This window comes from Urocitellus parryii, chromosome 8 (genome assembly GCF_045843805.1).
Source record: "Urocitellus parryii isolate mUroPar1 chromosome 8, mUroPar1.hap1, whole genome shotgun sequence".
Classification (NCBI taxonomy): Eukaryota; Metazoa; Chordata; class Mammalia; order Rodentia; family Sciuridae; genus Urocitellus; species Urocitellus parryii.
The window spans coordinates 124,229,369-124,301,457 of NC_135538.1; the positions used below are offsets into that span (position 1 = coordinate 124,229,369).

Consider the following 72,089-nt stretch of genomic DNA (forward strand, 5'->3'; position numbering starts at 1 on the left):
TTGCAAGTTCTGAGTATGTTTCAAGGGTTCATTTCCTTTTAATTGCATGGTTACTTTTATAAAAAGTCAGTCTAGAGTTTGGAGAATAGATTTATGGAAAACAATATGTGCTGTTTCTATGCAAACCAGAATTTGGAACTCCTAAATCAACTCATAAATCTAACTATAACATGGCAAGGGCCAGAAGATCATGGATGAAAGAAATGAACACAAGTGATAAGTTATCATGACTGGTTCTTGGGTAGATTAGTTTCATTCATGAAGCCATTTTATATTCTCTCTCTCTCTCTCTCTCTCTCTCTCTCTCTCTCACAAGGTGAATTATAAGTTTTCCTTTATCTCATATTTTATAAAAATTTTGCTATTCTGCATTTCTTGGTTTAAATAAAGGTCTTTGTTTGTTTTTCTTTTAGAAATACCACAAAAGTAATGTTTTTTATTAATTTTTATGCTTGCAAACATCAACTCACTTCAGTGGAGTATTTGCTTTAACTTGAATCTACCAAAAAACAAAAGCAATAGCAAACATGAATCTGGACAATGCAAGGGCTCCATAGGTCTTTATTCTCTTGGGTTTCTCCAAACACCAATGGTTGGAAATGCCCCTGTTCGTTATGGTGCTTGTTGCTTATATCTGCACACTGGTGGGCAACATTTCAATTATTGTGGTATCCATAGTAGATCCTCATCTTGATAGCCCTATGTACGTCTTCCTTTCCAACCTCTCCTTCTTGGACCTGTGCTTTACCACAATTACCATTCCTCAGCTGCTGCTTAACCTTTGGGGCCAGATAAGTATATCAGCTATGGGGGATGTGTGACCCAGTTTTATATGTTTCACTTCCTGGGAGCCACTGAGTGCATCCTGTTAGCTGTGATGTCTTTGGATTGATACGTTGCCTTCTGCAAGCCGTTGAGGTACCCAGCTATCATGCATCAGCAATTCTGCATTCCTCCTCGTGGCCATAGCCTGGATAAGTGGATTGGCTAATTCCTTGCTTCAGTCATCTCTCACTGGACAGATAATTTTCTCTGTGAAGTTCTAGTGATGATCAAGATGTCTTGTGCTGACACTACATTCAATATAGCTATGCTCTCCATTGTGGGGACTTTCTATTCCCTGGTTCCTTTGTCACTTATCCTTATCTCCTTTGGGTTTATAGTAGCTACTGTGCTTAGGATTCGATCTTCCGAGGGAAATAAGAAAGCTTTTAATACATGTGGTTCTCATGTTATTGTTGTATCTCTTTTCTATGGACCAGTAATTATCATGTATGTACAACCCTCTGTTGCTAACTCACAGGACAAGAACCAACTTATGTCCTTGTTCTACAGTTTAGTGATTCCTATGCTTAACTCTTTTATCTATACTATGAGGAACAAGGACATGAAAGGAGCAATGAGGAGGCTTCTTGGCTCGTGTCATCAAAGAACAGAACAAACATAACAATTTTTATAATCCACACTCTCCACACTTGGCTCAGAATATCTCTAGTTTTAAATTACCTCTTGATTTAACATTCTACAAAATTGTCAACATCATTTAGTACATGTCTTATCTCCATGTGTATTTGTACCATATTGCTATAGTTGTTTGGTTATCATTTGAAGTGTGAGTTCTAATCCTCAGTTTGTCTACAATTTGAATGGGAGTGAAGACTGTCACGAAGTTGCTTTCTAACCTTCTAAAGATTATATTGTAGAACCTAAGAAGTAGGCAATAAATAAAAGCTTATTGAAGGACACATTTTTTTAGACCAAAAAGAAAATAAAAATCTTATCTTTTTTTCTGCTATTTTGGGAAAAAAATAAGTAATTTACACTGCATTTTACCTCCTTGCTATTGTAGATAATATTTGAGAATCAATGTTGAAAAATGCAAATCAACTCTTTATAGAATAACAGCAAGATCAAATGGGTTAATATCTCATATTTTGTAATTGAAATTCTTGACCATGCATCTGCTAATCTTTTATGAAAAAGAGGATTGAAAAAATTGTATATGCCTCTTTCCTCTCAATGAAATTGCTTCTTCTGAGGTACTTGATTGAAATAGCTATTTTTATGTTTCCAAGGGGAAAATGTGATGAATAAAGTCCTCAGGAAACTTCTCTGTAATATTTCCATAATATTAATAATCACTTATATTTCTTCGGGGAGCTAAATGTATCCAGAATGACAAGAATATTAGGTGTATTTAATACATAAACAAAAGGTTTAAATAGTTCAGTCATTTAAGGATCAGAATATTATGTGGTTAGTAAAGAAAAAAAGAGAAACTGCAAAAAGTTATATATATATATATATATATATATATATATATATATATATATATATATATATATATATATATTGGGTATCAGACCATCAATGTGAAGGAGAGGGGTCATTGATGATATGCAAGGGGTTAATATCTTCATTTTATCAGTAATATCAACTTTTATCATTATAAATAATTATCTCACACTTTTATACTCTCTAAGCTTATAATATCCTCAGTTTTTTGACTTGTATTTAAGGCATATATTTAATTCGTTTTCATAAAACTAAGTACATTTGTGTGAAGTCTTCATATCCTTGGTTTGTCTTCAGTATCAACTTCCAAATGGCAATAACAAAATATATTGATTCACAGCATACAATACTTTGACAGAGATATATTGGTTCTAATCAATAATTAATTATAATATTTTCAGTCTTCAATTTCTGCTTTATAGAGTATTATAAGCTTCCCTTTGTAGCCTTAAAAGAAAGTATATTACAGTTTTGCTCCTCTTAGAGACAAGCAAACATTACTCCAGAGTTCCTGAATTAGAATTTTGAGAAATCATGTCTAAAATAAGGTTGGAAAAGTTATTTTCAGTTATTTTTGAGGTGCCTCTGCAGTTAGCAAAGGCCAACACAGAGAAAACTTTTTGATATAACTGTAAGACATAGAAGTAAGATAGGATCTGACTAAAGAGGAAAAAAAGTATGATCCTAAGAAGAAATAGGAGGTAACTCTTGCCAAAGATATGAAGAATTCTAGATGTCTCTTAAAACAGGAATTTGGGCAACTACAAACAGTTCAAGAGATAAAAGCTGAAATCCAGGGATGCCAAGGAATCCAGGGTCAAGGAATTAAAATTCCAAGTAAAAGTGAAGCACAGAAAACTGGGCTTGGTAAGTTTTAAGGGTTCTGTGTTTGGGATTAGCATCTCTGAAGGCTTCATGTCTGTGGCTTTCTTGGTGGCTGGGAAGTTTCTGTGCAAAGGCACTGGCTTCTAGGAAGTTTGTGTTCAAAGACATAAAATGCCTGGCTACTAGGAAACTTCTGTGCAAAGACATGGGCTGCCTAGCTGCTGTAGCCAATGCCCTGCATGAGGAGGCTCTGTGCTAGAGTCTTATCAGTCCAGACATTGATCTCACCCACATAGCTCCTGGGAATAAAGAAACACTCTCATTAGACAACCACAATGTTTCACCAAGCTCCATTGTACCTGAAACTGTCCACATAACAGTAACTTTAAACAATGGACTTTCTTGACAGCTACACAAATCTCCTAACATTGCACATTCTAACTATAGTTTGTAACTGAGGAATAAGCTGCATAACATTGCTAACTCTATAATCTGCTAATGACACAAAGAACAATAATGTACTACTGATGCCACTGACCTAATGTAAGCTATTGATAAAAATAAAGCTGGCAACTTGGCCATTCTACCATTCTGCTTTTGCACCTTGCTTCTCTCTCCATTTGACTTCTTTACAGTATGTGTAACTGATTATTTGTCATATTTATTTTTTGTCAGTCATGAGGCCAAGAGGTAGCAAAGATGCTGTGAAGCAGGGTCTTCACAGTCTCACAGCATTGGGGAAATCATGGAATTCATGGCTCTATTAAACACCCAGGACTGAAGTACAGCAATTCAGGAGTAAGCTTAGACTGGTTATAGAACAGCCTCCAAAAGATTGAAACTATTTATATAATCAGCTTTAGTGAGGTATACTATGTGGAGAATAAAACATAACTTAAATATACAGTTCAGTGTTTTTCAGTTCCACATACCCATGCAACCAATTTCCCAAAAAAGAAAATTTCTGTCATTCCTCCAAAACTGTTTTTGTCTCTTTACTGGGGATTTAGTCAAATGATAATCTACTTTATGTTTTTATAAATTAATGTTTATTTTCTTGAATTTTTCTGTAGATAAATCCATGCAGTGTGTATTATTTCAAGTCTGGCATTTTTCAGCGCGCTTAATTTTGAGACTTATCCAGAATGGACTAATGTCAATATTTGTTTCCATTACTAGTAAAGTTCTACTGCATGGATAATATTGTTCTGTTGAACATTATAGTTTATGCATTACTTTTGTTGACAGTTTTTTTTAGTGTTTCCAGGTTATTGACTATTTTGAATGAAGTTGTTAATATATTCAGGAACAAGTCCACACTTCAGCAAATGTTTTTATTTCCCTTGAGAATATATATAAGAGCAGAATGAATGGGGCATAAGATGAGTGTAAGTGTAACTCTTTAAGTAACCATGAAACAGGGCTGTGTTTGTGGCTCAGTGGCAGAGCACTTGCTTTGCAAGTATGAGGCAATGGATTTGAGCTTAAGCACCACATAAGTAAATAAAATAAATGTATTTTGTTCATCTGCAACTAAAAATCATTTAAAAAAAAGTAACCAAGAAACAGTGTTCTAGTGTCGTCGTATTATTTTACACTTCTACCAGAAATATGAGACAACTCCATCCATCTCTATCAGCGTTAAAGTAGTCTTTCTACTCTAATTTCCTACCAAAAGCAAAGATAAATTATCTCTGGAAGAGAATAACAATAAATAGGACTGTAAAGAATAAATTTCTATTTTGAAATGGGCAAAGTAGAGGGAAAAATGGCTTATTAATTAATTTCAATAGTTCCCAATCTAGAAAACTGATAATGCCTATAAAAAGAAAATGATATGAACATAACTGTACAAAAACAAAAATAAAATTTTTCTAAATACCAAAAAAAGAGAGTTAAGAGAGATAAAGGATTTTATAGAACTTTATGAATATGAATATATATTTTAAACTTAGAATTTATGTCATTATTTTATCTGAGAGGGGGTTCTTTGGAAAGTTACATTTATACTGCTGTCTGCACTTGAACCTGACTCAGAAGCCTGAAAAATACAGAAAATATTTTCCCTAGAGATTTTTCTTGAAAATCATGGAAAGTGACTGTTTTAACTTCACTTCTAAGGCAGTGGATCACAAGTCAAACCACAAATTAATCAAAGAGTTTTAAAATATCTAATGAATGAGATTTTCATAAGGACTTTGAAATATTAGCTATATGCTGGGAATTAATAAGTTTGCATACATGCACAGGGCTGTGTGTAGGTCCAGGACTCTGTGCATGCTCAGGGAAGACCTGTGTAGATCCTCAACTTTCAACCTGGGCTAATCTCAAATCTTCATATAGGAAGCAAATGGAGGCTAATGCAGAGATGTAAATTGTCTAAGTGTTGAAGTCTTTTACCAAGTGCACACATGCCCTTTGACAAAAACTGAAAGATTTCTTAGTTCCAGGCATTGAAGGAAAACAGTTTAATTTTTAGCTGATTACCAAACCATCTGAGTACAGACTTCACTGATTATACTCCACAAATATACAGACTATAGAATTAGTTCAGAGAAGTCATTACAAAAAATGAGCAATGACTACAATAATAAGCAATAACAGCAAGTTCTGATGTGGCTGATTTCTATTTCTATAGTTGCTATATGTGTGTGTTGGGAGTATACATATATTCTTTCTTTTTTTTTTTTTTTTTACTGTGTTGCCTTAACTGTCTTTGAACTCCTGGGACCAAGTGATTCTCCTGCTTCATCTTGTTGAGTAGCTTGGATTACAAATTCACATCACCATTCCAAGCTCCAATAAAATTTTAAATGTCTAGTTTTCAAAATAAAATTAAGATACAAATAAAGAAAAAAGAAAGTATGAGACCTATAGGTAAGGGGAACAAAGGAATCCATAGGAGGAAATCAAGAGTGAAATTACCAGATAAATGCTAAATGGCTGCTTTTAAAATGTGAGGCTAAGATTTAAAGGAAATAATGTCTGAAGAACTGAAAGAATGAATGAGAACTATGTCTCACTAAACAGGTAATATAAATAAAGAAATATGAATTATTTTTTAAAAATGAACCAAATAGAAATTATAAATTTAAAAAAACTTTGTTAAAAACAAAAATCCACAGATCACTGACTTCAAGATCATATTTGAATAAGCAAAAGAAAGGATCAACAAACTTAATGATATGTCAATTGAGATTATGTAGTCTGAGTAATACAAAGAAAAATAAAATAAAGAAAAGTAAGCTGGTATGAGGCATTATCAAGCACCCGAAAACACTAACAGCATGTTGGCAAGTATGTGAAGCAACAGGAACTCTCATTCATTGCTTGTGGGGATGCAAGATTGTTAGCCACTATGGAAGTCAATTTCACATATTCTTGCAAAAAGTAGACAAATCTACCACACAATCCAGAAAGCATGCTTTTGGTATCGAACCAAACTACTGTAAAACTTATGTTCACACAAAAACTTTCACACTAATGTTTATAGTGGCTATAAATGTCAAAGCTTAGAATTAAAAGAAAGTGTTTTTCAATTAGTGAATGAACAAACTGTGGTTATTCAGTTGTAATAATAAGCTAAAAAAAAGACATAAAGAACCTTAAATGTATATTAGCAAGTGAAAGAAGCCAATCTGAATAGTCTATATTATATAGGATTTTAACTATTTAATAGTCTGAAAAGGGCACAAATATGGAGACAATGTAAAATCAGTGGTTGCCCTGAGCTCAAAGCAGTGCAAAGGGAATTAAGTGGATTACAGGGAATTTTTAGGACAGTGAAACTACTGGTAGGATATTGCAGTAGAGAACATAAATTATTATACCTTTGTTAAAAGTCATAGAATGTACAATGAGTGAACTCTAATGTTAACTATGAATTTTAGTTAATAATATATTACTATTGGTTCATCAGTTTTAACAAATGTATCACATTAATGAAAGCAGTTAATAATGAGAGAAACTATGTACAGGAAAAGAGAGGCCTGTGGGAGCTCTCTATATTTACTACTCAAATTTTTGAAACCCATAACTTCTAAGAAGAAGCCTATTAATTTTAAAAAGAAGAAAAGTATAGAGTATAAAAAATTTACCCATACACTGTCTATAATAAATACTTCAGATTAAAACAAAACATTGAAGCTAGAGAAAAATAAGGAAAAACAGGATAGGAGGGGTTGGAAAATAGATGGGAGATCAATGGAAGAGAGGAAGGGGATTGAGGAGGAAGGAGGAAGGAAAGTCAAAGGGAGAACTAGTACAATGAAATTGACAAAATTATTCTATGTACTATGTGAATATATCTCAGTGAACCATAACAGTATGTATATCTATGAAGCAAGAATTAAAAAAATATATATGAATAGAAGGGAGACCAGTAGAGCAGAGAAAGGAGAACAGGGGGATTGAAGAGAGGAGAGAAAGAGGAAGTACTATGGAGAAATGGAGCAAATTATATTCTATGCATTATCATTGTGAGAAAATGAAACCTACTCTTATGTATAACTACAATACACTAACGAAGACATTTTTAAAAACCTACTTTCTGGTTGAAAGAATAAAAAATGAAAACTAATTAATCCACTCAAGCTCTAACCAAGTGAGAGTGCTAGTATATATATTGATATCAGATAATATTAGAAAAAATATAATAACTGTTACTATAAACAAAAAAGAACTAATAAGAATTAATTGATAAATCCACCTAGAAAACATGACAACTATAAATATGTGTTAACTTAGAAATGGTTCCCCAAAATGAAACAAAAAATAAGAGAACCGATTAGATTATATGTAATTCAATAATAATGGTTTGACTTCAATAACGCACCTTCACAATAGACAGAACAATTAAAGCATCAGCAAGGAAATTTAAAAAAAATATGAACAGAAATATAAACAAGACAGATCTAACAGACAACTATGCAACATTCTACCCAATAAGAGCATAATGAACATTCTTTTCAGGCACATGAAACATTCTATAAGATAGACCATACAAAAGTCACAAAAACAAGTCACAATAAATTTAAAATGATTTCATTTACAAAAGTATGTCCTTTATTCATGATTTGATGTAATTATAAATCAATAAAAGAAACATTATGAAATATGAAATACTTTATGTACATGAAAATTAAAAAACATATTTCCAAGTAACAAATGACTCAATAGAACTCACAGATAATTAGCAAAGAAATTGAGGAAATGAAACAGAAAAAAAAACAATTAATCATAAGTCCTTTTAGAGTAGAAGAGCTGCGTCCCAATAATAAGCCTACTGTTCCTTTGGGAAGAGGTCCGTTTACCCCTGTGGGAATGATTTGAACTCCCATCTCTGGAGTTAGTACTGCTCTGGCAGAGGCACAGATGTCCAACCCTGTGCTCCCTTTGGTTTGTCTGATGAGGGATCTGATGGACAATGTGCCCTGGGCACTACCCTGATGGGGTTGCTTGTTAGAGTCTGTAAACAAGTCAAAATAACACCTGGTATTTTGCCAGGGGAATGTTAGAGTTTGTAAACAAGTCTGGATGGTGCCTGGCAAAATGCCAGAGGAGTGGTTTGAGAAGTAACAAAAGCGAGCCATTAAGTGTGGAGATTCCTTATTGGTTGACTGATGTATCTAGTTTATGCTAATTAAGATAAGCTGTGCAAAATGTATAAATACCTCTGTTGTCCTACAATAAAGGGCTCCTACTCCTGCTGTATCAAAGTACACAAGTTATTCGTCACCCCCTGGTTATTCCCGATTGAGGAGGTCCTATAATAACCATCTCATTATTAATGGCTCTTAAATCTTGCAATAATTTCCATTTACCAGATTTCTTTTTGATGACAAAAAATGGGAGTATTATGGGAAGATACAGAAGGTTGTATATGTCCTTCCACTAATTGTTGTTTGACCAGGTCATGGGCTGCTTGTATCTTTTCTTTAGTCAGGGGCCACTGAGGAACCCATACTGGTCTTTCTGATTTCCAAGTAATTTTGATTGTCTCAGTGACCCCTTCTGAAAACCCAATCCATGTCTATTTATTCCTTGATCAATTTGAATTGGTGCTGCTATACCTTGTTTTTGTTCTCCTAATCTTTTTTCTTTCCTAAAACCTTGTCTAGCCCTAACAGTGGGTGCATTTTGATTGATGTTATTTGTTAGTGTTAGTCCTATTTGATCTAGGACATCTTGTCCCCATAAATTTACAGGAAGATGATCCAATACATATGGCTGTATAATTCCTTCACATCCTTCAGGATACTTCCAATCTAATACCATTGCAATTCTATGGGGATTAGTCACCACTCCTAGGCCTCGAAGCATTTGAGTGGCTTGTTGTAATGGACAATGTTTTGGCCATTCTTGAAGAGAGATGATACTAAGGTCTGCACCTGTATCCAGTAGCCCATTAAATTCATGTCCTTGAATATTTAGTTTTAGCATGGGGTGAGAATCTAAATTTAAAGAAAGCATAGCCCAATCTATACCTGTGGAGCCTAATCCCTTGGAACCTCTTTCTACAGTACGACTGGAAAATTTATCATGTAGGCTGGGTTTTATTAGTAACTGTGCTTTTATATCTCCAGGTGAAATAACTGATATACCCTTTGGAGAACTGTCTATAATTTTTATTTCACCTTCAGAATCGGGATCAATTACCCCAGGACTCATCATAAGTCCTTTTAGAGTAGAAGAACTGCATCCCAATAATAAGCCTACTGTTCCTTTGAGGAGAGGTTCTTTTACTCCTGTGGGAATGATTTGAACTCCCATCTCTGGAGTTAGTACTGCTCTAGTGGAGGAGCAGATGTCCGACCCTGCACTCCCTCTGGTTTGTCTGATGAGAGATCTAATGGACAATGTGTCCTGGGCACTACCCTGATGGGGTTGCTGGGTTCCTCCAGTGCTCCGTATATTTGTGGTTTTGGGCCCCAGAGCATTGGGCCCCCCTGTCCATTTTTTGGCAACAGAGCCCGAAGCCTTTCTCCATGATATTGTGGATAAACTCCTGGTCCTTGTTCATTTTTTGATAATGGAGTACCCTCTATGGTGGTTTGAGAACAGCATTCATTAGCCCAATGTCTCCCTCTATGGCATCGTGGGCAAATACCTGGTATTCTACTCCTTTGATACCTAGTTTTGTTAAACCCTCCTCCTATGGGGCAATTCCTTTTAAAATGTCCTGTTTGTTCACAATTGTAGCATGTTCTTGGCCTGGCATCTAAAACCTGTTGTACTGCAGCTGCCACGACTTGCCCTTGTTCATTAATGTCTCTACATAATTTAATATATGTGTTTAAATCTTCATGTTTCCATGGTCTAATGACTTCTCTGCACCAACGATTCACTTGCACATAAGCCAGTTGTTTTATTAATGGCATTGCTTGTTCTGTATTCCCCAAAACTATGGTAGCTGTTTGAATAAGCCTATCTACAAATTCAGCATAAGCTTCATTAGCTCCTTGTATTACCTTAGATAATTGACCTTGTAAATCTCATGCCTTGTAAAGTCTTCCATGCCCTAACAACATCTACAGCAATTTGTGTGTATATGCCAGGATCATATGCAATTTGTTGCTGCTGATCCTCATAAGGTCCCTTTTCCTAATAACATATCTAGATTTCTCTGGGGATAACTAGCTGCTGTATTTTGCCTAGCTGTCTCCTTGCAAAATTCCTCATTGGCAACCTTCCATAACAGGTATTACCCTACATTTAGCACAGCTTTACACATATTAGCCCAATCTGCTGGCGTCATGTTCAAGCTGTTAATGGATTCGACCATGCTCACAGTGAAGGGTGCTTGAGGACCATAGGTTGTTACAGCCTCTTTTAGCTGCTTCACTGTTTTGAAATTTAAAGCATGGTGAATTCACTGCCCTCCTGCCTCAAATACAGGGCATGTTAATATTTGAGATCCTGTCTCAGGATCCCAACTATCAACTGCGGGGGTTGGGGGTCTCCCAGCATATGGAGGTGGTGTTGTTGTTTGGACACTTATGCCCTCTGGTGATAGAAAGGAGTTAGTAGCAGTCTCCTGTAGAGGTGGCGCTGTTGGTTGGACACTTGCGCCCTCTGGTGATAGAAAGTTGTTAGTAGCAGTTTCCTGTTGTAACTTTTCCCCTGATGGCTTTTTCTGCTCTAAACTTTCTTTCTATCTCTGACCAACTCGAGAGACCTTCTCTTTTACTTGAATATTTCTACTATAATTATAATACAACCCAACAAGATAATGCCAAACAAAACTGAAACAGAATGAAACAAAATTGGAACAACAGAAAATCATTGTAGCCTTTCTATCCTCCTGAAATGTCCATCCGTCCTTTCTCCCCATAGGTTCCTCAGATGTGAGCAGTTTTTCTTCCATCTTACACATCTCCAGGGACAGGCAACTTAAAAGAAAAGTGTAGCAAAACAAAACAAGAATCTTAAAATGGCTTCCCATCCTCTCGCCCTGCCCTCAGGGGTGAGCAGTTTACCTTATCACTTACCCTCAGTCATTCCCAGTGCAGGCCACCAAAAACAATTAAAAAATCAGAAAATTAGATTAGATAAAGAAGTATTTAAATCAAGCAAATAAACAAACTTCCCTTATTGATGTACATTTCTCTGAAACAAAAAATGTGTGTGCAGATGGAGTTATAATAATATATTCAAGATGGTTCCATGCCGCAGTCTGGCTGGGCACAATTCACGAGCCACTTGTCAAAAGAAACCAACTTTATTTTTAGAACACACATACTGCACCACACAGCTCTTCAGGAAAAACCTTCAGAGCCCAACTGCCACCACTGGCTTCCCACAAGCCTCTCCACCTCCCCCACTCCTCCTGCTCATGAAGCCGATTGGCTGGGTTGTGTGGGCGGAGCCAAAAAAGTCCCCCAGTGAGCAGCACTGTGGTCTGAAAGGGCAGGGAAACAGCCCAAGGAGCATCACCACAGAGGAGCCTGCCGCAGTCTGGCTGGGCACAAAATAACCGAGCCACCACAAAACCTTGTGGATTCAAACAGCAACTCTTTATTCCCGAACTCTCACCAACACTCTACCCACACTTCCTGGGAACACTCTCCCTCCACTGGAGTCTGCACGCCAATTCTCTCAGAACCCCGTGAGAACTCAAGGGAAACTCCAAAGGAGCGGGCACCTGAGGCAGCAGGATTCACCCTAATCCCAGCAGGATCCACCCTAAATCCAGAGCCACACTAATCCCTGAGCAGGGTCACCTTTCAACTCAAAATGCCAAGTGTCATTCCTACTTGGCTACGGCTCTCAGCAATTCATAATTGTTATTCAATGTATTTGAATTTATTTTGGGAATATTGCACTTGTGATAATGTATGGTATTTAAAATCTTACTATCTATATATCTAATATTATGTAGTGTGTATGTGCATGTGTACGCATGGGTATGTGTAGAGAGGGAATATAATTTAATTTTTCTTATGAAGTATTAAATATATAGAATTATTTTATTATTACTGTATTCCTTTTTGAAGGAAAATATATTCTATTTCTTCTCTATCCAACTTTTTTTATGTTCCTTCGTTGTTATGACTAAATAATTGAATCTTATGAGATATTCTTAGTCACATATTCAAGAAGTTATAATTTAAATTCCTCGGGATTATTTATTCAAGCACGCTCATTTCCAATTGTATTCTATCTTAAACTGGTGTATGTTGAAAACTGAATTAGTTTATTTCAAAATTTCTAGCAAGAGAAGAAAATTGCTACCAAACTTAGTTCAGTAGAAAATTAATTGTTCATGAGAAGCATTTCCATAAAGAGTTCTGTCCCAAGGCACTTTCTTCCCTAACTCACCAGAGAGAAGGATACATGGATAGCCTGTGGCTAACAATGCACAGGAGGCCTCAGGAATAGCATATATATACCCTCCCACAATGCATGGTTGATTACTTTCTACTGATGCCTTCTTAACCTAGGTTATTTTCTCTTGGATACACTATCTTAGGTGAAAATACATGTTCTGAACCTAATTGTTATGTATACTACAGTTTCTCCATCTTTTCCTGAAAGCTTAAAAAACATCCAAGTGCACTCTTTGAAGATTCTTTTTTGTTTTTTGAGAAGGATAGTTATCAAAAGAAGGTGAGTAAAAAGATACTTGTTTTTAAAGGCCATGCATTTTAGGGATGTTTGGACTGTGTGTAGGTATGCCATAGTGCCTAGTATACACACGAGAGGCAGAGTAAATTTTATTTCAAGAGCCTTTTTAAACTTTGGAAACACGTACTTCAGTGTCTCTAGGACCAAGTAAAATTTTCTTTGTAAGTAATCTCTGCTTTAGTCTCTCTCTTAGATCAAACTTAAACTTCAATAAATAGATATTAAATGAATGAAGTATGAAGTCTTTAATCAGTTGTGTGAAATTTCTACATATATTGTCAGAATTTGATGGACTGTCTGTACATTTCATCCAAATGCCCCTGGTCTCAGATAACATGGTTTTAATTTTTTCTACTATCTATAGAGTTAAAAGATAAATTCTGTGTATTAGATAAAGATGAATTGTGGATAAAATATGCTAGAAAAATCAATGAAAAAATCGAAAACAAAGATATGCTAAAATGAAAATGTGAACAGAGATACAAAGGCACAAACACATCCTGGCAACTTATTAATGTCATTTTAAACATTCATGAAGATACAGAGCCCTGGGTAATGAAATAAGGATAGAAAAATCACTAGAAGTAGAAGATCCAAGAGTCAAGGCATCTAATAGGTAAAAGTAATGAAATATCATGAGAATAACATGAAAAACAAGAGAAATGTACACATAAAATTATAAAGCTTCAATATACTGTAAAAGTCAACAACATTGATCTCTAGGGAAATACCCAGAGAAATAAAAGGGCTCTTGGGTAATCACTGCTTACAAAGAAAATCACACTTAATAAAATGAATAATATGGAAAAAATATTTTATACTACAAACTTAACAAAGTTGCCAAAAACATACTAGAGAAATATTATTATTAGAATTTGATAAAATTAATTGTGAAATAAGTCACAGAGGAGGATCAAATCTAAGATTACACTTTTTAAAAAATTGATGGTGGAATCCATGGTATAAAATTATGAAATGTGAATATAATTGTTTTAAATAAGTAGATAGTCCTCATGCAATTATTCATCGTGGGTACAGTAGAATTTTTAGAATATTTATTTTGCAATCAAATCAATTAATACCATGCTTTTACATTATATCTCATCTACAACATAGAATTTCCGTTGAAAAAGAATTTACAGCAAGGTATGGTCCTAAATTTGCTGTGCTTATTTACACCTTGAATAAATTCCAGATGAAAACATGCATGGGGGCACTCATTCAGATGACATCCTTAGTAAGGATGCTTTCTTTGGAATTTTGGTCCAATATTTCACTACCTCATTTAGACATTGATAACTTTTTGATCTTTAGATTAGCTCTAGTTATAAGTAGACTATGAAAATAAATAATTAACAATATCACAGAATATGGATATAGAATGCCCTAGGTCAATAGTGTTTGGGTAGTTATTAAATAACCTAATGCATGGAAAAAGATTATTGTTGTGTTTGGCACACAGGGCTCATTAAGAATTTCTTGAAATTTTAATTAATACATAAATTTTAAAATTATTACTGTAATTGTTATTACATACATATAGATCACATATACTCAAAGGGCAATGTTAATATCTTAGCTTTGAGTGACTTTGCGTGGCACCCCTACAGGTGTCCTTGAAATTCATAGAGGATGTAAAAACTGTGCTTTGTAATTCTAAGAATATAATCTGGTACCATGAAACTATTAATGGGCTAGAATAGTAACTCAGAAATTTGTCAATGGGATGTTATCTTAATCTCATATATGGATATTCCTTATCCTACAAAATATTATAGTTTTCATAAATATAAATACTTCACTAGTAAAAAATATGTTTACTTTTTCTTTCTCAGAATAGTATTTCATTCAAGTTACAGATTTTGTTCTTTCAATGTGCCTTTTAGCAGAAAAATAAAGAAATACTTCATGAAAATTTGAATGTTTCTGGACCTAAGTTGAAAAGTCTCCTGACAGAAGTTACCCAGAGTTGAAAACTGTACTTATGCATGTAAAATGTAGTTATATATGGCAAATGGATCACTGAAAACTATTCAAATTCTTATGTTAAAAAAGGAAACAGGCTTACTTAATAAAGAAAAATTCCTACAAAACATATATTAAGTAAAATTAAGCATGAAATATTAAATGACTAAATTCTGAACTAAATAGCTATGCAAAAAAAAACCACATAAATGTGAAAACAAATTCCAAAGCATAAAGAAACCTCTGTCATTATAGTGTAACTTTTCAAATTTATGAAGTAAGTGGATGACTGTTAACTGTACTAAAAAGAGAACATCAATGTTAAAAGTGTTTATACTTTTGCCTCAATTTCAAACACCTAAGATAGATTTGTTTAAATCCAAAGTCTTCACACACCCCACAGAGAAGACATGATTAATCAACTAGCTAGATGTAACTGGAATAAGACCATACTTTCTGTTCTTGTTGCTGTAGATCACACCCAGGGCCAAGCACATGCTAGGCAAGTGCTCTACCACTGAGCTACATCCTCAGCCCTGGACTACTGTATCATTTTTTTGAGGGGAGGGGTGAGGGAGAAGTACCAGGGATTGAACTTAGGGGCACTCAACCACTGAGTCACATCTCCAGCCCTACTTTGTATTTTATTTAGAGACAGTGCCTTTGTTTTGCTGAGGCTGGCTTTGAACTTGCAAACCTTCTGTGTCAGCATCTGAGCTGCTGGGATTACAGGAGTATGCCACCATGCCTAGCTTTGTATTATATCTTGGTGATATTTGTACCTCCAGGATTCTCTTACTCATTTTTCTACTGTTGCTACTGAATACTTTTATGATTATTTTCACTTCTGTAATGCCTTGCAGCAGTGATCCTTAAAATAACCAATCCAATCACTTGGTCTCAAGCATCATTTACTTTAAAATATATATATATATATATATATATATATATATATATATATATATATATATATTAGTTGTCAATCGATCTTTATTTATATGTGGGGGTGAGAATTGAACCCTGTACCTCTCACATTCTAGGCAAGCACTCTACCACTAAGCCATAACCAGAGCCCCAGCATCATTTACTTTGTCAAATACCTGAAGATAGGGAGCAATGAACTTCTCACTAAGAAGATATCTAGATGATTTTTAAGGCAGTATAAGTTTGAGAACCATTATTTCAGATTTTCCAAAACACAGTCACTCACCAGAAAAAAAGGAGATAACTATTGTCAGTTTTATAATACAGGAGAAGAGATTATTCACAATAACTACCAATAATTTTTGGTGTCATAAAGGGAAATTAGATAACCTGGTGTCAAGTTCTTTATTTCAAGTTACTGTATTCTGTCTTTTATGAGTACACAACCAATTGATCATCATGTCTGGTCATTCTTCATAATGCTAACTTCCTTGACACCTTCCCCACTATAGGTGAAACACACTGAAGACAATGGCACTAATTAATCAAAGCCACCCTGAAGAGTTCATTCTACTAGGCTTTGCTGACCGTCCTTGGCTAGAGCTTCCTATATTCATTGTTCTTCTGATAACATACCCCATGGCCATGATGGGAAACATTGCCATCATTCTAGTATCCAAGTTAGACCCCCATCTCCACAGTCCCATGTATTTCTTCCTCACCAACCTCTCCTTTTTGGACATGTGTTACACCACAAGCATTGTGCCTCAAATGCTGTTTAACCTGGGAAGCCCTAAGAAGACCATCAGCTATATGGGGTGTGCAGTTCAGCTCTATTTCTTCCACATAATGGGGGGCACAGAATGTCTTCTCTTAGCTATCATGTCTTTTGATCGGTATGTGGCCATCTGCAGACCTCTGCACTACACACTTATCATGAATCAGCACATCTGTATCTTGTTAGTGTCCATTGTATGGCTGGGTGGAATCACTTATGCTGTCTCAGAGGCCACTGTAACACTACAATTGCCACTGTGTGGTGTCAATAAACTGGATCACTTGGTGTGTGAGATTCCAGTTCTGATAAAGACTGCTTGTGGTGAAAAGGAAGTTAATGAGCTCACACTTTCTGTAGTATGTATTTTTTTATTAGCTGTTCCTCTGTGTCTAATTCTTGCCTCATATGCTAGTATTGGACATGCTGTACTGAAGATGAAGTCTTCTGAAGGAAGGAAAAAGGCCTTTGGGACATGTTCTTCTCATCTCATTGTAGTTTTCTTATTTTATGGCCCAGCCATTAGTATGTATCTTCAGCCCCCTTCTTCCATCACAAGGGACCAGCCCAAGTTCATGGCCCTCTTCTATGGAGTGGTGACTCCTACAGCCAACCCCTTCATCTACACCCTGAGGAATAAGGATGTAAAGGGGGCATTAGGCAACCTGGTGAGGAACATTTTGAGTTTCAAATAAAAAGTTTAAATTATTTAGCAATTAGAGTTAGAATTATAAAGTTTTCTCTTATAATTCATTCAAGTCATGAAATCTCATGATATATATTCTTACAACCCATCTTATTTCTTATGTTCCATGTAATAAAGTACATAAGGATTACACTTGGCTGATCAGTATGGGAACTCTTTCTGAAAAGAATTCTGTTTGGGTTGGTATATACTGAGATAGTAACTTTGTTAAGGAATAAAAATATTAATAATAGAAATTATCATTATATTAGTTCACGCAAATTACCATGAAAATCTTGTCAATCATTCATCAATGGGCTTCCTATCAGTGTCACTTGAGAAATATTATGTCATCACTGCAACCTGCCCCATGTCTGAGTGTGCAGCCTGGCTGCACTGAATTTGGTGTAAAACACTCTATACTGTCAAAGATTCGTGATTTAAAAAATTTTATCCACTTCCATTCACGTAGATGCTTTTGTGTCTTAAAAAGTATATTGTAATTTTTGTATAGGAAATATGTTTGCATGATTTTGCATGGTTAAATAATGTATCATTAAATAGTGAAATGAGTAAAATAAAGGAAGAAAAAATGTGGATAAATCTCTCACCATTCTTTAGAAATATCATAAGTTAGAGACTTTTGAATCAGAAAAAGAACAAAGGAAGTGATATAAGTAATAAAGTTTAACTTGGAAATATGTCTATGCATAAATTGGAAGAGCAAGAACTGTCTTCTAATGTTGTGAAAGAGTCACTATGAGAAAGTAATAAACTGTATTCTTCATTGGAAATCAAGTTTGTTACTTCAAAAAACAATATGAGTGTCTTTTTATTAATGTATATTTTGGGGCATAAGGATGTTCAAAGACTATGTAAATAAAAGTTGAAAATACTAAAACAGTAGGGCTCACATCAGAAATTTAAAATTTTATCATAAAACCAGTAATAAATTATGAGAATAATCAATGACTTGTACAATTATGTAGTATTGAATTCAAATATTAAGAATTCAACAAGATCTGTAGTGAAGAATTAAACCCTCATGTGAAAATTAAGAGATTATTTGGGACTTTCTTCCAGGTGTTTTGATATGAGTAAAATCATGGTAAAAAAAAATTGAAAAATAAATCTCAAATTATTCCATACAGCAATAGATTGAATCTCAAATACACTCTGAAAAATAACATAAAGTAGTGTTTATGAAGTTCTTAAAACTAATTATCTTTGACATATTTTTTAAACTTATAAGGAACTTTAAAAAAATCACATGTTTCTGACTAATTGCCAGAAAATTTTATTTTACACACACACACACACACACACACACACACATAATTTAACAATGTTATATGATAGGTTTAACAACATTTATTGGGTAAAGTATTCTTTGTCTAATTTATTATGTATTGAGAAATTTAGTGAATTTTTGGTCTGGAGCAAAACCCTGTAATATCTGTGCCTTAAACACAGCCAGAGAGACTAGTTACAGTATTTCTGAGTGATTTCTTCAATTGTCTTCCTTCCTGGGATTGTTAATGTGTATATGAACTTTTAGGCCTATAGAGACTATTCATTTCAGAAGCATGAGTGGCATCCAGACTCTGTGATAAATTAAGACTACTAAAAACTGTATACACAATCTCAATATAAAAGATATTGAGAAAGTGATGGGAAAGCATGCAGACATGTTTTATTTGTATTAAAACGTTTCACATTTCTATGGTTCATATGTTCTGCATATTCTAGCATAATAATAATGGTAGCTAACTTTTGAGAAATCAATTGAAGGAATGGCACATGCTATATTTGAAGCTGAAAATGTGCCCTAGCCTCTATGTAGAGCATGTGCAATCCTGATACTGTCTTTTTAATAAAGATTACCTAAAATTTTTCTCATTTTCTCAAGCAAGAGTTTCCTGCAGAACAAATGGAAAACAGCCAAACTATTTAACCTTTGTTGTAAATACACTAAGATTCATTTTTGAAAATCTTTATGGGAGAATTCAAGGTGGTTTGCTCCATACTACAGTGGTCTTCAGGTCTGTGTTGCATAACACCAGCAAGGCAAGAAGTGTATCCTGCTCTGGTGGGGATATTTAATTACAGCTATTTAAAAATGCCTGATGTTTCATTTTAGTTCACAGAGTGAATTAATTTCTAGGTTATGTCTTTGTGAAGAGAAAAAAACAACTAGTAACTATTATCAAAGTCTAAAGTGAGCAGATATCTTACTCCATGAACTCTTTCCTTGTGGATACCATTTACAGTTACAATGCAGCACTAGGCCAGCACCCCAAAGTTGTTGTTACCTCCAATCCTCAAATTATTCCAGTAGCACCAGTATTATCATTCCACCCCTTCAGAATGATAAACAGAAGGATTTGGTAGGAGCTTCTATAAGATTTGGGACTTAATAGAGAAATTTTCTTTTTGTATATTCCAGAAAGTATAAATAAACACAGTGATCTTTATGTGTAATCATTGTGCTTTACAAGAGTTTGAAAAGACAAGCTGCAGAAGAATGCAAATAATGTAATTTTCTTCAAGTTTAAATACCTTCAAACTGTTATTTTATGTTATGTGGATATATATTAGTAATAAATACAATGTAGAGATATTAAGGAGAAAACAAAATTCACTATAATGATTACTGTAGTGAACAGGAAATGTTATTGGGAAGAAGTAAACACGAGTTTTGTTGCATGATAATATTTCACTTTATTTACTAAGCTAAGTAGTGAGTGGGTTTTATGTTAGTTAATATGTTAATTATTTAACAATAACATTATTAATATTATTAATTAAAAATAAATGTTAATATTAAGTATTTAATGATAGTTTTTAAAATGATGGCAAAATCAATCCACAGATTCAGTAACTGTCCACTTCTGAGAAGAATAAACTTAAGCAAAATTTGAACTTTTTCCTCTTGGGTTAATTTTTCATAGAGCACTCTATATGTGTGACTTGAGTGAGAGGTGATTAATTTTAAAAGTAGATACCATGGGAGATTGAATTTGTGGTACCTTGATTTACCTCTGTCTAATAATTGGTTGAAACATAATACACCAATTATTTACATGGTTCTCATTTCCTGTTCAGGCATGGTCTTAGGTATGACATTTATAATTAATAATAGAATGTTGGGTTACATGCCCAGCTTTCTGGTTTTGGTGGAACTGATAACTCGTTTTATTGCAGGCAGCTCAGATTTTTACTTAATGGCCCGTGGTCAACCTTCTAGTCTGACTCTGGCCAATAACAACCTAGAAGTGCCTTTTAATTAGTGAATGGGTGTCAGTGTGAGCTGTGATTCTGCCAATAGAGATTGCCACAGGCTTTGAATAAAATTCTTCTTTTCCACAAATACTTCATGTGCTTTGGATCTTTTAAGGCACATGACCATGTTATTTGTTAATGAAATAAGGGTATTTCTAGGAGTAAAAAGAAATAGATTGAAAATAATACCCAAAATAATACCCCTTATTCATATTAGAATCTTTTTCAGCTTCTTCTTCCAAAACTGCTTCTCATCATAAAAATCTCCCTAACAACACTCCTACCTTTTCTTCATTTCTCTTTATTTAAGACACCATTATTGTCTTTGACTCATCTCATTTACAGAAGACCAAGTTTAATAAAATTTCTTTGACCTCCTGATGAGTCTCTCATATGTTTTCTATCTTTCACATTTTTAGCACTCTTATCTTAGACAAGGGCCTCATTTAATTTCCAGTGTTTTCATAAACTAAACTACTTTTTATTAGTCCAAATATAATAATAAATTAAATGTCTCATATAATTTCAGAAATTAAAATCCTTTAAGTTCTCATCACCAAAGGAAATATACATTCTTATTTATCATTGCCTCTTACATTTTAAAATTTAGAATTGGTTCATTTTAGTTCTGCATAGCATTAGAACTTATTCTAAAATAATTATGAAAATATGGAATATAATTTGCTCTGATTGAATCCCCAGTACTTTACTTTCATTTCGTTCCTCCTTCCTACTACACTATTCCCTTCCCTTTACTCTAATTACTTAGAGGTGTTTTTTGGTTTGTTTGTTTGTTTTTTTTTTTGTAGTTGTTGTTGTTTGTTTGTTTCAGTGTCTTGTGAATATACATGATGGTGAGATTCCAAATATATAAATAATTTAAAAAAATCAACACCAAAATAATACAAGTAACCCAATTAATAAATGGGCAAAAGAACTAAATAGACACTTCTCAAAAGAAGAAATACAAATGGCCACAAATATGTGGAAAAATGTTCAACATCTCTAGCAATCAGGGAAATGAAAATCAAAACTACAATGAGATTTCATCTCACTCCAGTAGAAATGGCAATTATCAAGAATATATATAGTTAGTATTGGCAAGGATGTGGAGAAAAAGATTCACTCATGCATTGTTGGTGGGACTGCAAATTCATGGAACTGTTCTAGAAAACAGTATGGAGACTCTGATAAGAACTAGGGATGGTATCAACACATGTTCCACTCTTTGGTGTATATTTAAAAGGTCTAAAATCAACATTCTGTAGGAGTACAGCCACATCAATATTTACAGCAGCATAATTTGCAATAACCAATAGCCAAGCTATGGAACCAACTTAAGTACCTGTCAACAGAAGAATGGATAAAAAATCTCTCTCTCTCTCTCTCTCTCTCTCTCTCTCTCTTTATCTCTCTCTCTCAATATATCTCTCTCTCTGTATATATATATATATATATATATATATATATATATAATATTACTCAATAATAAAGAAGAACGAAGATGGCATTTGCTGCTAAATATATGGTGCTGGAAGCTATCATGATAAATGAAATAAGCTAGACTCAGATGCAAAGTTCTAATGTTTTCTTTGACATCCAGAAGCTAATCAAAAATAAGGAGAGAGAGAGAGAGAGAGAGAGAGAGAGAGAGAGAGAGAGAGAGAGAGAGAGACTGATAGGAAAACAGATGGATTTGTTTCCACCATTCCTATTAGAGTACTGTTCATTTTTTGCTTGTTGGTATTATGCTATGCAGATCTGAGGACGTCTATAGCACTGCAGCCTCTCTGGGTTTTGAAAGATCCTTTGTGTTCTTGTTTTGCTGAGTGTTAATAATAAAAAGTTTTGCAATTTTGTCCAAAGCTTTTAATGCCTCTCTTGGGAGGATCTTATGACTTTCTTCCTTTATTCTGTTAACATAATGAGTTGCAATGACTGATTTTTAGACATTTAACTGTACTTCCTCATATAGAAAAGAACTCAACTTGATTTTGTTTCAGAACCTTTTGCTGCTCAATGTAATTTGTTAATGTTTGTTAAAAATGAATGAGTCTCAAATTATGGGTGTTTGTAAGAAGTATTTGTTTTTCTTGTGATGTCTCTAAATACTTTGTATGCCTATATAATGCTAGTTTCACTAAATGATTTAGGAAGTGCTCCCCTCCCCTATTTTCAGATAGTTTGTTTAGGTGTGGTACAATTTCTTCTTAAATGTACAAAAGAATTTACCAACATTGACATATGTATATGTAGTTCTCTTTATGGGAAATTTTAAAATAAATGTTTAATTATTTTCATTGACATAGAAGCATTTGGATTTTTTATTTCTTTTTAAGTCTATTTTAGGTATTGATATCTTCCAAGGAACTCATTAATTTCACCTGTTTCCCAATTTGTTGATAACATTCATAATATACCTTTATCAATTAGAACACTGCTATGATACAAACTGACCCCTACTTTTTTTGTATTTATCTCCCCTTAATTTATCAAACCAGGGAAATGTTTTTCAGTTTTAAGTTATTTCCAAGGAATGAAGTTACTTTTTCATATACTGTTTTTAATTATTGTGTTTTGTTTTTCACATATTTTTGCTCATGTGTATTTTGTCTATTTTTTCTCCTAACTTTGAGTTTAATTTGATCTTTATTTGTAGACTTATATGGTGAAAACTTAAATCAGTTCTTTATTTTACCACAAATATTTAAAATGTATACATTATAAATGTATACATTTCTCACTAAGTACTAATTCAGCTTCACCTCACACATTTTGACCTTTTTAGATTTTAATTTTATTTTTCTAATAATCAATGTTTTACAATTACTTTGTGATTTACTCATTGATAAAAGAGTACAGTAGGCATAAGAGTGGTTAAAAAAGTCTGGAAAGTATAGGGTTCTAGTGGAGATGATATCATTATGTAGATCTAAAAATATTTGATTGTTATAATCAGATCACTGCTATAAAGCTCATACAAATTTTAAAAATGTAGTTTCAGATAGGAGTTGATGCAAAAATCTAGAGTCTACAATAAAGGCAAGTGTTTTACAAATATAAGTAATTCTAGTCTCCTCAATTGGAGTCTCTTTGGATCAATGAATGATGTAGAATCAGTGGAGCTAGGTATGTGGGAAAACCAACTTAGTAAAACTTCACTTTCTTGTAATGCAAAAGCAGCTTATTAACTGTCCCATTAAGGGCATCATTTATCTGTCACATCCTAAAAATGTCTTTATCATACTAAGTCTGATAACATATAGAAGAGAGTAAAAAACTCACCTTGATTAGAGCAAAATGTTTTGTTTTTGAATAGATATATGTACCCTTAATTGTATCTGTAATTGATATCAGTATCTGTAAACATTTACATTTAGTTCTTTTACTTTCTATTTCTGTTCCATTTTTATTTCTATCTATCTCCATTAGCTATCCATCATCAATCTTGTGATAGCATAGTAGAAACTCATGACAGAGAAATACAAATATTGAACATTTTTTTTCCTCCAGCACGTGATTATGTAGAAGAAGATCAAGTCACTACTTCTAGTGAATGTGTAAGAGACAGGATGAGACTAAAGGTTACAGGAATAAAAAGGTTGATGAATACAAAGGCCTTACTGGGTTTAGTACACAAATAGTTCAGCAGCATTTATATCTAGAGTACCAAAATGGTAGCATTGCTCAATATATGGGTAAATGATGCCAGCTAGGGCAGCTCTTTATAGAGTACAACATATTTGTCATATATTGTGGAACAAGTGCACGGAGTACTGCATACATGGCATATGTTAACAGCAAACCTCTCCCACGTGCTAGGCGTGTGAGTGGCAAACCATTTACATTGTAGGCACAACCCTGGGCTTGAGGCCACGAGTTGCTGTCCCTATACTTGCTCTGTGGCCCACTCCTCCATTGGTCACTGCAAGTACAGTTGGCCAGAAATTGTATTTGGTGGCTACCTGTAATCTGCTTAGGTACTGCCTGAGTATATATACATGGTAACTGCACAATAAAACCAGACCTGCTTCCTGCTTGGTCTCCAAGTGTCTCTGAAGCCATACTCTTCTCTACCCTGTTCTGTGGACCTCCTCGATGGAGGAGAGAGAGCCCATACAATATATCTTGATATCTAGGAGGATACACATTACCCTTTCCAATGCCAGGAAAGTGCTGATGGAAAACATAGCTGGGTACCAGATAAAATCATACAATACTGAAGAGAAGGAGCCTGTGGTGAATCACATATCTAATAATGAAATCAATCACTCCTTATGAAACATTGGCAGAGAAACCAGAAATCTAAGCTGGAAGCAAGAAAATATTCATGTTTCTGAGGAGAGTGAACAAGTAAAATGTGAGTAAAATCACAAAAATAATTATTTCTAGCAAAGGATATTCATAGAATTTGGCAGAATGAAGTTTCTTAAAGCTATGTTCCTGTTCTTTTTCATTCCCTATAATCTTTCTTTAACTTTGGAAAGAAGATGTGAGTCTGTGAAGAGGACAAAATTAAAAACTCCAAATTGGGATAACCATGAGGATAGCAAAACTTCAACTTGAAGTTTCATCATATGATGTTAAATGATTGTGACATATGAGAAATTGGACTTGCTTTCCTTTCATTTTGTCAGTTATATAAAATATGTTTTCAAAATCTGAATATCTTCTAGGAAAACAAAAATCAATATTTTATACATTTTCTTTTTATAATTGGAAAATTGGAATTTTTATTTTTTTCATAAATATGAAACCCATATGATGCCTCCTTATGGGTCATTAACATTATGTATTTTATTTGTAGAGAAAAGAACCAAGATTATGTTAATGTCCATTTTAAATAAATAATTTGATACCCTGATCTACTGAAACTAGTCCCGATGTGAACAAATAGGCAATACCTAAGCATAAGATGGAAATTTTTGATATATCCTGACATTAGAATGTATTTTGACATATTACATGTACATAAAGTATACCTTATTCTAAATAGGATCCCATTTTTGTGGTTATACATTATGTGGTGTTTCACTGTTCATTCTTTTCCTACTCATATCATTTTAATTTCTTTATTCTGTCTAATTTCTATGGCTAGTTTTTAGAATTAGGTTGAATAAAAGTGGAGAATGCTTCAATTTTTCTCCATTTAGGATGATGTTGGCCTTGGGGTTTTACAGCATTGAGGTATATTTCTACTATCCCTAGTTTTTCTAGTGTTTTGAATATGAATGTATGCTGAATTTTTTCAAATGCTTTTTCTGCATCTGTTAAGACAATCATGTAATTGTTGTCTTTAAGTCTATTGATGCGATGAATCATTTTTATTGATTTCTGTATGATGAACATACTTTCATTATATCTTATATCTCAAGTGTGTTGGCCAGAAAAATTGCAAAGTGCAGCAATAATTAAAGCTTATAATATACAGATGTTTTGCCAACACTAAATCACACTATTTCACTTAAAATTTTAAGTGTCACAGTAGTATGGGTAGACAATAGGGAGGGGAGTGGAGGGGAGGGAGAATAGGGAGGGCAGCAGAATACAACTGAGAATAGGATTGCTGTATGTATACACTTGGATGTATAACCAATGTGATCCTGCAATCTGTACACGTGGAAAAATGAGAATTCATACCCTATTTGAATCAAAGTATGATATGTCAAGATCATTGTATTGTCTTGAACAACTAATACAAAAAAAGAAATGATGCACAGGCAACTGAAAGACATTTTTGTCATTTTTAACTACATATTAAATTATGTGAAAAAATTTTCATCTGGAAGAAGGTCAATTTGTGATACTTATGTTGCTATGAATAAATAGTTGCATGGGCTAAACTGCTAAAAAATCAATATTACTAAATACAATGTTTCAATGGCACCTCATTAAAACAAGCTCATTGCATTTTATTGATATGGTTTTAAACTTGGATTTAATTCTCTTTCATTCAATGACTTTCAATTGCATATTGCCAGTTGTGTATCAGGGGAAAAGTGAGAAATAGATTACTATGCTTAAGAAAAGGACTACAAAGTTGTTGTAATGTATGTGATTGCTCATTTTAATATTCTTTCTTAAAAAAAGTAGGGTAATATTTTAATAAATATTATAAACAAATTGTCCTTTACCAGGTGAATGGAAACAGTGTCTCTCTGTTAGTATCCATACAATGGAATATTCTTCAATTATAAAAGGAAATGCTTTAATCAAGCCACAAAAGAAGCATAGAAGGATATTAAATGTATATCATTAAGTAAAAGGAAAAAAATTAACCTTTGCTGTCCTCCAATAGATTTAAAAATGTTAAAAGTTGTTTCCCAAGTCTAATGAGCACAGTATGAATGATTTTAGAACTTAGTACAATCTGCTATGGCCCAGGTGATTATAATTCATTTAGTTTTTATTAACTGAGTGAATTTTACTAGCACTGACAGATTCTAATATCAGTATCATGTTAATAATAACTTATATACATTGAATGGTTTTACCTTAGTTACTACTAAGAATGTTTATGTATTTCCATATCATGTTTGAAAACATTTTATTTCATTTTGATTGGTATATATTAACTGTACATATTAATGGTGTTCAGTATGATATTTACACATATGCATATATGCATTCAGTGTGCATTGATCAAATGTATCTTCCATTTACCTTTGCTGCACCCCCTTCTCAACCTCTTCTAATTACTATTCTACATTTTGGAAAGGACCACATCTTATTATTATATGTGGAAGCTCAAAAATGTTGATGTATTTAGTTTTCACAACAACCCAGATAATTGAACTCAAAGACCATTTTATCTGTTACTTCTACTAAATAGGAAAGAGGATACCAGAGCATCTTAAAATTACTTATTTATAAATATTATCTTATTGTAATGTGACATGACTTCTTTACTAAGATTTTCTTTTGTAAAAATGGAATATGTAGCTGACAATGTAACAATTTTTAAATGTTCATTAATGTATACATTTATGAAATCCTTTCTTTTGAAAACTGCCACAGTCTAGCTGGGCACAAATCATGAGCCACTCAAGCTGGAACAAACTTTATTTCCAAACTCCAACAGCAGAATCCACATATGCTCCTGGGGTACTCTTCCAAACGCCAACCACGTGGCTCCTCCAGCAACACACCACACACCAACCAGAACTCCCACTACCCGAACTTCACCAACCAACGTGAACTCTTCAGGAAAAACCCGAGAGATCTCAACTGGAATTCAACGGGAACTCCTGGAGAACTCAAAACTCATCATCTTAATGACTTGCTGGCATCACCTCTCAACCACTACTGCTGGCAAAAATGCCATGCATCATCCCGACTCAGCTGTGGCCCTCAACAGAAAACAAAACAATTATAGGATATAATCTATTGATTATTGAGCCATGCAGTTGTTTATATTTTTGACAAGACATTCAGAAAAGTTATGAATAATATATCTTAAGTATTAGCTTTGTTTTAAAAAAAAATGTTTTCTGAGTTTTGGTAGTAAACATGTAATATTATGAATGGTCTTCAAAGAATATTTTCAACAGATTTGCATAGTTAAGCCAAACCTTGAATTTTAGATATATAAGATACAGTTAAAAACTGCAGTTAGTAAGACAAAGATACACAGTTTATATTATAAATTTTCACTATTTCATGCCTTTTCCTATTCAGAAATTAGGTTTGACAAATTATTTCTCAAGTTTTTGTACTAAGCAGGACAAAGAGTTGGGTAAAAAATGTCAGGTAACTCAATACTACCTATCCTTTCAGTTATCACAGCTTGAAGCATATTTTCTCAGTGATGGTATAACTATAGATTCATTAACATCTTAATACAATAGACTGGTATCATGATGATGGCATTCCTGTAAAGATTGTAAAGATTTTCTAACCAGGATAATGCCCTTGAAGGCAATAATTGACATGTTGGGATTTACCCTCTCAATGGCCCAGTCAAGGAAATCAAATCTTTTGTTTTTACCAAGGCCCAGAAGACTCTGAGATAAGGGTCAATCCCCTGATATACTAATTGCTGTAATGATTTTCTCTTTGTGTCTACAAATAATTTTAGTAGAATCAGGTCTCTCTCTTTTGGAGCAATGATAACCACAGTTGCTTTAAGATTTTGCACAAACATGATGTATTAGATTATAATTTAAATCAGGCATTTAAGCTGGTGATTTTAGGGAGACCAACACCAAGGATCAGGTCATCTTCACATATTGAGAGAGAAATAGGGAAGGTGGCATACAGGGAATGTGGACAGACACCAGAAGGATAGGAGTAAAAGGAGTTTTTTTAATACTTCTTAAGTACTAGGTAAGAGTATGATCAGAATCAATAAATGTTGGCCAGTGTTAAAGGGATGAAAAAGTCTCCCACTCTCCTCTGCAATGCTGGCAATGCTAACTTTCAAACCTAGAGAATTTATCCCCAGCATATAAAATCAACTTTGGAGAAAGTCTTTATTTCTCTCTCCTAAAATAAGAAAAATTAAACCATAAAGTTACCTTCTTATTTTCCTTGTATCTTTTTTCCCCATATTTTGAATTCCTTCCTAAGCCGTCTTTGTAAAAATATTATGTATGGTATACACAACAGATAAAGATATGTCACAACTGCCACTTTGTTTTTATTAAATCTACTAAGTCATGAAAGCAAATGTATAATGAAAAAGAAAACTGAATCTTTATGAGACAAAGTAATAGTAATTTTGTGGTTCACACGTCTCATGTTGCAGTGTTTACTAGTACAAATAAGATTCAAAAAAGCTCTTGGAAGATTATCATTATGTCTCACTTGGCAGTGACTTATTGCGAAGGAATCTTCCTTATTTACTATTTGATTGTTGCTATTTTTCTATTCAGCTATGGTTTTTAAGAAAGCTGTTTTAAAATGTGCTCACTAATCATCCTAAATGACTTCTGAGTTGGAGATAGTCAACCAGTGTAAATCCTGGTTAATGATCATTTACATCACCAGTACCACAAAGACTTACAAGGTTGGACTTAGTCTTAAAGTGTGGAGCCAGACAAAATGATCTTAATTTTCCTACTGAAATATAACCAAACTGCTACTTCTGAAAACTTTCACAAGAGTTTCATTTGTAGAACACAAGCAGCAGAGAGATCCCCAAAATGGAAAACCATAGGTGGCTCTAATGTGACATCTTTCTTTTCCTCAAATAAGTTAGTGTGTAGCATATGAAAGAATTGCATTGGCCACAAAAGGAGGAGAGGAAAAGGATATAAAAATATGGGAGGAGATGAAAATTCAGAAGAGGGTATGTAAATGGTGTGCTAGTTATTGCCACAATAAGTAAAAAGAAAGTGGTAAACTCTTGATAAAGAGTTGAAAAACTGTAGGAGAAAAATTATCACCCAAGAATCATAACTGTATAGTTATTTGTTGAAGATAAATTTAATTTTGACTAAGTGTAATTATTAAATGACCAAATTCTTCAAATGGTTTCATTAAGAATTCATAGTTCTTATCTAGACTAGAAACTTAGAAATTAAAATATGCAGTAATCAGAACTTATCCTTAGAATTTAAATACTGTATCAGTTATCATCCTGATAAAGATGATAAGAAAAAGACATCATGTAGCTTCCTCAGGCTCCATGAGACCAATTTCTTAGCCCTGCAATGCTCACACCTCAAACTTCAAGTGCTCTAACTGCTCTCAACATGTTCCTCTCCACTGTCCTGCTCTTCAAAGTTTTCCTTTTTCTGTGCAGTCACCGAAGTTTGATTTTCTTGCTTTAAAAATTTCCCTATTCATTCCATAATTCTTTCCTTATCTCATTGTTCCTTCCTTTCCCTGAGTCCCCTTTCTTTCCAAATTTAGATGTATACATCTTTTAGGCATCATTGTAGCACACTTATCTTGAATTTTGTAGCTTTTTATATCATTAATATCCATGAAGTCATGGGGATATTTTTGCGTCTTTTTGCAACTGTCACTATTTATTTTCCAGTAGAAAAAACATTCAGTTCAAATAAATCAGTTGATAAGCACATCTAATTGAATACAAATATCTTTTTCCCTTCAAAAACAATTTGAAATCACTGGGAAATCTGATATTCTTCCTCCTATATTTTCATCTATATGAATGATTATTGGGATTGCAATTATTAAGGTTTCTGTCATTACATTAATGGAAATAACCGAAAAGTTTAGGAGAAAAATCTGAAGTCACTCATATGATAACAAAAATGGATCTTTGTGGAAATTGTCTACCTTAGGTATGTTTAGCATTTCTTCAATTACATTTTTTTTACCAAGTACTATTCATCCTTGGATTAATGAAAATTTGACATTTAGCCAGGCATAGTGGTGCACACCTGTAATCCTCACTATAATCCCAGTGACTCAGGAGGCTGACACAGGAAGACCATGAATTCAGAGCCAGCTTCAACAATTTAGTAAGGCCCTAAGAAAGTCAATGCTACCCTGTCTCTAAATATAATACAAAAAAAAAAGGCTGGGGATGTGGTTCGGCGGTTAGTGCCCCAGAGTTCATTCCCTGGTCAAAAAAAATAAAACAAAACGAAACCAAAAAACACCCTTTTCCCTTTATCCAGGTTGAGTATTAATATATATTTTCCTTGATGAGCTTTCCTCTGAAAGGTATCTATCTACCTCCTATGGTTCCTTTTTTTCTTCCTCTCTCCCTCCTTTTCTCCTTCCCTCCCTCTCTCTTAATGTCTTTCTGCTATCCATCACTTTTATGGTGGCTTTGAGAGTAGGTTGCAGATGCTGTGTTTCTTTCCCACCGGCTCTTTATTTCCTAAGAAAAAATGACAGTAGTTTGTATAATGTTTATAAAGTTACAAAAAGCAATCAGCAAACACAGTAAGGATGGAATATGATAATCTAATCAATATTGTATATGCAGATTTCTCCAATTGCCTTGGAGAAATTAAATTTTGTTAACAACCTTTTTTTTTTCCAAGCACAGGATGACACATTTAGATATCATGCCTCATAGACCTCTTTTCACTTTGATCAGTTCCCTAGACCTTGTTGACATTATTAAAGAGTACAAGCACCTTTTTTTCTCAATTTACATCATGTCATGTTTTTTTTTTTTTTTATTGAGCCTTTTGGGCATGGATATCACTGAAGCAACATCATATGTGTTCAACATTTCTTTTGTTGTTCAGTCATTTGCTGCAATAGATTTACTTAAGCTCAATTGTCTTAAGATGTGTCAGGACCTTATAACTGACTTCTGTTTATTTTTCTCATATTTCTATGATTCTTGGAACATTTTTTTACCTTTTTGAAAAAGTTTATATTATTTTTGTCCCTAAGATAACAGAAAATCAAAAATGGTGGGAAAATTCAATGTTACTTCAGAAAACTACTTCATTCTACTGGGGTTTTCTAAGTGGCCTCCTCACCTGGAAGCAGCTCTCTTTGGGGTTATCTGGTTATTCTACTTGATAACACTGATAGGCAACCTCTTGTCACCATCATATCATACGTGGACTCACATCTTCACACCCCCATGGACTTCTTTTTCTCAAACTTCTCCTTTCTGGATCTCTGCTACACTACCAGTTCCATATCCCAATTGCCGGTGAATCTCTGGGTCCCACAGAAGTCCATTTCTTATGCCAGTTACATGATTCAACTCTATTTTTACTTAGTACTACCAAGCACTGAGTGTGTCTTGTTGGTGGTGATGTCATATGATTGTCATGTAGCTGTGTGCTTGCATTACACTGTCCTCATGCACTCTCAATTTTGCCAATTGTTAGCTGTGGCTTGCTGGGTAAGTGGTTTTGTAAAGTGTACATTCCATTTCCTCTTTGCCTTCTGGTTACCATTGTGTGAAAATCATCAAGTAGATCACTTCTTCTGTGAAATTCCAGCACTCCTGAAATTATCATGTGTTGATACTCATGCCAATGAGCTGACCCTCAGAGTCACAATATTTATTTTTGTTTTTATACCTCTTAATCTCATTCTGACATCTTATGGTGACATTGCTTGGACTGCACTGAAGATGCATGTTTTGGAGGAGACAGTACCAATTAATGACTGAATTGTAGTATGCTAAATGATTCTTAGGTAAAAAGGAACATCTGAAAGATCACTTTAATAAGGTATCAATAAATAATTTTTACTTTGGGTCTGTATGCATAGCTAGTTTTATTAATATGTATCTTTTGTGTATTTTGTTTGTAAATTAATAAATATGAAGATGTTAATTATTTTCTGGACCATATATTACATTTTCATAAGGATAATTTTTGAAATGAACATTTACTATTAAAAGGATTATATTTTAAAATTTATCATTTGCAGTAATTTGGTAATGTATTTAGTTGATTGAAGTATCAGAAAAGAACAATTAAATTTTTAAATAACTCACGCTACATTTTTGTGTAGTGTATACCTTTGTACTTTTGCATATATCTCACTTGAAACAAAGATTTTTGACCCTGCACTCCATTTAAGACAGAATAAGAGATATTAACTTCTAAATCCCAGAATGGGAGGCTTTATATGTAAGTAAGATCTTCAGTTCATTTATTTATTGATTCAATAATTTATTTATATAAAAATGAACTCAGGGATATTTATGTTATAATTTGGGTTATAATTAAATGTGTGCTACTGATTTTTTTTTCTCAAGTTGTCCCAGCTTTGTCCTCTGGAGCTATTTTGGGTTGGCTGCTATGTCCCTAGGGCATGTCTTCATTTTGTTGTTGTTGTTGTTATTCTTTTTCAATTTTTGATATCTTCTTTATTTCTGGTACATCTGATACTGCTTCTCTAGGTGTATTTTATATATTCTTTTCCCAGGTTCAGCATCAGGCATTTCTCCAAGGATCCTTTGTTGTTAAACTGTATAATAATGTTATCAAGTGATAGCTGTGGAGGCAGAAGGGGAAGATGGCAGAAGCTAAATAAGCAAGGGGTCCCTATCTCCTTAAACCACAGTAAGGAAGCAGCAAACAAAAGCAGAATTGAGAGGCAGGTGACAAAATATATGTTTTATGACTTCACATTACGTAGTCTGAGACCCAGAAAAACTGGAAGATAGGTAACCAGAGTAAAAAACAAAACTCAGTGCCCTAAGGGAAAACCCATGGATGAGGTGGAAGGGGCATCAGAGAAAGAAAGTGAGCGTGGTTGTGGACATTTTTTCAGCTCATCAAATTAAAAACTGTTTGAAAACTGTTTAAAAAACAGACAAAATATAAAACACAAATGTTTCTTATAATAGCATAGACTGCTGAAAACCAAATCATGAAAAGGAATCTGAGTAGGGAGGCCCCTGCAACCATCTTGTGGAGTCTGCAACCCATCACTCACCCTCTTAAATCAGCACAGTGACTTCCCATGCAGGACAGCTGCAAATTAAACCAGAGCTAAGCCCACTTTCCATGGCCCCTCTTAAGAATCTGCCAAGAAAGAAATTCTAGAAGGACCATTACTAACACACATCTTGGAAATCCTCCACCCTCACAGCTAACAAGGAGAACATAGCAGGCCAGAGGGGACCTGGGCCAACCAAGGTATAGGCCTAACCTTGTGCAGCTTCTCCAACAACCCAGGCAAGGATGAAAACCTCTGTGAAGGCTTACTTGACACAGAGGCTACAATGAAACAGCTTTATTTCTAAAGGAAATTTTATTTACCAGACTCTGACCTCTCACACTGTGGAAAGCACCATGGGAAGCCCAGAGTGGCAGTACCATATGAGAAGGAAGCTGCCTGAATCCAATGACAAGTAGACCTAGCAGGAAATTGCCAGAGGCTAAGAAGCAAAAAGGGCTGGATACCAGCCTAGGTGTACCACATCCTGAAGTCCAATAGCAACCAATAAGTGATAGGGCATGTTTCCATACTTGCAGAACTTTGTGCCAGACTTATTAAGTAGGCAGAATCAATGCCCATTATTCATAACCTGGAGCAGTGGAAACTAGAGTCCAGGCGAATTGCCAGAAATCCTTCAGTACAGCACTTCAGAGAGTGCAGACAACAAGAGGAAAAATACTTCTTCACAGAATAACTGCAGAAAATCCACAACCAGTGTGCTGGCTCATACAGACAGGTACCAGAAACTTCACTACCACAAAAGGAATCTTAACACACGGGAAGAGGTACACCAGTGACCCACGGCAAACACGGGGGCATATCAGAGCCTGTATCCTGAACTTCTGCCACATTATAATCAGCCAGCTCACAACACAGCACCCTCCAAGACTATAACTCTGATGTCAATTTTGAAAATATAAATAACTTCTCAGCTTGACTAATAACTGTTAATCCAACAACAGCATTAATTGAAATCTATCTTTGTATCTTTATTTTCCTGGCTCTAGTTTATATCTACATATTTATCCAGAGACTATTGGCAGCTGCTTGCCTAAAAAATAAAACAGGGCTATGTCCACATTGTACTCACAGTAAATATTGGGTTAATGAATGTAAATAATATCAGATGCAGACAGGCAATTAACCCCGCAGTTGGAAAACAGGACACAGGGTCTACCCTACACTGCCAAATAGTGGGGGCACCTTTGCTCAATCTAGAGCAGCCATACATTCCATACAAACCTATGACCCTCCAATGGGACCTTACAGGGCCATGGAAGGAAGTGTAGGACTGGACCTCCATCTCACTGCCAAATATGTATTAACTCCAGAGATGTGATCCCAGGCCATACCTACAGGTATTTATGGCCCTTTGCCCTCTGGCATAGTGGGACTTACATTAGGATGAAGTATTTTAGCTATGAAAGGGTTTCCAGTGTTACCAGGGCAGATGGATTCAGAGTTTACTGGGTAAATAAAAGTCATAGCTTGCCAATATTTCCATTGTTAAGGTGCTTTCATTGTTAAAGAAAATATCATAGCTCAAATTCTTCTTTTACCTTATCATTCAAGAGGAAAATATTTTGTCAAAGAACCCAGAGGTGATAAAGATCATCTCTTAGGTCATACTTGGCTCAGATAGTTAAGCAAGACTGACCCCATCTAGATCTTAAAATAAATGGAAAGAATTTTTAAAGGTGTCATAGGCACTGGGACAGATATGTCTGTTATAACTACAATTCACTGGCCTAAGGGATGGTCCTTACACAGGGCCTGTGCTAATGTGGAAAATATAGTTCAGATTTCTCAGCCTGTGAAGAATGCTCGATATCTTTGATGGAAAGATTCTGAAGATAATAAGGAACTTTTCAAGCCTTATGTCCTTGAGAGTTTTTCAGTAAATCTGTGGGGCCCTGATATTCTAAATAGCAGAGGAGTTTTAATGATGAGTCCTAGCTTGGTGGTTACATCCCAAATTTTTAAACAAGAATTTATCCCCAGGAGGGTGTTGGGAAAAAAACAAGGAAAGTGTTCACCTTTGGCACAATCTTCTCAAGAAGGATGGCATGGATTGGGATATTTACTTAATCAGCCTTTTCAGTAAGGGCCTTGATCTCTTCTCCAGCCCAAAGAAGAGCAGAACAAATGAATTGGGTATTTGATAATCCTGTCTGGGTTAAACAATCACCCTTTACAAGAGAGAAACTTCAAGTGGCTCATATGTTTGTCCAAGAACAGATATAAGCTGATCATATTGAACCTACTTTTATCTCATGGAATGCTCCTATTTTTGTAATAAAGAAAAATCTGGTAATATGCTGAGGGCCATTGCCAAGTAGGTATGACGCATCGATATTTCCTTGCCAGCATACCCCATGTTAAATGGACTTGTCTTGGAAATTTGCTTCGACCTTGCATGTGTGTTTGAGAAAGATGACCCTGCTCAAGGTGATCCAGGGTGGATCCAGGTTTGAGGAAGTATCCTGGTCCTTGGGTTTAGGGTGTTCCCAGTTTAAGGTGTTTCTGGGTTTAAGACAATAGGGGTTTTAGGGAAGTTGGAGGTTGAAGATTATTTTTGCTGGGATTAGGGTGTTCCTGCTGCTTGTTCCCGTTGAGTTCTCCTGAGATTAAAATGGGATTTGGGAAAAAGCCTCATGGAGGAGGTGATTTGTGCGGGCAGATTGAGATTTCCCCTGAGCCTGTGTGGAGGCCGCTGTGAGTTCGGGAATAAAGAATTGCTGTTTGAACCTACAAAGCTGTGTGGTGGCTCGTGATTCAGTGCCAGCCGAGACACTGGCAGTAATAGGAGATTATTATAAGATCTCTAAGCAATTAATTGGACTATGGAATTAATGGATCCTTTGGAAGGGAGTTAGTGGACTTCATTCTTCTATAGCTATTTCTATTGATTATCATTTAAAAATAATAGACTTAAAAGGTTTTTTGACTATACCTTTATATCCAGCTGATTTTAATCATTTTGCATTCAATGTTCCAGTTATTAACTTTAAGAAACCAGTTTAAGAGATATTGTTGGAAGTTTTTGCCACAGGTAATGGGTAATAGTCCTACCTATGTCAGACTTTTCTAGCTCAAGCAATTGCTCCCATGCAAGAGCAATCCTGATGCATATATTATTCATTACATGAATGACATACTTATGACACATTCTAATTCAGATATGTTTTTAAATTTTTGTTCACTTGTAAACCTCACTTACCTCAGTGGGTTTGAGCATAGCACTTGCTCTCCCTTTCAGTATCCAGACAGCATAATTGACAGATGCATTATTCATCCACAGAACTTACAAATGAGAAATGATGTTTTGCGTACTCTTAATTTTTCAAATATTGTTGGGAGATATTAATTGGTTGTAATATAGTTTACACTCATCAGTGCAGATTTAAGTCCTTTATTTGATGTTTATATGGTGATCCCTCTCTGGCCTCTCTTTGACAACTCACAGCAGAAGCAAAGGCTGCATTAGTAAAGCTGGAAGCTGCTCTCAAGACTGCACAGCTTACTAGAAATAATTTACAGGAGCCTATACATGTGTTGAAATTTTATACTTCTCATGCCTCTATAGGGGCTATATAGCAGTCTTCAGGAGTTATAAAATGGATTTCTTTTGCTCAGTCTCCTTCAAAATCTTTTACTCCATTTTCATGATTTTGTTGCTCAGTTTGTTATTAAAGGCAGAAATCCAGTCATAGAATTTGTGGGAGCTGAGCCTTCTTTTATTGTGGTGCCTTTTTCAGTTCAAAAGTAAAATTGGCTTTGTCAATCTTCAAGTGCTTGGCAAGTAGCTTTGGCTAATTTTCCTGTCAAGTATAAAATCATTATCCCCATAATAGTCTTATTCAATTTGCTACTTTAACCTTGTTTATTTTCCCCCAAATTGTTCACACTTAGCAGAAAGCTGAGGCAGTCACAGTGTATACAGATGGCTCCAGTCCAGGCGAGGCTGGTTACCATATCCATGCTCACACTAAGGTGGCGCAGACTCCTACATCTTGCACAATGAGCAGATCATCAACCTCTCATTTGCGCCTTGCTTCATTTTGCTAATAAGCCAGTTAATATCTATGGTGACAGTGCCTACACAGTTGGAATAGCTATGCACATTGAAACAGCTACCATTGGACATACACATTCAGAAGAGTTATTTCATACTTTACAAAACACAATTTGAGTGCATAAGTATCCTTGTTTTTCAGCTTTCTCTTAAATTCCTTTACCAACAGGTAATGCTATAGATGATTGTCTTTTTGCAGCTTGTCAGAAGTTGTGTTCTTATGACTGTACTCAAGCCTCTCAAATTTTTCATTATCAGAATGTTTCCAGCTTACTCAACAAATTTTTCATCAACTGTTCATCAATGTAATACATACTTCAGCCAAACCACCACTCTCAATTGGCAGTCAGTGTTATGTTCATGATATTATTGACACTTGTTCTCATTTCATTTTTGATATTTCTCATACAGAAGAAAACTTCTCATCAATCATTTCTTACCATTTAGCTCCTTTTGGAGTGCTGGGCCATCCTCTATAAATTAAAACTGATAATGCTCCTACTTATCTAGTTCTTTTCAACAGATTTATTGATCACTGAACAGGTATTCATTATAATCCTCAAGGCCATGTTACAGTAGAGAAATCTTGCTTGTCCCTTAAAATACCATTACAAAAAACAAAGGGGGAGATAGAACCCCACAAAATTGTTTGAATCCATGTTTTCTTTGTTTTAGATTTCATAAATTGTGATGCTGAAGTTCGCACTGCTATTGAGCCAACTACCACTGCAATGGGCCTGTCAGGCCCAGTTTGGTGGAGAGACTTACAAATGGGACCATGGAATGGACAAGATCCAGGGATAATGTGGCATAGAAGCCATGACTGTGTCATTCAAAAGTGCAGTTTATCCTCTGGGAATCTGAGCGTGCCATTCATCACCATCAAGGAGGATCTGAAGCTTGAAGCAGAGGCATTGATCCTGATCTCCACCAGAAACAAGAAGCTGAGAAGGATGAAGTGGAAGGTGAAGAAGAGTCTGTAGACCCAGAATGCAAAATGCTAATGTAGGGACAACTGAAGAACTTGACACATCAGGCTGAGCAGATAGTCAAACAGTTAGGAGGAACTGTCTCCAGCCATTATATTTGTGGCTATGCTGGCTTTATTTCATGGGGAAACTTAGACTTATTTCCTAGACCCACCTGCAGTACACCCAACTGTGTGGATTGAAGAATTTATTCCAGTATTTACTAATGATTTACTAATGATTCTCAAATGATGCTGAGATGTTGTGATGATTCTCAAATGATGTTGAGCTTGAACTGGAGGCATTGTTCAAAAAAAAAAAAAACAGGAAAATGTAAGATGTGAGCCAGTTAAGCCTGAAGATTCAATTTCCCATTTATGAAATAGATGAAGGCAGCTTTTTTTCCCTAAGACTTTTACTTTTATGTTTTGTCCATTTTTTCTTTTTAGTTATACAAGACACTAGAGTGTATTTTGACATATTTGTACAAACATGGTGTCCATCTTATTCTAATTTCTTGTTGTTGTACATGAAGTGGCAATTCACAGTTGTGAATTCATATGTGTCCATAGGAAAGCTAAATCAGATTCATTCCACTGACTTTCCTATTGCTGCTCCTTCTCCTTTCCCTTTATTCCCCTTTGTCTAATCTACTGGACTTCTATTCTCTCCTCCCTCCTTGTTGTGTGTTAGCATCCACATTTTAGGGAGAACATTCATCCATCAGCTTTTTGGGATTATCTTATGTCACTTAGAGTAGCCATCTGGCTTGCATTTTCTAAGCCAGTTCGAGTAGGTGCTGCTGTGTTTCCAGCCGAGTTGTCTGTTATTTGACAACATTTTGTGATTATTCAACTTTGAAATCCTTTGCCTCTTATCCAACTTCTATTGACCTGTATTTGCTGGTCTATTATTGCACCTGCACTGATATGTCACCAAAAGGCTTCAGTTGAACTCACAGCCATAGGATTGTGTTTTATTGTCTCTTTAGTTTGTCCTAATATTTTTTCTTTATCAATGAAATAGTGGCAATTGCATCAGGTTAGTGATTATTACTCATACCTTCTGTTTTACAGACAAGATATAAAATATTACTTTACTTTCCAATTTAAGGGGATTTTGTCCATAAATGGTTGACTCCATTGTTCTGGACCTGGGGTGAGGCAGAATATCATGGTGTAAGGATGTAGAGGAGGAAAGCAGGTCAAGATATGGCAACAAGGAAGTAGAGAGAGCTCTAATAAATAAGTTTTAAAAAGAATTAGAAGGTGATAAAATTCTATAATGCAGAGAATGACAAGAGCATAAATATGAACAAAGAGAACAATCTCAGAAGACTGATGTAAAATTTTATAGAAGGATTCTAGACTGTTAACTACTGTTGAGGCCTGAGAGAAAAAAAATTGCTTAAATAAAAAATTCAGGTTTAGAAATACTTTAGATTCATATTTTAAATTTTAGTCTTTTTGTCAAAAATCTATTGGTGCAAAACTTATTTGTGCCATATTATCAGCTTGTGCCATTGTGATTTGTTTAGTAATTGAATCTAATTTGGAGATAAATTCATCAAGACACCAACAATAAACACAAATTTATTCTTCCTATATTAGAGTATAATTTAATTACAGCAAGTTTTTGGATGTTGATTCTCAATGTTTGTTTGAAGAATCTAGATGAGTGTTTGACACATAGTAGGGATTCTATAATATTTACTGAAGAGTTAATGAAAGATTACTAAATGAAACATGAGTAAAAGAAATATTAATGTATATGAATGACACAAGGTGTTTATTGTTCAAGTCAATGAGGAACTTTAATATCATCAATATTAGGTTAGGTAAATAGTCGATACTCTGTGAGGCTTCTGTGGGAAAAATAAAACCAAAGACAAGAGCCTTTTGTTTTCTTAAACATATTAGGAGGTGACTACCTCTTCCATCTCTATGTAGAACTAGGATTCCTATATCTTAGCCATAGCAGAATCTCAAAATAACATTTTGAGATAAATGTAAATAAAAAATCAGATCTTGACATCAAAGATAATTTTGTTGACTCCCTCCTGGTAAGTATGAAGTCTTCATATCCTTGGTTTGTCTTCAGTATCAACTTCCAAATAACAAAATATATTGATTCACAGCATGCAATACTTTGACAGAGGTATATTGATTCTAATCAATAATTAATTATGATATTTCCATTCTTTAATTTCTGCTTTATATAGTATAATAAGCTTCCCTTTGTAGCCTTTAAAGAAGGAATATTACAGTTTTGCTCCTGTTAGAGACAATGAAACATTGCTCCTTTGGAAGCAAGTTCATTCCCTGGTACAGTCACTTCTGATGACAACTCGGTCATCTGGTTTTATCAAGTACTTCTACTTTTTAGTATGGATGATGCTTGAAACGGCACATTCCTATATATGATGACTTCTCTCTCCAAAAATGACCAGGAGTTCTTTTTTTCTCATTTGATAGCCTGTGTGATTTATACTACACTTTTAATAATTTTTAAAAATAAATGGTTGAATGATAAGTCTTTCCTACTGTCTTCATTACCAACTGTAAAAACCTGTATCATAGGCTCTTGCAAATCTGTGTTATGTACCTAAAATTAGTTTAACAAAAGAAGGGAGATCTTTTTTAAAAATATTTTTTAGATGTTGATGGACTCTATTTTATTCATTTATTTATACACAGTGCTGAGAATCAAACTCAGTGCCTCACACATGCTAGGCAAATGCTCTACCACTAAGCCACAATCCCAGCCCCAAAAAGAAGTGATTTCTTTAAGGAAGTGTTTTTACACTATCTCCAGATAATGCTCTGGTATATATTATGAGTGCTACCTAAATAAAATAAAGCATATTTATGTAAATTTTGGGGAAATCCATATATTATTTTTGGAATTGTAGAAGAATAGTGAATATAATGTTGGTTTTAGAATTTTGGAGTAAACTATTAAAATATGTTTAATACAACACATACCAAACAATTTTCCCCTGATTTTATTGCTTCTTTATCAGAGGAAATAACAGCACAGTTTGGAAAATAGTTTACTGGAGGAGACTGAGTCCTGAAATTTGAAGAGAGAAAATGGATGAACTGAAAGAAGTGGGAAAAAAATTCACTTTTGTGTTGAAAGTATGAAGAGACTACTATGAAAATATCATAGGATATTGAGAGAAAGCTGTTTATAGTAGTGTCAGTATACATTTCCAGCTATCTGAAATATCAATAGCATTTATTTCTTTAAGGTATAATTTTTGTAGTCAATTGTTACATTTGCAATTTCAAGGTCAATATTCATTAGACTAATTATTTCATTTTAACAGTATAAATAGGATAGCAGTTATATGACAACTTCATTATTGTACTTTAAACATTAAAATAAAGAGAATATTGTGCATTTCTTACTGAATATATTTTTTTCTAAAGCATAATTCTTTGTTACATTTTGTAATTAATAATATAGACTGTGCACAATTTTAGATGAGATTTATAAAAATATTAACATTCAATTTTGGTGTAAGTTGCTTCTTCATAAACCTAATGAAAGACATTTCTGAAATGAATATTAAAATGTTTTCCAGGGGTAGGCAAATCTGACAATCTAACAGAGGTTTTTAAAAGTCACAAACTTGAACCCACTGCAGAGTTCCTGAATTAGAATTTTGAGAAATCCTGTCCAAAATAAGGTTGAAAAGTTATTCTCAGTTAATTTTGATGTGCTTCTGCAGTTAGTAAAGGTCAACACAGAGAAAACATTTTGATATAACCATAAAACATAGAAGTAAGATAGGATCTGACTAATGAGAAAAAAGTATGATCCTAATAAGTAATAGGAGGAAACTCTTGCCAAAGATATGAAGAATTGTAGATGTCTCTTAAAATAGGAATTTGGGCAACTACAAACAGCCCAAGATACAAAAACTGAAATCTAGGGCTGCCAAGGAATCCAGATCAAGGAATTAAAATTCCAGATAAAAGTGAAGCACAGAAAACTGGGCCTCCTAAGTTGAAAGGGTTCTGTGTTTGGGATTAGCATCTCTGAAGGCTTCATGTCTGTGGTCTGCTTGGTAGCTAGGAAGTTTCTATGCAAAGGCACTGGCTGCTAGGAAGTTTCTGTACAAAGACATAGAATGCCTGGCTACTAGGAAAACTTCTGTACAAAGACATGGGCTGCCTAGCTGCTGTAGCCAATGCCCTGCATGAGGAGGCTCTGTGCTAGAGTCTTGCCAGTCTTGACCTTGATATCATGCACATAGCTCCTGGGAATAAAGAAACACTCTCAGTAGACAACCACAATGTTTCACCAAGCTCCAATGTACCTGAACCTGTCTACATAACAGTAATTTTAAACAATGGACTTTCTTGAGAGCTATACAAAGCTCCAAAATTGCACATTCTCACTATAGTATCTAACCGAGAAATAAGCTGCATAATATTGTTAACTCTATAATCTGCCTAATGATACAATGAACAATAATGTACTACTGATGCCACTGACCTAATGTTACCTATTGATAAAAATAAAGTTGGCAACTTGACCCTTCTACCATTCTGTTTTTGCTCGCTCTCCTTTTGACTTCTTTACAGTATGTATAACTGCTTATTTGTCATATATATTTTTTTGTCAGTCATGAGTCAAAGTGGTAACAAAGATGCTGAGAAGCAGGGTCTTCATGGTATCAAACACTGGGGAAATCATGGAATTCATGGCTCTATAAAACACCCAGGACTGAAGGGCAGCAATACAGGAGTAAGCTTAGACTGGTTATAGACTGGCCCCCAAAAGATTGAAACCCTTTATATAATCAGCTTTAGTGAGGTATAATATGTGGAGAATATAACATAACTTAAATATACAGTTCAGTGTTTTCTAGTTCCATATACCCATGCAACCAATATTCCAAAAGAGAAAATTTCTGTCGTTCCTCCAAAACTTTTTTTGTGTGTCTTTACTGAGAATTCAGTCAAATGCTAATCTACTTTATGTTTTTATAGATTAGTTTTTATTTTCTTGAATTTTTCTGTAGATAAATCCATGCAGTGTGTATTATTTCAAGTCTGGCATTTTTCAGCAAATATAATTTTGAGACTTATCCAGAATGGTCTAATGTCAGTATTTCACTTGTTTCCATTACTAGTAAAGTTCTACTGCATGGATTATATTGTTCTGTTGAGCATTATAGTTTATGCATTACATCTGTTGACAATTTTTTTAGTGTTTCCAGGTTATTGACTATTTTGAATGAAGTTGTTAATATATTCAGGTACAAGTCCTTACTTCATCAAATGTTTTTATTTCCCTTTAGAAAATATTTAAGAGCAGAAAAATGGGGCATAAGGTGAGTGTAAGTGTAACTATTTAAGAAACCATGAAACAGGGCTGTGTTTGTGGCTCAGTGGCATAGTGCTTGCCTTGCAAGTATGAGGCAATGGATTTGAGCCTCGGCACCACATAAGTAAATAAAATAAAGGTATTTTGTTCATCTACAACTAAAAATCATTAAAAAAGGAACCATGAAACAGTGTTCTAGTGTAGGTGTATTATTTTACACTTCTACCAGAAATATGAGACAACTCCATCCATCTCTATTAGAATTAAAGTAGTCTTTCTACTCTCATTACCTGCCAAAAGCAAAGGTAAATTATCTCTGGAAGAGAAAAACAATAAATAGAACTATAAAGAATAAATTTCTATTTTGAAATTGGCAAAGTTGAGGGAAAATTGGGTTATTAATTAATTTCAATAGTGCCCATTCTAGAAAACTGATATTGCCTATAAAAAGAAAGTGATATGAACATAACTGTCCAAAAACAAAAATCAAATCTTCCTAAATATAAAAAAACAAAAAAGAGAGCTAAGAGAGATAAAAGATTTTATAAACTTTTATGAATATGAATATATATTTATAAACTTATGAATTTATGTCATTATTTTATCTGAGCAGGAGTTCCTTTGAAAATTCCATTTATAGTGCTGTCTGCCCTTGAATCTGACTCAGAAGCCTGAAAAATACAGAAAACACTTTCCCTAGAGATTTTTCTTGAAAATCATTGAAAGTGACTGTTGGGGTTTAAGTGTGCAGAGTTTAGCTCCTTCAGCCTGACACTGCAAGAAGCTGTGGCTGTGATTTAGGTCAGCTGAAGGCATGCCTCGCTAGGAGAAGGAAAGGTCCTTTTCCCTTTATCACAAGACACAAGCTTCTGCATGGTTTGGCCTAGAGGAAGAAGCTTCCTGCATACTGGACCTGGGAACAGTACATTCGGGAATTAGATAATGTCTACAAAGAACTTTGGGAGGGTACTTATCAAAAAGAACAGGAACAATCTGAATTTAGCTCTGTGTACCCGCTGAGGCATGATATTTGGGCTATGTAGATGAAATGTTACTGAAGAATTGCTTGCTTTGTTAGAAGAAGAATATAAAAGGAACATGCAAATAAACCTCAGCATGCAGTTGCAATTGCTGCCTTGGCTCTGCATCCCCTGTGTCCCGGTGATTTCGCGACCCTTACCCAGGGACCCGAACGCACTAGACGTTCACAAGTGACTGCTTTAACTTCACTTCTAAGGCAGTCAATCACAAAGCAAATCATAAATTAATCAAAGAGTTTTAAAATATCTAAAGAATGAGATATCCATAAGGACTTTGAAATATTAGCTATATTCTGGGAATTGAGAAGGTTGTGTAAATGCACAGGGCTGTGTGTAGGTCCAGGACTCTGTTCATGCTCAGGAAAGACCTGTGTAGATCCTCAACTTTCAACCTGGACTGATCTCAAATCTTTATATAGGAAGCAAATGGAGGCTAAGGCCGAGATTTCAATTGTCTAAGTGTTGAAGTCTTTTACCAAGTGCACATATGCTCTTTGACAAAAACTGATACATTTCTTAGTCCCAGGCATTGAAGGAAATTTTCAGCAGATTACTAAGCCTTCTGTGTAGAGACTTCAGTGTCTATACTCCATGAATATACAGACTATAGAATTAGTTCACAGAAGTCATTACAACAAATGAGCAATGACTACAATAATAAGCAATATCAGCAAGCTCTAATGTGGCTGATTTCTATTTCTATATGTGTGTGTTGGGGGTATACATATGTTCTTTCTTTTTCCTTAACTTTTTTTTTTTTTTTGCTGTGTTTCCCTATCTGTCTTTGAACTCCTGAGATCAAGTGATTTTCCTGCTTCAGCTTCCTGAGTAGCTTGGATTACAAATTCACATCTCCATGCCCAGCTACAAAAAGTTTTTAAATGTCTAGTTTTCAAAATAAAATTAAGATACAAATAAAGAAACAAGAAAGTGTGAAGCCGATAAGGAAGGGGAATAAAGCAATCCATAGGAAGAAATCAAGAGTGAGATTACCAGATAAATGCTAACTGGCTGCTTTTAAAATGTGAGGCTAAAAAGTTCTCTATAAGTTCAATGCAATGCCAATCAAAATCCCAACAGCATTTCTTGTAGAAATAGATAAAAGAATCATGAAATTCATATGGAATAATAAAAGACCCAGAATAGCAAAAACAATACTAAGCAGGAAGTGTGAATCAGGTGGTATAGCGATACCAGACTTCAAACTATACTACAGAGCAATAGTAACAAAAACAGCATGGTACTGGTACCAAAACAGGCGGGTGGACCAATGGTACAGAATAAAGGACACAGTAACCAATCCACAAAACTACAACTATCTTATATTTGATAAAGGGGCTAAAAGCATGCAATGGAGGAAGGATAGCATCTTCAACAAATGGTGCTGGGAAAACTGGAAATCCATTTGCATCAAAATGAATCTGAATCCCTATCTCTCGCCATGCACAAAAGTTAACTCAAAATGGATCAAGGAGCTTGATATTAAATCAAAGACACGGCATCTGATAGAAGAAAAAGTTGGTTATGATCTACATACTGTGGGATCAGGCTCCAAATTCCTCAATAGGACACCCATAGCGCAAGAGTTAACAACTAGAATCAACAAATGGGACTTACTCAAACTAAAAAGTTTTTTCTCAGCAAAAGAAACAATAAGAGAGATAAACAGGGAGCCTACATCCTGGGAACAAATCTTTACTCCACACACTTCAGATAGAGCCCTAATAACCAGAATATATAAAGAACTCAAAAAATTAGACAATAAGATAACAAATAACCCAATCAATAAATGGGCAAAGGACCTGAACAGACACTTCTCAGAGGAGGACATACAATCAATCAATAAGTACATGAAAAAATGCTCACGATCTCTTGCAGTTAGAGAAATGCAAATCAAAACCATTCTAAGATATCATCTCACTCCAATAAAATTGACAGCCATTATGAAGTCAAACAACAACAAGTGCTGGCGAGGATGTGGGGAAAAGGGTACACTTGTACATTGCTGGTGGGACTGCAAATTGGTGTGGCCAATTTGGAAAGCAGTATGGAGATTTCTTGGAAAGCTGGGAATGGAACCACCATTTGACCCAGCTATTCCCCTTCTCGGTCTATTCCCTAAAGACCTAAAAAGAGCATACTACAGGGACACTGCTTCATCGATGTTCATAGCAGCATAATTCACAATAGCTAGACTGTGGAACCAACCTAGATGCCCTTCAATAGATGAATGGATAAAAAAAAATGTGGCATTAAAAAATGCATTAAAAAATGACAAAATCATGGCATTTGCAGGGAAATGGATGGCATTAGAGCAGATTATGCTAAGTGAAGCTAGCCAATCCCTAAAAAACAAATGCCAAATGTCTTCTTTGCTATAAGGAGAGCAACTAAGAACAGGGTAGGGAAGAAGAGCATGAGAAGAAAATTAACATTAAACAGGGATGAGAGGTGGGAGGAAAAGGGAGAGAGATGGGTAATTGCATGGAAATGGAAGGAGACCCTCATTGTTATACATAATTACATACAAGAGGAAGTGAGGGGAAAGGGGGAAAAAACAAGGGGGAGAAATGAATTACAGTAGATGGGGTAGAGATAGAAAATGGGAGGGGAGGGGAGGGGAGGGGGGATAGTAGAGGATAGGAAAGGTAGCAGAATACAACAGACACTAGTATGGCAATATGTAAAACAGTGAATGTGTAACCGATGTGATTCTGCAATCGGTATATGGGGTAAAAATGGGAGTTCATAACCCGCTTGAATCCAATGTGTGAAATATGATATGTCAAGAACTATGTAATGTTTTGAACAACCAACAATAAAAATTAAAAAAAAGAAATTGCAATGTTTTTAATGTACTTCAATAAACATTTTTATAATGTACTTCAATAAACATTTACTCAATTGAATATCAAAAAAAAGAAATTGACAAAATTATTATATGTACTATGTAAGTGTATCACAGTGAATCATACCAGTATATTTATCTATAAAGCAACAATTAAAAATATACATGAATAGAAGGAAGACCAGCAGAGCAGAGGAAGGAGAACAGAGAGAGTGAAAAGAGGAGAGAAAGAGGAGGTACTATGGAGAAATGGAGCAAATTATATTCTATGCATTATCATTGTGAGAAAATGAAACCCACTCTTATGTATAACTACAATACACTAACAAAGACATTTTTAAAAACCTACTTTCTGGTTGAAAGAATAAAAAGTGAAAAATAATTTATCTACTCAAACTCTAACCAAATGAGAGTGCTAATAAATATATTGATATCAGATAATATTGACAAAAGTTAATAATTGTTACTATAAGTAAAGAAAGAACTTATAAGGATAAATTTGATCAATCCATCTAGAAAACATGACAAATATATATATATATATATATATATATATATATATACACTTAGAAATGGTTCCCCAAAATGAAACAAAAAAAAATAAGAGAACTGATCAGATCATAGGTAATTCTATAGTAATGGTTTGGCTTTAATAGCCCACTTTCAACAATTAGAGCATCAGCAAAGAAATTTAAAAAAATATGAACAGCATTAAAAACAATTAAATCTAACAGACTACTATGCAACATTCTATTCAACAAGAGCATAATGAACGTACTCTTCAGGCACATGAAATATTCTACAAGACAGACCCTACAAAAGTCACAAAAACAAGTCATAATAAATTTAAAATGATTTGATTTATAAAAGTATGTCCTTTATTTATGATGGGATGTAACTATAAAACAAAAACAGAAACATTATGAAACATGAAATACTTTATGTACGTGAAAATTAAAAACCATATTTTAAGTAACAGATGGCTCAGAAGAACTCACAGAGAATTAGGAAAGAAATTGAGGAGAATGAAAAAAGAAAAAAGAACAAACAAAAATTAATAAAAAATCAGCAAAAGTAGATCAGATAAAGAAGTATTTGAACAAACAAACAAACAAACTTCCCTTATTGATGTACATTTCTCTGAAATGAATAATGTGTTTGTGTGTAAATGGAATTATAATAACATATTCAAGATGGTTTCATTTTTTTAATGTTTCTACTAATGAAATTTTATTTTAGAGCAGAAGTGTAGGAAAGCAAAATCAATAGACAAAAAATATAATTATTTTGCTGAAAATGTGATGATAAACTGGATAGTGCATATTTCTATATATCCTTCTCGGGTGACAATTAAGCTCAAACCTGAAAGGCAACCAGGAACCAGCTATGATAAAATAAGAAGAGCATTTTAGGAGGAGAGAAGCTAAATCCAAAGTCTTGAAATGGGAAATGACTTTGGTCTGTTTGTAATGGAGAGTTATGTTGGCAATGTTTATAGTGAAAAATACATGGCACACTTCATTTGGGACACAGAGGGAAAGGATTTAAAAAATGCCAACAAGGGATTTCTGTGAGTTATTCCATGTGAACCACCTGAAGTTAGCAACATTGAAAATCCCGTTACCAACCCAAGACATGAAATAGCAAAAATACATGAAGTTGTATAGGGGATCAAATAGAGAGAATCTTTTACGTACATTGTCACTTCCGAATGTTGTGAGCATTGCCAGCAGCCACATGTATTCTAACTTGGGGGAACATGTCCCAAATGAGCTGTGCAGTCAGTGCAATCCTCAGTTGACTATTCTCATCAACAAGATGAACCAGAACCCAGAAGAGGATTTCTCTTCATTCAGCTTCTAGAAGCACAGCACATAGTAGAAATATGTATTGTGGGATAGGGAGTAGATCTGGAGCAGAGAAGGGGAGTAGACTTATAATTTGTGCCTGTATAATGAGGAAAGATACATATTCATGATACTAGCTATCTTTAGAGAAAAGAAAAAGATTATGGATCATAGGAAAAACTTGTCAAATTGGAAACCTTTTCATTCATAATTGTTATTCAATGTATTTGAATTTATTTTGGGAATATTGCACTTGTGATAATGTATGGTATTTAAAATCTTACTATCTACATATCTAATAATATGTAGTGTGCATGTGCATGTGTGTGCATGGGTATGTGTAGAGAGAGAATATAATTTCATTTTTCTTATAAAATATTAAATATATGGAATTATTTTATTATTACTCTATTCCTTTTTAAAGAAAAATATATTTTATTTCTTCTCTATCCAACTTATTTTTATGTTCCTTCATTGTTGTGACTAAAAAACTGAATCTTATGAGATATCCTTAGTGACATATTCAAGAAATTATAATTTAAATTCCTCAGGATTATTTATTCAAACAAGCTCATTTCCAATTGTATACTCTCTTAAACTGGTGTATGTTGAAAACTGAATTAGTTTATTTCAAAATATCTATCAAAGGAAGAAAGTTGCTGTCAAACTCAGTTCAGTAAGAAATTAATTGTTCCTGAGAAGCATTTCCATAAAGAGTTCTGTCTCAAGGCACTTTTTTCCCTAATTCACCTGAGAGGAGGATACGTGGCTAGCCTGTGACTAACAATGCCCAGGAGGTCCCAGGAATAGCATATAAATACCCTCCCATAATGCATGGTTGATTATTTTTTACTGATGCCTTCTTAACCTAGGTTATTTTCTCTTGGATACAGTATCTTAGGTGAAAATATATGTTCTGAACCTAATTGTCATATATCTGATACTACAGTTTCTCCATCTTTTCCTGAAAGCTTGAAAAACATTCAAGTGCACTCCTTGAAGATTCTTTTTTTTTTTTTTGAGAAGGATAGTTATCAAAATAAGGTGAGTAGAAAGATATTTATTTTTTAAAGGCCATGCACTTTAGGGAAGTTTGGACTGTGTTTAGGTAGGCCATAGTGTCTAGTACACACATGAGAGGCAGAGTGAATTTTATTTCAGAGAATCTTTTTAAAGTTTGGAAACACCTACTTCAGTGGCTCTAGGAACAATTAACATTTTCTTTGTAAATAATCTCTGCCTCAGTCTCTCTCTTAGGTTTAACTTAAAGGCATATAAACCTCAATAAATAGATATTAAATGAATGAAGTATGAAGTCTTTAATAGGTCTGTGAAATTTCTACATATCTGGTCAGAATTTGATGGACTGCCTGTACATTTCATCCAAATGCCCTGGTCTCAGATAATATGGTTTAATTTTTTCAAATGATCTTTTACTCTCTATAGAGCTAAAGTATTATAATTACAAATACAATGCTGTGTGATAGATGAAGATAAAGTGTGGATAAAATATGCTAGAAAATTAATAAAAAAATAGAAAAAAAGGTATGCTAGAATGAAAATGTGAGCAGAGATACAAAGACACAAACAGAGCCTGGCAACTTATTAATGTTATTTTAAATATTCATGGAGATCAAGGATAGTGAAATAAGGATAGAAAAATCACTGGAAGTAAAAGATCCAAGAGTCAAGGCATCTAATATGTAAAAGTAATGAAATATCATGAGAATAACATGAAAAACAAGAGAAATGTTCACATAGAGTTATAAAGCTTTAATATACTGTAAGAGTCAATCACAATAATCTTTAGGGAAATGCCCAGCGAAAACTGTAAGAGTCAATCACAATAATCTTTAGGGAAATGCCCAGAGAAATAAAAGGGCTCGTGGGTAATAACTGCTTACAAAGAAAATCATACTTAATAAAGTGAATAATATGAAAAAAGTCCTATAATACAAATTTAACAAAGTTGCCAAAATGATACTAGAGTAAATATTGTTATTAGAATTTAATAAAATTAATTGTGAAATAAGTCACAGAGATTCAAATGTAAAATTACTCTTTTGAAAAAATTGATGGTGTGATTCATGGTAGAAAATTATAAAATGTGAATATAATAGTTTTAAATAAGTAGATAGTAGGCATCTCATGCAATTATTTATTGTGGGTAGAGTAGAATTTTTAGAATATTTATTTTGAAATAGAATCAATTAATAACATGCTTTTACTTTATATATCATCTACCACACAGAATTTCCCTTGAAAAAGAATTTAGAGCAAGATATGGTCTAAATTTGCTGTGCTCATTTAAATCTTGAATAAATTCCAGGTCAAAGCATGCATGGGGGCACTCATTCAAATGACATCCTTAGTAAGGATGATTTCTTTGGAATTTTGGTCCAATATTTCACTACCTCATTTAGACATTGATAACTTTTGATCTTTAGATTATCTCTAGTTATAAGTAGACTATGAAAATAAATAATTAAAAATATCACAGAATATGGATATAAAATGCCCTAGGTCAATAGTGTTTGGGGAGTTATTAAATGATTTAATGCATGGAAAAAGCTTATTGTTGTATTTGGCACACAGGGCTCATTAAAAATTTGTTGAAATTTTAATTACTACATAACATTTAAAATTATTATTGTTATTGTTATTACATACATATAGATCACATATAGTCAAAGAGCAATGTAAATATCTTAGCTTTGAGTGACTTTGTGAGGCACCTCTACAGGTGGCCTTGAAATTCAATGAAATGGAAAATGTAAAAATTGTAATTCTAAGAATATAATCAGGTACCATGAAACTATTAATTAGCTAGAATAGTAACTCAGAAGTTTGTCAATGAGATGCTGCCTTAATCTCACATCTGGATATTCCTTATCATACAAAATATTATAGTTTTAATAAATACAAATCCTTCATTACTAAAAAATGATTAATATTTCTTTCTCAAAATAGTATTTCATTCAAGTTACAGATTTTGTTCTTTAAATGTGCCTTTTAACTGAAAAATAATGAAATACTTCATTAAATTTTAATGTTTCTTGGCCTAAGTTGAAAAATATTCTGACAGAATTTATGCAGAGTTTAAAACTGTTTATATATGTAAAATGTAGTTATATATGGCAAATGGGTCACTGAACACTGTTCAAATTCTTATGTTAAAAAAGAAAAACAGGCTTATTTGACAAAGAAAAAATCCTACAAAACATAAATTAAGTAAAATTTAGCATGAAATATTAAATAGCTAAATCCTGAACTAAATAAAACAAACAAACAAACAAACAAACAAAAAACAAACAAAAACACATAAATGTGAAAACAAATTCCAAAGCGTAAATAAACCTCTGTCGTCATAGTTTAGCTTTTCAAATTTATGAAGTAAGTGGATCACTGTTAACTATACTAAAAAGAGAACACTGAAGTTAAAAGTGTTAATAGTTTTGCCTCAATTTCAAATACCTAAGATAGATTTGTTTAAATCCAAATTCTTCACACACCTCACAGACAAGACATGATTAATCAACTAACTAGATGGAACTGGGGTAAGACCATACTTTCTGTTCTTGTTGCTGTGGATCATACCCAGGGCCAAACACATGCTAGTCAAGTTCTCTACAACTGAGCTACATCCCTGGCCCTGGACTATGGTATTATTTTTTTTTTTCGGAGGATGGGTAATAGGGAAGTACCAGGGATTGAACTTAGGGGCACTCAACCACTGAGTCACATCCCCAGCCCTACTTTGTATTATATTTTGAGACAGTGTCTTTGCTTTTGCTGAGGCTGGCTTTGAACTTGCAATCCTGCTGCCTCAGCATCTGAGCTGCTGGGATTACAGGAGTATGCCACCAGCCTGGTTGTACTATTGCATCTTGATGATAATTGTACCTCCAAGATTCTCTTCCTCATTTTTCTATTATTGCTACTGAACACTTATGATTCTTTTCACTTCTGTAATGCCTTGCAGCAGTGATCCTTAAGATTAACAGTCCAATCACTTAGTATCAAGCATCATTTGCTTTACAAAAAAATATATATTTTTTTTAATTGTCAATGGATCTTTCTTTATTTATATGTGGTGCTGAGAATTGAACCTTGTGCCTCTCACATGCTAGGCTAGCACCCTACCACTGAGCCACAACCTCAGCCCCAGAATCATTTACTTTGTCAAATACCTGAAGATAGGAAGCAATAAACTTCTCATTAAGAATTTATTTAGCTAATTTTTAAGGCAGTATAAGTTTGACAACCATTATTTCAGATTTTCCAAAACAGTGTAGCTCACCAGAAAACAAGGAGATAACTATTGTCTGTTTTATAATACAGGAGAAGAAATTGTTCAACAATAACTGCCAATAATTTTTGATGTCATAAAGGGAAATTAGATAACCTGGTGTCAAGTTCTTTATTTCAAGTTACTGTATTCTGTCTTTTATGAGTACACAACCAATTGATCATCATGTCTGGTCATTCCTCATCATGCTAACTTCCTTGGCACCTTCCCCACTCTAGGTGAAACACACTGAAGACAATGGCACTAATTAATCAAAGCCACCCTGAAGAGTTCATTCTACTAGGCTTTGCTGACCGTCCTTGGCTAGAGCTTCCTGTATTCATTATTCTTCTGATAACATACCCCATGGCCATGATGGGAAACATTGCCATCATTCTAGTATCCAAGTTAGACCCCCATCTCCACAGTCCCATGTATTTCTTCCTCACCAACCTCTCCTTTTTGGACATGTGTTACACCACAAGCATTGTGCCTCAAATGCTGTTTAACCTGGGAAGCCCTAAGAAGACCATCAGCTATATGGGGTGTGCAGTTCAGCTCTATTTCTTCCACATAATGGGGGGCACAGAATGTCTTCTCTTAGCTATCATGTCTTTTGATCGGTATGTGGCCATCTGCAGACCTCTGCACTACACACTTATCATGAATCAGCACATCTGTATCTTGTTAGTGTCCATTGTATGGCTGGGTGGAATCACTTATGCTGTCTCAGAGGCCACTGTAACACTACAATTGCCACTGTGTGGTGTCAATAAACTGGATCACTTGATATGTGAGATTCCGGTTCTGATAAAGACTGCTTGTGGTGAAAAGGAAGTTAATGAGCTCACACTTTCTGTAGTATGTATTTTTTTATTAGCTGTTCCTCTGTGTCTAATTCTTGCCTCATATGCTAGTATTGGGCGTGCTGTACTGAAGATGAAGTCTTCCGAAGGAAGGAAAAAAGCCTTTGGGACATGTTCTTCTCATCTCATTGTAGTTTTCTTATTTTACGGCCCAGGCATTAGTATGTACCTCCAGCCCCCTTCTTCTATCACAAGGGACCAGCCCAAGTTCATGGCCCTCTTCTATGGAGTGGTGACTCCTACAGCCAACCCCTTCATCTACACCCTGAGGAATAAGGATGTAAAGGGGGCATTAGGCAACTTGGTGAGAAGTATTTTGAGTTTCAAATAAAAAGTTGAAATTATTTAGCAATTAGATCTAGGATTATAAAGTTTTCTCTTATAATTCATTTATTCATGTCATGAAATCTTGTGATATACATTCTTATAACCCATCTTATTTCTTATGTTCCATGTAATAAAGTAGACAAGGATTACACTTGGCTGATCAGTATGGGAACTCTTTCTGAAAAGAATTCTGTTTGGGTTGGTATATACTGAGATAGTAACTTTGTTAAGGAGTAAAAATATTAATAATAGAAATTATAATTACATTAGTTCAAGCAAATTACCATGAAAATCTTGTCAGTCATTCATCAATGGGCTTCCTATCAGTTTCACTTGAGAAATATTATGTCATTGCTGCAAGTTGCCCCAGGTTTGTGTGTGCAGCCTGGCTTCACTGCATTTGGTGTAAAACACTCTATACTGTCAAATATTCATTATTTTAAAAATTATATCAACTTCCATTCATGTAGATGCTCTTGTGTCTTAAAAAATTCCTTGTTACTTTTGTTTAGGAAGTATGTTTTCATGATTTTTGTATGGTTAAATAATATATCATTAAATAGTGAAATGAGTAAAATAAAGGAAGAAAAAATGTGGATAAATCTCTCACCATTCTTCAGAAATATCATAAGTTAGAGTCTTTTGAATCAGAAAAAGAACAAAGGAAGTGATATAAGTAATAAAGTTTAACCTGCAAATATGTCTATGCATAAGTTGGAAGAGCAAGAACTGTATTCTAATGGTGTGAAAGAGTCACTATGAGAAAGTAATAAACTGTATTCTGCATTGAAATTCAAGTTTATTACTTCAAAAAACAATGACTGTGTAATGTATATTTTGGGGCATAAGGATGTTCAAAGCCTATGTAACTAAAAGTTGAAAGTATTAAAACAGTAGGGCTCACACCAGAAATTTAAAATTTTATCATAAAACCAGTAACAAATTGTGAGAATAATCAATGACTTGTAGAATTAGGTGGTATTGAATTCAAATATTAAGAATTTCACAAGATCTTTAGTGTAGAACGAGACCCTCATGAGAAAATTAAGAGTTTTTGGTCCTTTCTTCCATGTGTTTTAATATGAGTAAGATCACAGTAAAAAAAATTGGAAATGAAATCTCATATTATTCCATACAGGAGTAGATTGAATCTCAAATACACTCTGAAAAATAACAGCATAAAATTTTTATGCAGTTCTTAAAACTAATTAATAAGTCTTTGACGTATTTTTTAAAAAAATTCTAAGGAACTTTAAAAACTCATAGGTTTCTGACTAATTGCCAGAAAATATTATTTTACACACACACACACACACAGAATTTAACAATGTTATATGATAGCTTTAACAACATTTATTAGGTAAAGTATTCTTTGTCTAACTTATTATGTATTGAGGAATTTAGTGAATTTTGGTCTGGATCAAAACCCTGTAATATCTGTGCCTCAGGCACAGCCACAGAGACTAGTTACATTTTTTCTGAGTGATTTCTTCAATTGTCTTCCTTCCTGGGATAGTTAATGTGTTATATGAACTTTTAGGCCTATAGAGACTATTCATTTCAGAAGCATGTGTGGCATTCAGACTCTGTGATAATTGACAACTAGTAAAAACTGTATGCAAAATCTCAAGATAATTATATTGAGAAAGTGATGGGAAAGCATGCAGACATGATTTACTTGTATTAAACGGTTTCACCTTTCTAGGGTTCATATGTTCTGCATATTCTAGCATAACAATCATGGTAGCTAACTTTTGAGAAATCAGTTGAAGGAAAGACACATGCTATATTTGAAACTGAAAATGTGCCCTAGCCTTTATAGAACATGTACAATCCTGATATTGCCTTTTTAATAAAGATGACCTAAAATTTTTCTCATTTTCTCAAGCAAGAATTTCTTTCAGAACAAATGAAAAACAGCCAAACATTTTAACCTTTGTTGTAAATACACTAAGATTCATTTTTGAAAATGTTTATGGGAGAATTCAAGGTTGTTTCTCCACACTACAGTGGTCTTCAGGTCTACATAGTATAACACCAGCAAGGCAAGAAGTGTATCCTGCTCTGGTGGGGATATTTAATTACAGCTATTTAAAAATGTGTGAATGGGTGTCAGTGTGAGCTGTGATTCTGCCATTAGAGATTGCCACAGGCTTTGAATAAAATTATTCTTTTTCACAAATACTACATGTGCCTTGGATATTTTAAGGCAATTTACCATGTTATTTGTTAATCAAAGAAGGATATTTCTAGGAGTTAAAAGAAATATATTGGAAATAATACGTAAAATAAGATCCCCTATTCATATTAGAATTTTTTCAACTTCTTCTAAAACTGATTCTCGTCATAATAAACTCCCTAACAAAACTCCTACCTTTTCTTCATTTCTCTTTACTTAAGACACCGTCATTGTCTTTGACTCATCTCATTCACAGAGGACCAAATTTAACACAATTTCTTTGACCTCCTGATGAGTCTTTCATACATTTTCTATCTTTTACATTTTTAGCACTCTTATCTTAGACAAGGGCCTCATTTAATTTCCAGTGTTTCATAAACTAAACTAGCTTTTATTATTTCAAATATAATCATAAATTAAGGGTCTCATACAATTTCAGAACTTAAAATCCTTTATGTTCTCATCACCAAAGGAAATATGCATTCTTATTTATCATTGCCTCTTACATTTTAAAATTTAGAATTGGTTCATTTTAGTTCTGCATAGCATTAGAACTTATTCTAAAATAATAATTAAAACATGGAATATAATTTGCTCTAATTCAATCCCAAGTACTTCCCTTTCACTCTGTTTCTCCTTGCCCCTACACCATTCCCTCCCTTTACTCTATTTACTTAGAGGTGTGTTTTGTTTGTTTGGTTGGTTTGTTTTTTTGTTTGTTTGTTTTAGTGTCTTGTGAATATACATGATGGTGAGATTCATGGCATTAATATTCCAAATATATAAAGAAATTTAAAAAATTAACACCAAAATAACACAAGTAACCCAATTAATAAATAGGCAAAAGAACTAAATAGAAACTTCTCAAAAGAAGAAATAAAAATGGCCACTAATATGTGGAAAAATGTTCAACATTTCTAGCATTCAGGGAAATGCAAATTAAAACTACATTGAGATTTCATCTCACTCCAGTAGAAATGGCAATTATCAAGAATATAAATAGCAAGTACTGGCAAGGATGTTGAGGAAAAGATTCACTTATGCATTGTTGGTTGGTGCAAATTCATGGAACTGTTATGGAAAACAGTATGGAGACTCTGCTAAGAACCAGGGATGGAATCAATACATGTTCCACTCTTTGGTGTATATTTAAAAGGTCTAAAATCAACATTCTATAGGAGTACAGCCACATCAATATTTTCAGCAGCATAATTTGCAATAGCCAATAGCCAAGCTATAGAACCAACTTAAGAACCCTTCAAAAGAGGAATGGGTTAAAAAAATGTTCTCTCTCTCTCTCTCTGTCTCTCTCTGCCCGTCTCTCTCTCCCTCTCTCTCATATATATACACACACATTCTCTCTCTCTCTCTCTCTCTCTCTATATATATATATATATATATATATATATGTATATATATATACACATATATATACACACACACACACACACACACATATATGTATATGGAATATTACTCAATAATAAAGAAGAATGAAGATGGTATTTGCTGGTAAATATATGGTGCTGGAAGCTATCGTACTAAGTGAAATAAGTTAGACTCAGATGCAAAGTTCTAATGTTTTCTCTGATATGTAGAAGCTAATCCAAAACAAGGACAGGAGGGAGGGAGGGAGGGAGAGAGAGAGAGAGTGAGAGAGAGAGAGAGAGAAGCAGGCAGAGAGGCAGGCAGACACATATTTGTTTCCACCATCCCTGTTAGAGTACTGTTCATTTCTTGCTTGCTGGTATTATGCTATGCAGATCTGAGGATGTCTATAGCACTGCAGCTTCTCCTGGTTTTGAAAGATCCTTTCTGTTCTTGGTTTGCTGAGTGTTAATAAAAAAAAGTTTTACAATTTTGTCCAAAGATTTTAATGCCTCTCTTGGGAGGATCTTATGACTTTCTTCCTTTATTCTGTTAACATAATGATTTGCAATGACTGATTTTTAGACATTAAGCTGTACTTCCTCATATAGAAAAGTACTCAACTTGGTCTTGTTTCAGAATCTTTTATTGCTCAATGTGATTTGTTAATGTTTTGTTAAGAATGATTGAGTCTTAAATTATGGGTGCTTGTAAGAAGTATTTGTTTTTCTTGTGATGTCTCTAAATACTTTGTGTGCCTATATGATGCTAGTTTTACTAAATGATTTAGGAAGTGCTCCCATCCCCTATTTTCATATAGTCTGTTTAAGTGTGGTACCATTTCTTCTTAAATGTACAAAATAATTTACCAACATTGACATATGTATATGTAGTTCTCTTTAAGGGAAATTTTAAAATAAATGTTTAATTATTTTCATTGGCATAGAGGCATTTGGATTTTCTCTTTCTTTTTAAGTCTATTTTAGGTATTGATATTTTCCAAGGAACTCATCATTTTCGCCTGTTTTCCAATTTGTTCATAATATACTATTATCATTAAAAATACTGCTATAATTACAACCTGATCCCTACTTTAGTTTGTATTTATCCCCACTTTAATTTATCAAACCAGGGAGATGTTTATCTGTTTTAAGATATTTCCAAGGAATGAAGTTACTTTTTCATATATTATTTTTTAATTATTTTGTTTTGTGTTTCACAGATTTTTGTTCTTGCGTTTTTTTGTCTATTTTTTTCTCCTAACTTTGAGTTCAATTTTACCTTTATTTGTAGACTTATATTGTGAAAACTTAAATCAGTTCTTCATTTTACCATAAATATTAAAATGTTTATATTTCTCACTAAGTACAAATTCTACTTCATCTCACACATTTTGACTTTTTAAATTTTCATTTTGTTTTTCTAATAATCAATGTTTTACAATTTGCTTTGTGATATCCTCATTGATGAAAGAGTACAGTAGGCATAAGAGTGGCTAAAAAAAAAACGTGGAAAGTATAAGGTTCCAGTGTAGCTGATATCATCATGTAGATCTAAAAATATTTGATTGTTATAATCAGATCACTTCTATCTCCCCTATATAACTCACATAAGTTTTAAAAACGTGGTTTCAGACCAGAGTTGGTGCCTAAATCTAGGGTCTACAAAAAAAGACAAGTGTTTCACAAATATAGGTCATTCTAGTCGCCTCAATTGGAGTACCCTTGGTTCAATGAGTGATGTAGAATCAGTGGAGATGGGTATGTGGGAAATCAACTTAGTAAAACTTCACTTTCTTGTAATGGAAAAGCACCTCATTAACTGTCCCATTAAGGGCATCTTTTATCTGTCACATCCTAAACATGTCTTTAACATACTAAGTCTGGTAACTTATAATGAAGAGAGTAAGCAACTTACCTTGATTAGGGCAAAATGTTTTGTTTTTTAGATAGATATATGTTTCCTTAATTATATCTCTAATTGATAATCTGTGTCTTTAAACATTTACATTTATTTCTTTTACTTTCTATTTATGTTTAAGTTTTCTTTCTATCTATCTCCATTAGCTATTCATAATCAATCTTATGATAGCATAATAGAAACTCATGGCAGAGAAATACAAATATTGAACATTTTTTTCCTCCAGCAGGTGATTATGTAGAAGAAGATCAAGTCACTACTTCCAATGAATGTGTAAGAGATAGGATGAGACTAAAGGTTACAGGAATAATAAGGGTGATGAAGACAAAGGCCTTACTGAGCTTAGTACCCACATAGTTCAGCAGCATTTATATCTATAGTACCAAAATGGGAGCATTGCTAAATATATGGGTAACTGATGCCAGCAAAAGGGCAGCTTTTACAGAGTACAACATATTTGTCATATATTGTGGGGACAAGTGCATGAAGTACTACATACATGTCATACATTAAGGGCAAACCACTCCCCCTAGGCATGAGCAGCAAACCACTTATCTTGTAGGCACAGCCCTGGGCTTGAGGCCACATGTTGTAGTCCCTGTACTTATTCCGTGGCCCACTCATTGATTGGTCGCTGCAAGAACAGTTGGTCAGAAATTGTATTTGGTGGCTGCCAGTAATCTGCTTAGGAACTTCCTGAGTATATATACATGGTAACTGCACAATAAAATCAGACCTGCTTCCTGCTTGGTTTCCAGTGGTTTTAATTAGCAACTCTGCAGCCACACTCTTCTCTACCCTGTTGTGTGGACCTCCTCGCTGGAGGAGAAAGAGCCCACACAATATATCTTGACATCTAGGATGATACACATTACCCTTTTCCATGCCAGGTAAGTGCTGATGGCAATCATAGCTGGGTATCAGATAAAATTATACAATACTGAAAAGAGGGAGCCTGTGGTGAATCACAAATCTAATAATAAAATCAATCACTGCCTATGAAAAAGAAACGGGAAATCTAAGCTGGAAGCAAGAAAATATTCATGTTTCTGAGGAGAGAGAACAAGTAAAATGTGAGTAAAATCACAAAAATAATCATTTCTAGCAAGGGATATTTATAGAATTTGCCAGAATGAAGCTTTTTAAAGCTATGTTCCTGTTCTTTTACATTGCCTATAATCTTTCTTTAACAAGCAGGAGTGTCCATACTCATATCAAATAAAATAGATTTCAAGCCAAAGTTAATCAAAAGGGATAAAGAGGGACACTACATACTGCTCAAGGGAACCATACACCAACAAGACATAACAATCATAAATATATATGCCACCAAACAATGGTGCTGTTATGTTCATCAAGCAAACTCTTCTCAAGTTCAAGAGTCTAATAGACCACCATACAATAATCATGGGAGACTTCAACACACCTCTCTCACCACTGGACAGATCTTCCAAACAAAAGTTGAATAAGGAAATAATAGAACTCAATAACACAATTAACAACCTAGACTTAATTGACATATATACAATATACCACCCAACATCAAGCAGTTACACTTTTTTTCTCAGCAGCACATGGATCCTTCTCAAAAATAGATCATATATTATGTCACAGGGAAACTCTTAGACAATATAAAGGAGTAGAGATAATACCATGCATCTTATCTGATCATAATAAAAGAAAATCAATGATAAAAGAAGGAAGGAAAAATCATGCATCACTTGGAGAATGAACAATAGGTTACTGAATGATCAATGGGTTTTAGAAAACATCAAAGAGGAAATTAAAAAATTCTTAGAGTTAAATGAAAACACAGACACAACATATCAGAATCTATGGGACACATTGAAAGCAGTTCTAAGAGGAAAATTCATTGCTTGGAGTTCATTCCTTAAAAAAAGAAAAAAACAACAAATAAATGATCTCATACTTCATCTCAAAATCCTAGAAAAAGAAGAGCAAAACAACAGCAAAAGAAGTAGAAGGCAAGAAATAATTAAAATCAGAGCTGAAATTAATGAAATCGAAACAACAGAAACAATTGAAAAAATTGACAAAACTAAAAGTTAGTTCTTTGAAAAAATAAATAAAATTGACAGACCCTTAGCCATGCTAACGAAGAGAAGAAGAGAGAGAACCCAAATTACTAGCATACGGGATGAAAGAGGCAATATCACAACAGACACTTCAGAAATACAGAAGATAATCAGAAATTATCTTGAAGCCTTATACTCCAATGAAATAGAAGATAGTGAAGGCATGGATAAATTTCTAAAGTCATATAATCTGCCCAGATTGAGTCAGGAGAATATAGACAACCTAAATAGGCCAATATCAATTGAGGAAATAGAAGAAACCATAAAAAGAATACCATCTAAGAAAAGCCCAGGACCGGATGGGTATACAGCAGAGTTTTACAAAACCTTTAAAGAGGAGCTAATACCGATACTTTTCAAGCTATTTCAGGAAATAGAAAAAGAGGGAGAACTTCCAAATTCATTCTACGAGGCCAACATCACCCTGATTCTGAAACCAGACAAAGACACTTCAAAGAAAGAAAACTACAGACCAATATCTCTAATGAACCTAGATGCAAAAATCCTCAATAAAATTCTGGCGAATCGGATACAAAAACATATCAAAAAAATTGTGCACCATGATCAAGTAGGATTCATCCCTGATATGCAAGGGTGATTCAATATACGGAAATCAATAAATGTTATTCACCACATCAATAGACTTAAAAATAAGAACCATATGATCATCTCGATAGATGCGGAAAAAGCATTCGACAAAGTACAGCATCCGTTTATGTTCAAAACTCTCGAAAAACTAGGGATAACAGGAACTTACCTCAACATTGTAAAAGCTATATATGCTAAGCCTCAGGCTAGCATCATTCTAAATGGAAAAAAACTGAAGGCATTCCCTCTAAAATCTGGAACAAGACAGGGATGCCCTCTCTCACCACTTCTGTTCAACATAGTTCTTGAAACACTGGCCAGAGCAATTAGACAGATGAAAGAAATTAAAGGCATAAAAATAGGAAAAGAAGAACTTAAATTATCACTATTTGCAGATGACATGATTCTATACCTAGCAGACCCAAAAGGGTCTACAAAGAAACTATTATAGCTAATAAATGAATTCAGCAAAGTGGCAGGATATAAAATCAATAGGCATAAATCAAAGGCATTCCTGTATATCAGTGACAAATCCTCTGAAATGGAAATGAGGACAACCACTCCATTCACAATATCCTCAAAAAGAATAAAATACTTGGGAATCAACGTAACAAAAGAGGTGAAAGAATTATTCAATGAAAACTACAGAACCCTAAAGAGAGATATAGAAGAAGACCTTAGAAGATGGAAAAATATACCCTGTTAATGGTATAGGCAGAACTAACATCATCAAAATGGCGATATTACCAAAAGTTCTCTATAAGTTCAATGCAATGCCAATCAAAATCCCAACAGCATTTCTTGTAGAAATAGATAAAACAATCATGAAATTCATATGGAAAAATAAAAGACCCAGAATAGCAAAAACAATGCTAAGCAGGAAGTGTGAATCAGGCGGGATAACGATACCAAACTTCAAACTATACTATAGAGCAATAGTAACAAAACAGCATTGTACTGGTACCAAAACAGGCGGGTGGACCAATGGTACAGAATAGAGGACACAGAAACCAATCCACAAAATTACAACTATCTTATATTTGATAAAGGGACTAAAAGCATGCAATGGAGGAAGGATAGCATCTTCAACAAATGGTGCTGGGAAAACTGGAAATCCATATGCAACAAAATGAAATTGAATCCCTTTCTCTCACCACGCACAAAAGTTAACTCAAAATGGATCAAGGAGCTTGATATTAAATCAGAGACGTGGCATCTGATAGAAGAAAAAGTTGGCTATGATCTACATACTGTGGGGTCGGGCTCCAAATTCCTCAATAGGACACCCATAGCGCAAGAGTTAACAACTAGAATCAACAAATGGGACTTACTCAAACTAAATAGTTTTTTCTCAGCAAAAGAAACAATAAGAGAGGTAAACAGGGAGCCTACACCCTGGGAACAAATCTTTACTCCTCACACTTCAGATAGAGCCCTAATATCCATAGCATACAAAGAACTCAAAAAATTAGACAATAAGATACCAAATAACCCAATCAACAAATGGGCTAAGGACCTGAACAGACACTTCTCAGAGGAGGACATACAATCAATCAACAAGTACATGAAAAAATGCTCACCATCTCTAGCAGTCAGAGAAATGCAAATCAAAACCACCCTAAGATACCATCTCACTCCAGTAAGATTGGCAGCCATTAGGAAGTCCAACAACAAGTGCTGGAGAGGATGTGGGGAAAAGGGTACACTTGTTCATTGTTGGTGGGACTGCAAATTGGTGCAGCCAATTTGGAAAGCAGTATGGAGATTTCTTGGAAAGTTGGGAATGGAACCACCATTTGATCCAGCTATTCCCCTTCTCGGTCTATTCCCTAAAGACCTAATAAGAGCATGTTACAGGGACACTGCTACATCGATGTTCATAGCAGCACAATTCAGGATAGCAAGATTGTGGAACCAGCCTAGATGCCCTTCAATAGATGAATGGATAAAAAAATGTGGCATTTATACACAATGGAGTATTACTCTGCATTAAGAAATGACAAAATCATAGAATTTGGAGGGAAATGGATGGCATTGGAGCAGATTATGCTAAATGAAGCTTGCCAATCATTAAAAAACAAATACCAAATGACTTCATTGATATAAGGGGAGTAATTAAGGACAGGGTAGGGACGAAGAGCTAGAGAAGAAGATTAACATTAAACAGGGATGAGAGGTGGGAGAGAAAGGGAGAGAGAAGGGAAATTGCGTGAAAATGGAAGTTGATCCTCAGGGTTATACAAAATTACATATAAGAGGAAAGGAGGGGTAAGAGAAGAATAATACAAGTGGAAGAAATTATTTACAGTAGAGGGGGTAGAGAGAGAAGAGGGGAGAGGAGGGGAGGGGAGGGCGGATAGTAGAGAATAGGACAGACAGCTGAATACATCAGACACTAGAATGGCAATATGTAAATCAATGGAAGGGTAACTGATGTGATACAGCAATCTGTATACGGGGTAAAAATGGGAGTTCATAACCCACTTGAATCAAACTGTGGAATATGATATATTAAGAACTGTGTAATGTTTTCAACGACCAACAATAAAAAAGACCCCCCCCCAAAAAAAAAAGAAAAGAAAACCTGAATATCTTCTAGGAAAATAAAAATAAATATTTTATATATTTTCTTTTTATAATTGGAAAATTGGAATTTTTTTTTCTTAAATATGAAACCCAAATGATACCTCCTTATGGGTCATTGACATTCTGTATTTTACATGTAGAGAAAAGAACCAAGATCATGTTAATGTTCATTTTAAATAAATAATTTGATACCCTGATCTACTGGAACTAGTCCCAATGTGAACCAATAGGCAATATTTAGGCATAAGATGGAAATTTTTGATATAACCTTTCAGTTCACTCTGTTTTTTTTAGCATTATATCTGACATTTATATTTACAAGATGAGAATGAACAGCTTGTAGCATTTTATTCATGTACCCTGTCCTATCAAAACTTCAGTAGTAACATTGTAGTTTGCATCATTAGGTTGTGTTTTTACCCTTAGAATGTAAAGTTTTTCTGAAAGCTTATGAGAATAAAAATAATGGGAAATGAAATCATATCAAGCAAAACTGTACAACTATTTCTAGAAGTCAACACCTGCCATGAGCTGCACAGTGGTTAATTCAGAAACCGGACAAGGGGTGATGGGGGATTATAAAAGACAAGCAGACTCACAAAACTGGGTAACTGATGCCAAGTGGGTAGCTCAGCCCTGGTGGGCATTTCACTCTGGTGGAGGTATAATGACCAACAGCCAGCACAGCATGTTTATTATATAGGTTTTAACATCAAACAGATTTTGTGTGAGAAAATTTCTTCAAAGCACATAGAACCAAGTTTGGAGCCTAATGGCCTAATTATAATTATCAGCTTGTACCCATAATTCTATAACCCTGGGCAGCTGCATCTGAACTTCAGGTCAAGAACTGATAGTTCCATGGCTGGAAGGGAACCTCCTTTTGAACAGGGTATCACCAGAACAACTGGTCAATCTAAACTGGTGCCTTTGCCCCAAGAGTTCCCAGAAAAGGCATCACTTCTATCACTGGACAGTTCAAGGACCATAATTCAAATCACTGCTCTGATGAACACCAATTGAGCCTCCATTATACTTTGTATTTGTATATTCTCTACTCTAATTCACATTCATCTCACGCACTCATTTTACTAGAAGTCTGAAGGAATCAATTGATGTCATTTATTCAAATTGCACTTCTCAGATATGCCTAGTTTCTTACATTTTGTGACCTTAAATTTAAATAGTTTGTATTGGCTTCATATGTTTGAGGCTATGGACTGTGAGAATTGCCAAAAGTCAGATTTGTTCAAAGTAACGTATGCAGCTTTTGTCCCAGGGGCTTAAGCACTTAGACCTTTTTGCAAACCCAGGGATGCCAATTGCCAGGTTTTGCTCTCCACCAAAACACTTAGGGGTCACTCCAGGGGAGCTGGTCTGACTGGGCCACGTGAAATAACCACACAAGAGTCAGAAATACCTTTTATTTTGGGGGTGTTGTGACAGCTCCTCTGACCTTAAGTGGGGGGGTAGAGGGAAAGAGAGAGAGAGAGAGAGAGAGAGAGAGAGAGAGAGAGAGAGAGAGAGACCACAATTGCTGAATGCTGACACCTTTTATTGCGGAGAAGCTATTCATATTAGGCAAGGAGTCAGGTTTCTGGGGGTAGAGTCTAGCTTCATGAGGTCTGCTGTCAGCAGGTTGACTGACATCTGGGTAGGCCATGTCCAAGGGTGCAGTAAGAGAAGGGGACACACAAAAGGTGTTTCCATGAAACATTATATCCAAAACAGGGCAAAGGGTAATATTTCAAAGGAACAATTGAGCATAGCTTCACCCATGGGGCTGTAGGAAAGCACATGCCCAAGTAGGAAAGCACCATCCTTGGAACCCAAGAAGGGTGGGGCAGTCTGGCATGGCTGATGCCACATGCCTCAATCACCCAGCCTGAGACTGACTCAGTCATATGCAAGGTTGGTCTCCCACACACATATTTGCTTTTCTTTCTGTTTTTTGTTTTGTTGTTGTTGTTTCTTTGTTTTTGCATTTTTTATTTGTTCTGTTATAGTTAAAGCAACATCCTGGGGTTTCATAAATTGTCTTCCAATCCACTCATGTATAATCGAATCAAGCCTTTATGGAAGCACATTGGCAGTGACTGACAAGAACATAAAGCTGTTTCCCTCATCAGCCCCAAACAATTGTAAGGGTTCCCCTTTTAAACCTGAAAACCACAAAGGGACATTTGGGTGTTTAGCCAATGCAAGCAAGCCAAGTTACAGAAGCAGGGGAGTGCAGTCAGGTGACCGGAAGTTTGCCAATCACAATTAGACCAGTCACCCCAATTACAGAAACAGAATCCCATTACCCTAATTACAGAAACAATGTCCCATTAGGTAATTCCATGTTCTTAAGGGTTTCTATGGCAAAAGGAAAAAAACAACTTGCCCCAGTCATGATCTGTAGATTTGGCATGGCTATTTTGCAAAGTTGAGTTATTAAATAAAATGGAGTCACTTTGGCTTGAGTATCACAGTTCATTTTAGATATACAGGACAGTAGAGTGTATTTTGACATATTACATGTACATAAAGTATAACTTATTCTAATTAGGATCCCATTCTTGTGGTTAAACATGATGTGGAGTTTCACTGTTTATTCTTTTCCTATTCATATCCTTTTAATTTATTTCCTTTGTGTAATTTCTATGGCTAGTTTTTAGAATTAGGTTGAATACAAGTGGAGAATGCTTCAATTTTTCTCCATTTAGGATGATGTTGGCCTTGGGGTTTTACAACGCTGAGGTATATTTCTACTATCCCTAGTTTTTCTAGTGTTTTGAATATGAATGTATGCTGAATTTTTTCAAATGCTTTTTCTGCATCTATTAAGACAATCGTGTAATTCTTGTCTTTAAGTCTACTGATGTGATGAATCATATTCTTTGATTTCTGTATTTTGAACATACTTTCATTCTATCTTATATCTCAAGTGTATTGGCAAGAAAAATGCAAACTGCAGCAATAATTAAAGCATGTTATATACAGATGTTTTGTCAAAACTAAATCACAATATTGCACATAAAATTTTAACCTTTGATGTCCTCCAATAGATTTACAAAGGTTAAAAATTGTTTCTCAAGTCTAATGAGCACAGTATGAAGTATTTTAGAACTTGGTGCAATCTGCTATGGCTCAGGTGGTTATATTTCATTTAGTTTTTAGTAACTGAGTGAATTTTAGTAGCACTGACAGTTTCTAATATCACTATCATGGTAATAACAACTTATATACATTGAATGATTTTACCTTAGTTACTACGAAGAATGTTTACGTATTTCCATACCATATTTGAAAACATTTTATTTTATTTCATTTTGATTTGTATATATTAACTGTATATATTAATGGTGTTCAGTATGATATTTACACATATGCATATATACATTCAGTGCACATTTATCAAACGTATCTTCCATTTACCTGTGCTGCTCCCCCTTCTCAACCTCTTCTAATTACTATTCTACATTTTGGAAAGGACCACATCTTATTATATGTGGAAGCTCAAAAATGTTGATGTATTTTGTTTTCACAACAACCCAGATAATTGAGCTCAAAGACCATTTTATCTATTTCTTTTACCCAATAAGAAAGAGGATACCAGACCATCTTAAAATTACTTATTTATAAATGTTATCTTATTGTAATGAGACATGAATTCATTACCAAGATTTTCTTTGGTACAAATGCAATATGTTAGCTGACAATGTAACAATTTTTATAGGTTCATTAATGTATACATTTATGAAATCCTTTCTTATAAAAACAAAACAATTATAGGATGCAGTCTATTAATTATTGAGCCATGCAGTTTTTTATATTTTGACAAGACATTCAAAAATGTAATGAATAATATATCTTAAGTATTACTTAGTTTTGTTTTTTAAAAAAAATGTTTTCTGAGTTTTGGTAGTAAACTTGTAATATTATGAATGGTCTTAAAAGAATATTTTCAACATGTTTGCATGGTAAACTAGCCCAACCTTGGATTTTAGACATATCAGATACAGTAAAAAACTGCAGTTAATAAGGCAAAGATATACAGTTTGTATTATAAATTTTCATTATTTAATGCCTTTTCCTATTCACAAATTAGTTTATTTGACAAATTATCCCTCAAATTTTTGTACTAAGCAGGATAAAGAGTTGGGTAAAAAAAGTCAGGTAACTCAATACTACCTATCCTTTCAGTTATCACAGCTTGAAGCATATTTTCTCAGTGATGGTAAGACTATAGATTCATTAATATTTTAATACAATAGACTGATATCATGATGATGGCATTCCTGTAAAAGTTTTCTAACCAGGGTAAAGTCCTTGAAGGCATTAATTGACATATTGGGATTTACCCTCTCAATGGCCCAATCAAGGAAATCAAGTAACTCTTTTGTTTTTAACAAGGCCCAGAAGACTCTGAGATAAGGGTCAATCCCCTGATATATTGATTACTTTAATGATTTTCTCTTTGTGGCTACAAATAATTTTAGTAGAATCAGGTCTCTCTCTTTTGGAGCAATGATAACCACAGTTGCTTTAAGATTTTGCTTCACCAACATGATATTCTAGATTATAATTTAAATCAGGCTAGTGGTTTTAGGGAGACCAATACCAAGGATCAGGTCATCTTCACATAAAGATAGAGAAATAGGGAAGGTGGCATACAGGGAATTGGACAGACACCAGAAGGACAGAAGTAAAATGAGTCATTTGAATACTTCTTAAGAACTAGTCAAGAGAATGAAGGGAGTAATATGATCAGAATCAATAGATGTTGGCAGTGTTAAAGGTATGAAAAAAGTGACCTGTTTTCCTCTGCAATGCTGGCAATGCTAACTTCCAATCCTAAAATAGAGAATTTATCCCCAGCATAAAAAAGCAACCTTGGAGAAAGTCTTTATTTCTTTCTCCTTCAATAAAAAAATTAAACGATAAAGTTACCCTTTTAATTTCCTTGTATCTTTCCCGCCATATTTGTAAAAATATTATATATAGTACACACAACAGATAAAGATATCTCACAACTGCCACTTTGTTTTTATTAAATCTACTAAGTCATAGAAGCAATTGTATAATGAATAAGAAAACTGAATCTTTTCAAGACAAAGTAATAGTAATTTTGTGGTTCATACTTCTCATGATGTAGTGTTTACTAGTATAAATAAGATTCAAAAGAGCTATTGGAAGATCATCATTATGTCTCATGTGGCAGTGACTTATTGAAAAGGAATCTTCATTATTTACTATTTGATTATTGCTATTTTTCTATTTAACTATGGTTTTTAAGAAAGCAGTTTTAAAATGTGCTCACTGATCATCCTAAATGACTTCTGAGTTGGAGATAGTTAACCATTGTAAAACCTGGTTAATTATCATTTATATTACCAGTACCATTAAGAGTTACAAGGTTGGACTTAGTCTCAAAGTGTGGAGTCAGACAAAATGATCTTAATTTTCCTACTGAAATATAACCAAACTGCTACTCCTGAAATCTTTCACAAGGGTTTCATTTATAGAACACAAGCAGCAGAGAGATCCC

At 34.3% G+C, this 72,089-nt stretch overlaps 2 protein-coding genes and 1 pseudogene across 2 annotated transcripts; all 3 read left to right on the forward strand.

The window, feature by feature from the left end:
* Positions 1–527: 527 nt before the first annotated feature.
* On the forward strand, positions 528–1,447 carry LOC113177781 (olfactory receptor 2B11-like; annotated as a pseudogene).
* Positions 1,448–16,665: 15,218 nt separating this feature from the next.
* LOC144256695 (olfactory receptor 2B11-like) lies at positions 16,666–17,604 on the forward strand. The gene has a single exon (XM_077802108.1). It carries the CDS (start codon positions 16,666–16,668, stop codon positions 17,602–17,604), a length of 939 nt encoding a protein of 312 aa, XP_077658234.1.
* Positions 17,605–54,884: 37,280 nt separating this feature from the next.
* LOC144256679 (olfactory receptor 2B11-like) lies at positions 54,885–55,823 on the forward strand. Its single transcript, XM_077802071.1, has one exon. It carries the CDS (start codon positions 54,885–54,887, stop codon positions 55,821–55,823), a length of 939 nt encoding a protein of 312 aa, XP_077658197.1.
* The last annotated feature ends 16,266 nt before the right edge of the window (positions 55,824–72,089 follow it).

Bases quoted from the DNA above. Each gene is read 5' to 3' on its own strand.
- LOC144256679 (XM_077802071.1), top strand. From the start codon at position 54,885: ATGGCACTAATTAATCAAAGCCACCCTGAAGAGTTCATTCTACTAGGC.
- LOC144256695 (XM_077802108.1), top strand. From the start codon at position 16,666: ATGGCACTAATTAATCAAAGCCACCCTGAAGAGTTCATTCTACTAGGC.